The 59,927-nt window shown below is 46.5% G+C and overlaps 1 protein-coding gene and 1 pseudogene across 2 annotated transcripts; one reads left to right on the forward strand and one right to left on the reverse strand.

The window, feature by feature from the left end:
• The first annotated feature begins 3,754 nt into the window (after positions 1 to 3,754).
• SLC39A14 (solute carrier family 39 member 14) lies at positions 3,755 to 51,330 on the forward strand. Of its 2 annotated transcripts, XM_060301253.1 has the most exons (10): positions 3,755 to 3,901; positions 20,866 to 20,937; positions 35,354 to 35,631; positions 37,580 to 37,766; positions 40,810 to 40,979; positions 43,286 to 43,408; positions 43,891 to 44,079; positions 44,197 to 44,404; positions 45,758 to 45,942; positions 47,973 to 51,330. In XM_060301253.1, exons 2-10 carry the CDS (start codon positions 20,925 to 20,927, stop codon positions 48,117 to 48,119), a joined length of 1,500 nt encoding a protein of 499 aa, XP_060157236.1. In that variant the 5' UTR covers positions 3,755 to 3,901; positions 20,866 to 20,924; the 3' UTR covers positions 48,120 to 51,330. The 2 variants fall into 2 exon arrangements, with proteins under 2 accessions (XP_060157236.1, XP_060157237.1); XM_060301254.1 differs by lacking the exon at positions 20,866 to 20,937.
• A 3,017-nt stretch (positions 51,331 to 54,347) lies between these two features.
• On the reverse strand, positions 54,348 to 59,493 carry LOC115840139 (tripartite motif-containing protein 3 pseudogene; annotated as a pseudogene).
• Positions 59,494 to 59,927: the final 434 nt, after the last annotated feature.

The raw sequence follows: 59,927 nt of genomic DNA on the forward strand, positions 1-59,927 counted from the left end.
TAAAAATGCAAAGTCAACTTGGAATTCTGTTCCCATCTAAACATTCATTCAAAGATGAGGACTGGGGCTTCCCTGGTGGCACAGTGGTTAAGAATCCGCCTGCCGATTCAGGGGACATGGGTTCGAGCCCTGGTCTGGAAAGATCCCACATGCTGCGGAGCAACTAAGCCCGTGCACCGCAACTACTGAGCCCACGTGCCACGACTACTGAAGCCCGCCTGCCACAACTACTGAAGCCTGTGTGCCTAGAGCCCGTGCTCCGCAATTAAGAGAAGCCACTGCAGTGAGAAGCCCGCGCACCACAACAAAGAGTAGCCCCCCGCTTGCCTCAACTAGAGAAAGCCCGCGGGCAGCAATGAAGACCCAATGCGGCCATAAATAAATAAATAAAAAGATGACCAAAATAACAATATTTTCTAATAAAGATCAGAGCAGAAATTAATGAGATAGAGAATAGAAAAATAATACAGAAAATCAACAAAACCAAAAGTTGGTTCCTTAGATTAACAGAATTGGCAAGCCTTTAGCTGGACTGGCCAGGGGAAAAAAAACCTTACAGAAATTAAAAGGATTATAAAGGAATACTATGAACAATTAAATGCCAACAAATTAGGTGTCTTAGATGAAATGAACAAATTCCTATAGATAACTTGCTACTGAACCAAGTGTTATTTTTCCCAGTTATCTTTTTTTGCCCACTGAAACCCTCGGATGATAACAGAAATGACGAATGTGGCTTCTAAAGATGTTTTCTTTTGTCTGACAGAGTGTGGGGTCCTAGTCCTCTGACATGATTTTGGGTGAACTAGAACCTTCACATTCCGTCTGATCCTCTTGAATTCGTTAAGACATGCCAAAACAGAGAAAACTCATTTTTCCCCTTAAAGTGTCTTAGAAACCTCGCCATTGGTTTCTCCAGTCTCTCTAGAGCTCGCCTGATAGCTGGGGGGTGGAAGGGGGATCTTTGCCCCACCCTGCTGATCAAATTGTCTACCTTTCAACACACCACAGAGCGGGGTTTGATTTCAAGTCCCCAGTCCCACTTTGTACACTGTCTGGGCCAGGGTCTCATTTCCCTGGCTTCTTTCTCAAGGCTGTTCCACTAACTTCGGTTACAAGAAATCTGTCTGCATATCTTTTGAAAAGGCAGGCGGCTGTGGCATCTTGTCAGAAGAGAAATAGCAGTCATGAAAATGTCAGATTTTTATGTTTACTTCCTTAAATATTGCCCAACATCAAACTTTTAGTGAGCTGACCTGTTCAGTCATCCAGCTAATATTTTATTGAGCATCTGTTATGTGCAAGATGTTATGTTAGGGAATGCAGGTATATACAGAAATCTTTGGTAAGCAAGACAGATTAAGGTCCAATAAAGAGGTTAGAGATGGAAATGAAATAATTTTTAAGGGGAAAAGCAAGTACATAAACCATATAAAATGTTTTAATTCTGTGAATCATGATCCAATGAAATCAATTTAGTGGGTTTGCTATCACTTTTTAAAAATTGAAACAATATAAAATATCAGAACGTTGACTATACTAAGGAAGTTTTGTAAGATTTTTGTTCGCTATGTTGTTATTTGTACTGGAGATGCAGTGTAAAATATTTTTTACTGTTGGTTACAGTAAAAAGAGTTTGAAAAGGTAGGTCGAATATGCTTCAGGACAATCAAGAATCTTTCTGAAGGGAGGTGGCTTTGAAGAGTTAGAATTTTAACAAGTGGAAATGAGGAAATAAGAGGAAAAAGGGCTATATTAGGTAGAGAGAAAGATAGAATTGGGGCTCCAAACCTGGCACTAGGCAGGAAAGACTGCGGGACAAGGCAGGACTTTGGGTATCCCGAAAGAATTTTGTGTGGGGGTGGTTATGGAGAGTTAAGACCTTTTGATTTTTAGCTGTGTTAATAATTAATTGAATTCCCTAATGGATTACTGATAGCTTATCAGCTCTGGTGGACTTTGGCAGCCCTACCCCTTTCTGGTTGCAAACAAGTGAGAATGCTGTGATAGGGCCTGTGGTGGGGTGTCTTGTCCTGCCTCCCCTCCCGTTTCTCTGAAGGTACCTTCCCCCCTGTTTGTAGTATTGACACATTGCCTGGAAGAGCCTTTGGGATTGCTTTTAGACCTCAGTTTTTTAAGAAGAGTTTAACACCTCTTTGTAATATGTATTTATGGGCTTCAAACTTTTCAGAGTTCCGTGTGTTAGAAGCATGCTTGTTTTACTTAATCACTGGGTGAGTTTCTCATTCCTTTTCCAGAACTTCAAGAAAAGGAATGCATGGTATAGACTGGTCCATTTCTGACAGCCCATTGGATTTGGGGTTGAGAGTCCCAAATGAATGACATAATGTCTGAAAAATACTCGAGTTTAACCAAGAAAGACAAATATAAAGGGTTATTACAAAGATGAAGGGGCTCTGAGGGAGATTCTGCAAGAGATACAATTACTTTGAAATCTCTTGGAAAATGAGAGGAATATCACCCCACCTCTTACTCAGTTGGAGCACTGTAATTGCAGGGTGAGGATAATTAAATTTTAGAAAAACCCACGGCCCAGCTAGTCTCTTCAAGAGTGGCATAAACAGTCTGGCCTGCTCTGGCTTTGCTTCAGTGCTTTCTCTCTTTTTCCCTCTCCACCTTCCTCCTAAGGAGGAACAGGCTGCCACCGAGGCCTGGATTCTTCCTGCCACCCACTCCAGGGATTGTCTGCTTTCCTTTCATCACAAGCACTGCCATCATGGGCCTTCCTTTCCCCAGGACTTGCAGAGTGGGATGTGGTCCCCCTTCCCTGTGCAAATACAGAGGCACTTAGTGTCGGCTGAGCACCAGTCATTGAGCTGGAACAGGGACTTGGGTACTAACAGGCTACAATTCTGCTTAGAAAGCCCTTCCTTTGGGTCCCATAGACCGAGGTGGCAGCTGGCTTAGCTGCAGAGGAAACAATCATGACGTCCAGCAGAACAGAACAATGGGAATTTAATGGGTGGCTTATTTTCTCAAGAAATTTGCATTTCCGAGGCTTGATATCCATCTCAATAGAACTACTCCACATCAGAAAAGACTCCTAGGACACTCCTCACACAAAAATTAACATTTCTCCCAGCTTTCGGTTAAGCAATATGTGGTGCGACATCTAATTCGAAAGTGAGTATAATATGGCTTATTTAGAACTTGAACAGGAATTTTTTGTTCTTTCGTCTGGTGGGAAAATGCAGAAAAAAACTATCTATGGGTACGTCCCCTCCCAGGGAGTATTTCAGAATCGAGCTTTTTACATTAATCAGAAGTGTTCAGATGTATATATATATATATATATATATACACACACACACACACACACACATACATATTAGATGGGTAGCGGTGTTACTCCGAGGAGATGGAGGCCGGGTTGTGAGAACTTCCCACGTAAGGAGGGAAAGGTCTTAATGGGAGGTTTCCAGCGGAAGGAGGAGCCTGTGGGATGGAATTCGCGGCAGGGTTACGAGATGAAGCTGGGCTCTCGGCGGGCTAGGCGCAGAAGTGCGCTGGCTCGCCCCGCAAGCCTGGGCAAGCCAAGCGCTGGTCGGGTCTAGCGGGCGGCTGGCAGTCAGCTCACACACGTAGCCCTACAGCCAGCCAGGGCCCCACGTGGCAGGCCCTGGGGAGAGTGGGGTGGGGCGGGGGAGGGGCGGGGCGAGAGCGGGGGCGGGGCCGGCCGTGACGCGCAGGGTATATAGCGGGGCATGCGCGACGCGCGGGGGAAGGACGCAGGCCTGGGGGAGAGGGCAGGCGGGCTCCCTGCGCGGGCGCGCCGACCTAGCTGCGCTGGTGCTGCTGCTGCTGCTGCTGCTGCTTCGGGCCTCCCGAGGGCCTGGTTTGTGAGGGTGCGCCGGGCCAGGTGGCGTCCGCCCAGCTTCAGGTGAGGTGGGGAGGGCGTGCGGGAGGGGCGGCTCCGTGCCCCGGGGATAGGGCATCGCGCGCGGGAGCAGTGCGCCTCCGGGGCTCGGGGTCACCGGGTGGGGGTGGGGGCACGGCTGCGCAGAGGACCCCGAGGCCGGCAGCGGTTTCGGGAGTCGCTCCGGCGCACCCGCATGCGGACCGGGACGCTGGATGGAGGCGACACCTGGCTACCTGGCCGCGGTGCCACGACGAGGGTTACTTGGTGGCGAGGCAAGAGAAGGCGCAGCCACGGTCCCTTTGGCTGAAGAGCGCGGGATGTGGGAGCCGGAGCAGGATGTCGATAGCCGCACTAAAAGACTGAGAGGTTTCCTGGAGCCCATAAACTCGGGCTCAGAAAAATCAGAGTAGATGGGCAAATCTGGTGGGCAGCGCACGGGGCGGCTCTGATGGTGCACTGGTGTCTGGACTTTGCTTTTCAGGAACTGAGTCCCTCACCCCACCCTGGCCAGACCGCCTCCCAGCTGGAGATAAATGACCCGTATCTTCCGGCCGGCCCGGAGCAGGAGCTGGAGGATGGCAAAGGAGGGACTAACTAAACTCCGACCTGGCTTATCCCGTGGGCATGGCTTTTTAGCTATTTTTGGTCCCCACCGACCGGGTTAGGTGGTCTGGCTCAGGCTGCCCTCTTTTGGTGGGTTGGGGCAATGGGAAAAAATACCATCCAAGCAATTTACAGTGTGATCCTGGGGTCCAATTGAGCCAAGAAATTTTCCGCAGCTCTGGCTTGTGGCTTCAGTTTTGAGGATCTAGAGTCTGCTAGGGCCTGGGTGTCCATGAGTATGTGAGCATGATTTGGAGAGTGGCTGAGGGCTCTCCTGGGGGCCTAAGAAAGGGTGGGGGGAGGAGCAGCTTTGACCTGACCCTTCCTCCTGGAGCTTCCCTGGGCTTGCTTTTGTCTGGAGTCACTCTTTCCTAAGAACCCCAGGCCAGTTAGGTCGGCTGCTGGGAAGTGGTGGTGGTAATGTGGTGGGTACTGGCCTGGCTTCCTGGCCTCTGTCCCAACTCTGCTCCTAACTTGCCCTGTGTCTGGAAGAAGGAGTTAGTTAGATCTGTGGTCTCTTACCCATAGCATCTATGATTAATCCTTAACTCTTAAAACAAGAGCCATAAAAACTGAGAGAAACTTAATGAAGCAAGAGAAAGAATGTCGAGAATCATAACTTTTAACACCTGAAATTGAAAACTGCATATTCCATTTCCTGTTGGAGGCTCAGAGATGAGTTTTTCATAAATTGTGTGATAGCCACTATATAGACTAGTGGTGCTCCTCCTGGGTTGCAGGTATGACTAGAGAGCACCAAACAGAATGATTGGCCTTGTCATTTAGGCAAGAAGACTACGTTGAGGTACCAGGGCCCCGTGGCTCTCAGTATGTCATCACTTCAATATGTAAATATACAGTGCCTGGTCTGTGCTTGGCTCTGCACTTGGCCACTGGAGAGTGCAAAGAGGGGATGGGGCCTGGCTCCTGGAGAGAACATCCCCTGGGGAGAAAGAACATCCATACATGAAGAATAAGGTAGCAGCACAAGAGAGGTCACACTGTTGTGTTTGGTCAAGTTCAGAGAAGACAGCACTCTACTAGAGATGGTATAAGGTGACAGGAGAATTCCAGGCTTTTGAGCCAGGTAAATCTGTTCACATCCTGGCCCCATCACTCTCCAGCAGGAGACATTTTTTTTTTTTTTGGCGGTACGCGGGCCTTTCACTGCTGTGGCCTCCAGTTGCGGAGCACAGGCTCCGGACGCGCAGGCTCAGCGGCCATGGCTCACGGGCCCAGCTGCTCCGCGGCATGTGGGATCTTCCCGGACCGGGGCACGAACCCGTGTCCCCTGCATCGGCAGGCGGACTCTCAACCACTGCGCCACCAGGGAAACCCCCAGGAGACATTTCTTAACTTCTGTAGACCTGTCCTCACTGCTGTGCATCATGTTGTGGTTGTGCCTGGAGCATAGTAGAGGTTTGTGATCTTCTACATCATCATTATCATCATCTTCTCTGGGATGGAGTGGATTATTTAGGGGTCCCAGGAGCTGATAGGTAGGTTGGGTTGTAGGAATGGTATGAGCCCAGACGTAGGGTTGATTCATCACCTCCTTGGGAACATGGACGCAGTTTCCATGCCTTTCCGGATAGACTTCTTTTCAGTGGCCTGCCAGGGATTGTTCCACATATTCACTGTCCCACAAAGACTTTTTTTCAACCTTTGGTTTTGGGAGCTACTTTGATTCTTTCAGGTAACGGAGATACTCAGTTTCCGGGCTGATAATAGGCGGGTAGGACTTAACACTGCGTGTGTATCTGCGCGCATGCGTGGGTGTGTTCGCGCATGCGCACATACAGTAAATTATCAGTCATTGGACTGGTTCGGTTTTCAAACCCCTTACACCATCTTCTTCTCTTCCTTACCTGTTCACACCCCGCTCAATTCCAGGAGGACCATCAATCCATGTCCAATATTTACAGGATCTTGCGATCTAAGTGGCAGTGCCATATGTCTGGAAATCGGGATCTTCTCCAGAATAATTCAGCCTTTTCGTACTTGATGCCTGCAAAAATAACGCTTAAGCGTTTTGCAGAACCACCAATGATAGGATATTGAACTGGAGGGACTTCGGGAATCTTCGAGTCTAGGCCCTTTGTTTTACAACTGAAGAAACTGGATCTAGAGAGGTTAACTGGTGTTTCCAAGTCACATTGTTTGCTAGTGGCCAAGAGGCTTGATTGAGAGGACCAAAGAAAGGTGCAGTTTTTATTCCTAAGTGTGATGATAAAATTGCTGATAATCCTAGAGTTTTTTTTTTCTTTATTTCTTTTTTTTGCGGTACGCGGGCCTCTCACTGTTGTGGTCTCTCCCGTTGCGGAGCACAGGCTCCGGATGCGCAGGCTCAGCGGCCATGGCTCACGGGCCCAGCCGCTCTGCGGCATGTGGGATGTGGGATCTTCCCGGACCGGGGCACGAACCCCTGTCCCCTGCATTGGCAGGCGGACTCTCAACCACTGCGCCACCAGGGAAGCCCCTCTAGACTTTTCCTTGAAAACATGAAGAAAAAGGAGCCAGTTGTCCCTGTGCTTATTTGGGAAGTTCTCTGCTTGTGTGGATAGAAATTTCTTCTGGAGGAGTCTTCTCCCCTCTCTTCCTGACTCCCTGGAGACATAGGAGGGTGGGGAGAGGCTGAGGAAGGGTCATGGTGATGGGGCCCCAGGCAGGACTCTCGATGTCTACAATGGGACTTTGCTGACCTCGAGGCTGGCGGGCTGGCAGAATGCCTGCAGATAAGGAGTCCAGAGTCTACCGCCAGCCAGGGGCCTCTTGCCCTCCTAGGGGCAAGAAGGGTGACCTCACCACAAGGTCTCCGAGGCCCAGCTGCCTTGTTCTCACCCTTATTTTGGCCATCGAGGCTCCCATGGGGGACCCCTTCTTGGGCCCCGAGTGAGATCCAGAGGCAGAGCCCCCTGTGGGAGGGAAGGTGGCCACAGAATCAGCCTGGAGAGAGCGCTTGGCATGCCCCTATGTGGGAAACCAGATTCCCTGCCTCAGATCTGACTGCATCATCGGACCTCCTAACCTTCCTCCAGCCTCAGGCCCAGGAGAGCCCTGGGGTTTGGTGGAATGAGAATGTGACTGTCCTGAATTTATTACCATTGGGTCCCTGGAGGCTCTTACTCAGTGCACTCAGAATTAGTAATTAATAAAATATGTCAGGGGCTTCCCTGGTGGCGCAGTGGTTGGGAGTCCGCCTGCCGATGCAGGGGACACAGGTTCGTGCCCCGGTCCGGGAGGATCCCACATGCTGCGGGGCGGCTGGGCCCGTGAGCCATGGCCGCTGAGCCTGCGCGTCCGGAGCCTGTGCTCCGCAACGGGAGAGGCCACAACAGTGAGAGGCCCACGTGCCGCAAAAAAAAAAAAAAATATGTCAGCTAAACGTTGGGAATTTTTTTTTTTAAATCCATGTTTTAAACAATTCATTTTTCCTTAAAAACGTGCATGCATTTTTTTCTTCCAGTTTTTTTTTTATTGAGATATAACTGACATACAGCACTGTGTAAGTTTAAGGTGTACAGCATAATGGTTTGATTTATATACAGTTATGAAATGAGTACCACAATAAATGTAATGAACATACATCATCTCATAGAGAGAAAAGATTAAAGAAATAGAGAAGAAATTTATTTCCTTGTGATGAGAACTCTTAAGATTTAACTCTCAACTTTCATATATAACCTACAGCAGTGTTAATTATATTTACCGTGTTGTACATTACTTCCCTAGTACTTATTTTTCTTATAACTGGAAGTTTGTACCTTTTGGCTGCCTTCATCCAGTTCCCCCATCCCCAATGTGCATATATCTTTATTTACCAAAGCTTGATTTAGGGCTAAGCCTTTTTCTTTGGGTCTCTAGGTCCTCTAATTAAACTTGCAAATTGTTTGTATATAAAAATCACACCTGTGATTTTTTTGTTTCTTTTCTTTTATTAAATTTTTTTCACCGTATGTCAATTATATCTCAATAAAACTGGAAGAAAAAAATTTTTAATGGAAAAAAATTTTTTCACTAGGCTATATATTCACATAGTTCAAAGATCAGGAGGATAAAAAATTTGAAAAAGCAACTACACCCCCCCCCTCACCCCATACAGTGAAAAGTCTCACCTCTGCCCATCCCACCCCATTTTTACAAATGCTGTAAGTTAACATTTTAGGCATTGTTTAGCACCTTGCTTTTTTCACCTAGCAACTATTCTAGATCTTTCCCCATCGGCACAGAAATACTTTTATTATTCTTTTACTATAGCTGCATATTATTCCAGAATAGGAAAGCAAAAGTGATTTTTAAACCAACATACGTTGCCTCCCTCTTTCCCCCAACTTGGGTTGTTTCCAGTGTTTTGTCATTACGTACAGTGCTACAGTGAATAACTTTACAAATGACTACAGAAGAAATTCTCAGAAGTGAGATTGCTGGGTGACAGCATATATACATCTGTTAATTAGTCTCCATTAAAAAATAATAATACGGCTTCCCTGGTGGCGCAGTGGTTGTGAGTCCGCCTGCCGATGCAGGGGACACGGGTTCGTGCCCCGGTCCGGGAAGATCCCACATGCCGCGGAGCGGCTGGGCCCGTGAGCCATGGCCACTGAGCCTGCGTGTCCGGAGCACTCCGCACTCCGCAACAGGAGAGGCCACAACAGTGAGAGGCCCGCATGCCGCAAAAAACAAACAAACATAATAATAATAATAGAGCAAGAATTTAAGACATTTGCAAACCAGTCCACGTGCAGAATCCTACTTTTTTAATGCACACACCTAATTTAATCTTTTTTTTTCCATTTGTAACACATCTTTCTAGATAAGCAGTTCTCAAACGTTCTGATCCTAGGATTCCTTAATATTGTCTTTCATTTATTGGCTATATCTGTTATTTACCATGTTAAAAATTAAAACATATAAAAAGTTGTTTATTCATTCACTATTTTAAATGAATAAAATAAAGGTCATTACATGTTAACATAAAACTCATATTTTTATGAAAAATAACTTTCCAAAATAAAAAAAAAGTCGAGGAAAAAATGGCATTATTTTTACATTTTTGTGCATCTTCAGGATTTCAAAATAATGATTTATTAGATAATAATGAGATAACAGGTTAAAATAGGTATAGCATACATTTGCTGGTAAATACTCGGTGGACAAACCGAGTTGATCTCTGAAAACAAACTGAGTTAATCTCTGAGAACACACACATTCATACCCTAAACTTCTACCTTAGAAGTTTTCAGAAAACTTAAGACTGCATAGGCACACATTCATCACACTTCATGTAGCCTCAAAAATGAGCGTGAAAAAGCTTTTAACATCTTAATTTTGTAATAAAACTAGTTTTTACCTTGCAGACCTGAAACAGTCTCAGTGACCCTAGGTGTCATCTAAGACCACAGTTTCAGAATTGCTCTTCTAGATCACTTAGTTTCATTTTTGTAGAAATCAAAACTTTTTCTCTGTTTATATTTCAGTTACTATTTAATTAAATTAGAATCATAAAAACAAACAACTGGCATAAAGAAGTTTGGGAATGGACTTCCCTGGTGGTGCAGTGGTTAAGCATCTGCCTGCCAATGCAGGGGACACGGGTTTGATCCCTGGTCCGGGAAGATCCCACATGCCGCGAAGCAGCTAAGCCCCCGTGCACCACAACTACTGAGCCTGCGCTCTAGAGCCCACAAGCCATAACTACTGAAGCCTGTGTGCCTAGAGCCCGAGCTCTGCAACAAGAGAAGCCACCACAATGAGAAGCCTGCCCACTGCAACGAAGAGTAGCACCCACCGCAACTAGAGAAAGGCCGCGTGCAGCAATGAAGGCCCAACACAACCAAAAATAAATAAAATTTATTTAAAAAAAGAAAAAAGAAGGAGTTTGGGAAGAGACACAACAGACTCTTGGTCAATGAATCCTGGACTGGTGACAGCAGAGGGGGCCTCTTTGCTGCAGGGATGGGCCCAGCCAGCAGAGCTCAGCTAAGAGAGCTCCAGCTCCATGAAGACAGGCAAACACTGTCTCTGTTCCAAAGAGGCTTGTAAAATATGTGTGGGGATGAGCTGAGTATATATGGAAACTTAACATGCTATCTGTGGCATTCGTTAAGCTCCATTGAGTGGAACAGACAAGAGATACTTAAAGAGGCAGGTAGAAGGCAAGGCGATGGGGGGCAGGAGTGGTCTGGGAAGGCTTCCTAGAGGTGGAATTGAGCTAAGTTTTGAAAGCTAAGAGGAGAGGGAGGGCTCCTGGCCGGGAGAGTTGTGTGGATAATGGCACTGAGATGTATATTCCTGGGGCAGGGGTGGTCACCCTAGGTCAGGGTGGCTGATAGAGGAAAGAGCAAGTGACGTGGCTAGAAATTTAGGTTGGATCCAGTTATTTTGAAGGGCTCTGGGGTCTAAGGTACCAATATTTTCTAAGTCTTAGCTGTTTCTCTGTCAAAGACTTGCTGCTCGTTTCAGCAATGGTGTCTTGGGGTCTAGCCTGCTCTTATCCAGAGCAACTCCAGTGGCCCCAAATCTACATCCTTGGCACCAGTCCACTTACTCCATCCAACCTCCTGCCACTGATATCGAGAGTAATGCATACTTACTGACAAGTATAAAGAAGTATGGGAGAAGTCTAATCCTGTGGCCCTGAGGCAACCTCTGTTAATCTGCTCAATCATTTCCTTTCATTTTAAACCTTTTTTTAAAAACTAATTTTAGACTTAAAAGTTGCAAAGAATATAGCAGGGTTCCTTTATATCCCTCACTCCATAGTATAATTATCAAGAACAGGAAATCAACATTGGTACAAAACTTTAAACTACAGGCCTTACTTAAATTTTACCAATATTTTTGCTGATATCTTTCTTCTGTCCCAGGATCCAGTCTGCCATCCCATGTTGCATTTAGTTGTTATTTTTCTTTAGTCACCTTCAATCTGTAACCATTCCTCTATCTTTCTTCCTTAGAATAAGGTCATGCATTTTTAGCAAGAATATCACAAAAATGATGTTGCATCCTTTTAAGAGCATCGTATCAAGGCATTCATGATGTTGATGTCTCATTACTAGTGATGTTTTCCTGGACCACTTGGTTAAATCGGGGTCTGCTGGACTTCCACACTGGAAAAGTTACTCTCATGTTGAATCCTTCTCTGGTTCAAATCCCTTTCGCCAGGAGGAGCCTATCACCTGATTAGTTCTGACCCATACAGGATCATTTCTCTATCTTAAGGTCAACTAATTTGGTCAGTTGATACCAGCAAAATCCCTTTTGGAAGATAATGTAACCTAATAACAGGAATGATATCTCATTTTCAGGTCCTGCCCATACACAAAGACAAGGGTCACTGGGGGCCATCTTGGAATTTTGCCAACCATAGCAAGAGAGTCTCAGATAAAAGTTATCGAGCCTTAATTCCATCATCAAAGTATTACTTTCCTAAGGCCATCCTAACAAATGACCCCACTCTGTGGCTTAAAACAACAGAAATTTATTAGATCTGGAGGTCAGAAGGTCGAAATCAAGGGGTCAGCAAGGCCACGTTCACTCTGAAGGCTCTAGGGGGAATCCTTCCTTGCCTCTTCCAGCTTCTGGTGGCTCCAAGTGTTCCTTGGCTTGTGGCAGCATCACTCCCATCTCTCCCTCTGTCTTCACATGGTCTTCTCCTCTGTGTGTCTCTGTGTCCAAATCTCCCTCTCCTTTATCTTATAAACATAGTCATCATTGGATTTAGGGACTACCCTAAATCCAAGATGACTTCATCTCTGAGATCCTTAAATCATTATATCTGCAAAGACCATAATTTTCAATAAGGTTCCATTCTGAGGTTTTGGGTAGACTTGGTTTTGTGGGGGTATTATTCAACCCACTATGCTCAGGATGGGGGGAACTGTGCTTTGTAAACTGTGGTTCACAGAGCTGCAAAAGAGAAGGGAGATTTGTTTTTCGACCAGAGTCAGAGAGCAGGCCTGGCTGTTCAGGAGGCAAGGGCCCAGCCTCAGGCTGCCTTCTCCCCTCGTGTTGACACAGATCTGAGAGCCAGGTGAGTATAAATGATTGAGGACTCTGGCTTCAGAGTCCCTACACTTTGCAATGCCAACATTTCATCTCTGTGCAAGGAGTTTTCACTGAGTGTTAATCTCCCTGTAGGAAGGGCAGGGCAGAGATTGTAGCACCCATTTGGCAGAGAGGGGGAACTGACTTCAAAGAGTTTCTGTAAATCACAGAGTGTTGGAGCTAGTCTGTGTCTAGTCCAGCAGTCCTGACTAGACTGAAATGTCAGACCAGTGCACCAGACAAGAGCCAGGTTGATCTGTCAGAACTGCGCATACAGATACCTGGATCTCACCCAGGAAGCTCTGATTCAGGAGAACTGAGGTGAGGCCCTGCTCACTGGGGCAGCCAGGTTGGGGCACCAGGAACACATGAAGTCCAGCCCATGGCAGATTAGGACTGGCATCCACCTCCAGACTTTAAGTGAAGATCTTTAAAAAGGGGAGAGAAAAGGCTTCCACTTGGTCATCATTAAGCCTTTCCTGGGCTTCCCTGGCAGCACAGTGGTTAAGAATCCACCTGCCAATGGAGGGGACACGGGTTCGAGCTCTGGTCCGGGAAGATCCCACATGCTGCAGAGCAACTAAGCCCATGCGCCACAGCTACTGAGCCTGCACTCTAGAGCCCGTGCTCCGCAACAAGAGAAGCCACCACAATGAGAAGCCCGCGCACTGCAACGAAGAGTGGCCCCCGCTCTCCGCAACTAGAGAAAGCGTGTGTGCAGCAATGAAGACCCAATGCAGCCAAAAATAAATTAAAAAAAAAAAGCCTTCCCCATTTCCTAATGGAACTCTAAAATGAACTTTCTTCTTTCTTTTTTTTTGGCTGCCCTGCCCAACTTGCAGGATCTCAGTTCCCCCAACCAGGTATTGAACCCTATGGCCACAGCAGTGAAAGCATGCCAAATCCTAACCACTAGAGCACCAGGAAACTCCCTTAACCTTCTTCTTAAAGTAATGCGAGTTCATTGTAGAAACTGCAGACTAATAAAAAGATAACAGAAGTTACCATTAAACTCACCACCAAGAAATAACAGTTTGTTATATATTTTTAATTTTTTCTATGAATGCATACATTTTAAGGAAAACTGGTCTGCTGTACATAGTTTTGTAGACTTTTTTTTTTTTCACTTAACATGTGAACATCTTTCCATGTCATTCCCCCCAATACTTTTTTTTTTAATAGCTCTTTATTGGAGTATAATTGCTTCACAATACCGTGTTAGTTTCTTTTCCACAACAAAGTGAATCAGCCATATGCATACACCTGTCCCCATATCTCCTCCCTCTTGAGCCTCCCTCCCATCCTCCCTATCCCACCCCTCTTGGTCATCGCAAAGCACCAAGCGGATCTCCCTGTGCTATGCTGCTGCTTCCCACCAGCCAAGTGTTACATTCGGTGGTGTGTGTATGTTGAATGCTACCCTCACTTCTGCTCCCACCCCATGTCCTCAAGTCCATTTTCTGTGTCTACCTCTTTATTCCTGCCCTGCAACTAGGTTCATTAGTACCATTTTTGTTTTTAGATTCCATATATATGCGTTACCATACGGTATTTGTTTTCTCTTTCTGACTGACTTCACTCTGTATGACAGACTCTGGGTCCATCCACCTCACTACAAATAACTCAATTCAATTCCTTTCTATGGCTGAGTAATATTCCATTGTATGTATGTGCCACATCTTCTTTATCCATTCATCTGTCAATGGACACTTAGGTTGGTTCCATGTCCTGGCTATTGTAAATAGAGCTGCAATGAACATTGTGGTACATGACTCTTTTTGAATTATGGTTTTCTCAGGGTATATGCCCAGTAGTGGGATTGCTGGGTCATATGGTAGTTCTATTTTTAGTTTTTTAAGGAACCTCCATACTGTTTTCCATAGTGGTTGCATCAATCTACATTCTCACCAACAGTGTAGGAGGGTTCCCTTTTCACCACACCTTTTCCAGCATTTATTGCTTCTAGCTTTTTGGATAATGGCCATTCTGACCGGCGTGAGGTGATACTTCATTGTAATTTTGATTTTGTATTTCTCTAATAATTAGTGATGTTGAGCATCTTTTCATGTGCCCCTTGGCCATCTGTATGTCTTCCTTGGTGAAATGTCTAATTAGGTCTTCGGCCCATTTTTTAACTGGATTGTTTGGGTTTTTTTGATATTGAGCTCCCTGAGTTGTTTGTATATTTTGGAGATTAATCCTTTGTTGTTTCACCAAATACTAACATTTATTGAGCAATTACTGTGTATCAGGCACTGTATTTATACTCAGTATCTCATTTAATTTTCTCAGTTGCTCTGAGGGAGAGACCGTTAGTAGCTTTGTTTTCTTGTAGGAGGAAAAATAAGTCTTGACGTAGTGACTTGACTCAAAGCCTAGTAAATACAGATTCAGGATCCGCACTGAGGTCTGTCGCATTCAGACCCTAAGCTCTTAATCTCTGACTTGAACTTCATATATTTTATTGTATGGATTACCTTACTTTAGCAATCCCCTTCTATTGTATGTTTAGATTGCTTGCAGTTTTTCACTATTATGAGCCCTGAAGGAATGCAAGCTCCAGGAGGGTAGGGATTTTTGTCTTTTTGGTCATTGTTTTATTCCCTGTGCCCACAAAAGTTTGTACTTGATAGATATTTGTTGTTGAACATGCACTTCTATCAAATTTCTTAAAGCCGAATACCCCCATTCAGGATAATTTCCATGGGATGAATTTCCACAGTATTGGGACTTTATAAGATGACTTTATTTATTTATTTTTTTAACATCTTTATTGGAGTATAATTGCTTTACAGTGGTGTGTTAGTTTCTGCTGTATAACAAAGTGAGTCAGCTATGCATATACATACATCCCCATGTCTCCTCCCTCTTGCATCTCCCTCCCACCCTCCCTATCCCACCCCTCTAGGTGGGCACAAAGCACTGAGCTGATCTCCCTGTGCTATGCGGCTGCTTCCCACTAGGTATCTGTTTTAACATTTAGTAGTGTATATATGTCCATGCCACTCTCTCAATTCGTCCCAGCTTCCCCTTCCCCTTCCCCATGTCCTCAAGTCCATTCTCTATGTCTGCAACTTTATTCCTGTCCTGCCCCTAGGTTCTTCAGAACCTTTTTTTTTTTTTAGATTCCATATATATGTGTTAGCATACGGTATTTGTTTTTCTCTTTCTGACTGACTTCACTCTGTATGACAGTCTCTAGGTCCATCCACCTCGCTATAAATAACTCAATTTCGTTTCTTTTTATGGCTGAGTAATATTCCATTGTATATATGTGCCACGTCTTCTTTATCCATTCATCTGTCGATGGACACTTAGGTTGCTTCCATGTCCTGCTTCAGTGAACAGTGTGGTACATGACTCTTTGAATTATGGTTCCTTAGGGTATATGCCCAGTAGTGGGATTGCTGGGTCATATGGCAGTTCTATTTTTAGTTTTTTGAGGAACCTCCATACTGTTCTCCATAGTGGCTGAACCAATTTACATTCCCACCAACAGTGCAAGAGGGCTCCCTTTTCTCCACACCCTCTCCAGCATTTATTGTTTGTAGATTTTTTGATGTTGGCCATTCGGACTGGTGTGAGGTGATACTTCACTGTAGTTTTTTTTTGTTGTTTGTTTGTTTGTTTTGCGATACACGGGCCTCTCACTGTTGTGGCCTCTCCCGTTGCGGAGCACAGGCTCCGGACACACAGGCTCAGCGGCCATGGCTCACGGGCCCAGCCGCTCCGCGGCACGTGGGATCTTCCCAGACCGGGGCACGAACCCGTGTCCCGTGCATCGGCAGGCGGACTCTCAACCACTGCGCCACCAGGGAAGCCCATTCATTGTAGTTTTGATTTGCATTTCTCTAATGATTAGTGATGTTGAGCATCCTTTCATGTGTTTGTTGGCAATCTGTATATCTTCTTTGGAGAAATGTCTATTGAGGTCTTCTGCCCATTTTTGGATTGGGTTGTTTGTTTTTTTGATATTGAGCTGCATGAGCTGCTTGTATATTTTGGAGATTAATCCTTTGTCAGTTGCTTCGTTTGCAAATATTTTCTCCCATTCTGAGGGTTGTCTTTTCATATAAGATGACTTTTAAAGGTTTTTTCTGAAAGAATGAATGTGTAAGAATAGCCAAGAACAATTTTTAAAAGAAAATAGTGAAGTTGAACTTGCTTTACCAGAAAAAATAAAAAATTAAATGTGACATTGACACAGGATAGATAAATAGAACAGACCAGAAACGTCCAAAAACAGACCTTAGTACATGTAGGAATTTAGCAAACAACAGTGGTATTATTTATTACTAGTTGTGGTATGATTTTGAGCAAGTCTTCTTAGCCTCAGTATCCACATCTGTAAAATGGGATTGATACCATATTTCCTCAATTTTAAAATGCTTTTTTGTTTTATTTTCATGTTTCTGAAATAGGGAGGTGTCTCAGTGATGTGTACATTTAATGCAGTATCTTCTTCTGCTCTGAAAAGCTGTCATTGATACTTATAATTAGGGAAGTACTGTGGAATCTAAAATAAGGTGGTTGAGAAGAGTAAATGTGATAATGAAAACAAATTGCTTAGCACAGTACCTGGCAGACACCAATAAATCCTAGCAATTCTTATTATTATAAAATTAGGGAAGAAAGGATTGTGGGTGAGTTACAGGAGTGTTCAGATGCAAATACCAGAGTCCAGTCAAGGCTGCTTTGGGCAAATAGCATGTAAAGCATCTGGCGATTAACCGTGGGAGGCTGGGTTCCTGCTCAGTGGTGCCTGCAGGAACCCAGGGCTGTCTTCAATGGATCTTTCTGCTCTGCCATCCTTAGCACATAGGACTTCCTCCTCGTGGTAGTCGAGCCTGTACCTCTGAGCAGGAGGGAGGAAGAGAAAGAGATGGCACCACAGCCCTGCACTTAGATTTCACCAACAGAACAGCCACCTGTGGCCTTTCTTAGCGCAAAGGATGTAGTTGACTTCACCTCTGGTTCTTACCTTTTATAGACTCCACAGTTGAAGTTTACAGGGACAATAGACTGTTGATTAAAAAACATTGGGATAATTGGCTTTTTTTTTAAGTTAGATTCTCTGTGTCACGCTATGTCAAATTAAATTGTAGATGACTTAGAGATTTAAATTTTTTTAATGCGAGAAAAAATAGGTATATGTTTCTGTAATTTCAGGGTGAGAAAGGGTTTCCAGGCATGATATTAAAAGCAGAAACCTTGTAGGAAAAGTGGGATATATTTGACTTTGCTTAAAAATTTTGTAAGACCAGTTAATAAAATTAAAGGGCAGATGACTAATTAGGAAGAGTATTTGTAACATGTGACAAAAGGTTAATATTTTTACCATATGATGAACTCTTTAAGTACACCAATAAAAAAAAAAAGATAAATGGGGGTCAGCAAAAATGGGCAAAGGAGAGTGACAGGCAATTAGCCACACTGGTAGTCAAAGGAATGCAAATTAAAAGAATGATGAAAATGGTTTTTAACCTGTTTGGCAAAGAGGGAATCCTATTTCATGTGGGATCTTCCCGGACCGGGGCACGAACCCGTGTCCCCTGCCATCGGCAGGCGGACTCTCAACCACTGCGCCACCGGGGAAGCCCTGGAATCCTATTTTAATGCTCAGCGTTGGTGAGAATCTTACGAAGCTGGCATCCTTATCCACAGATAGTAGGAGTAGTAAATTTCTCAGAAGCGTAGTTTAACAAATTGTGTAGTAAGTTCTTTTTTTTTAAATTTTTATTATTTATATTTATTTTAAAATTTTTTTGAATTTTATTTTATTTATTTTTTTATACAGCAGGTTCTTATTAGTTATCCATTTTATACATATTGGTATATATATGTCAATCCCAATGTAGTAAGTTCTTAATAAATATTTGTTGACTGCAGCCCTGGGGGCAGGGACTGGCCCTGGGCCACCTTGCTCCTGGATCTCACTGATTCCTTTCCTTCTAGGCAGGTCCCCTTCTCCCCTTGCCGTCTTTCCCTATGCCCTGCTGTCAGGTTGGGCTGGGTGGGTGCTGGGAGGCAGCCAGCTCACCTGAAGGCCTTGCATTCTACCCCCTGGCTCCCAGGATTTCTGGGTTGTTCTCCCAAAGGCGGGGGAGGGCAGACCCGAACCCAGACCCAAACCCAAACCCACTGTTTGTCTCACTTTTACTGGAAGCCTGAAAGTTTGGTTTGTATGGGAGAAAGTGAGGTGGGGCACGCGTGTCCTGCTAATCAGGAGAGCCCTGCAAATCCCAGGGAGCAGGCTGTACTGCAGGCTACCCTCCTCCTTTCCTGGAAGCGAGAGGGCTCCCGGCCAGAGGGCTCCCGGCCAGCCCCCAGGACTCGCTTTTCTCAGAGCACAGAGTACGTGAGGCATGGGGCGAGGTGGAGCCGTGCTGGCCTGCAGGGAAGCTGGCCTGGCTTTCTCTACCAGGGACGAGCCAGCGGCAGAAGGCCCTGGACTCCCTCCCCGCCTCTCCTCCTCTCCCCCTGCTTCCTGAAGGCTGGCCAGTGACATTGATTGGCATATGTATATTTCAGTGGTGACCATTTCCCCTCTGAGAGGCTGGGCAAGTTCTCCAGATACCAGGTGTCTGGGGAGTTAACCGGGATAGCAAGCCACAACTGTTCTCATCACCTTTCCCAGAAAAGCGCAAAAAGTACAAAGTCGCCTGCACCCCCAGACTCGGGCCACCAGCCAAAGTGCCCTCTGGGGCAGCCTGACCAGCCCTAGGAACAGATTCTGTCCCCGTTCCTGTTCCTCCTGCCTCGGCCGCCCCCTGCCATCCACCAGATGCCGTGGAGGTGTGTCCCACGGCAGAGGCCTTGACCATGGGTAAACCGTGGTGTGCACCGCTCTGCTGGCCAGATTCTGCCTGTGACCTTGGCTACTCACACCAGTCCCTCTTTTTGGCAGCGGCCACGAGCCCCTCCCCCACCCCCACCCCCGCACTTCAGGATATGTGCAGTTGGCACATTGAGAGAGATTGTGAGCAACGGGACCGGGACTCAGAGTTTCCATGACCAGCTGAGAAATTCTAGAAACAGCCTGTACTTGCGGGGTTTCCTTTCCTTTTCTCTCCCTGCCACAGGGAAAAGTTAACGTGGAATTTTCGGCAGGGCGATCAGATGGTTGCCTGTCCTCGGCACATTTGCTTCCAGGATGGGGAAGGAAGGCTGCCTGTCTGTGCCTCTCCCACCACCTTACTTTTGGGTCTCCCACCCCACCTTATGTTCTACTTTATTTTATTTTATTTTTTACCTTATGTTTTATATTCCAACTCCAGACAGAATTCTCTGGCTCTCTGGGGGTCTTCAGCTCTGAAGCTGCAGGAGAGGGTGTCCCTCCCCCTATAACTGCTAATAGTTCGACTGGGGGTTGAGATCAAAGAACAGTAAGGTTCTAAACTTGGGGGCCCTGGACAAGGGGGTCGTGGGAAATTAATACATCATTCAGCAGATATCCTTCGGGGGCTCTCCTGGTGCCAGGCACTCACTCCTCCAGGCTCAGGGAAGAAGATAGGCGTGAGTCTCCACCATTGTGGAGTTTACAGTCGGTAGGAGGAGATAGATAATAAATATGTAAAAAAAAAACAAAACAAAAGAAAGAAGACTCTGTAAAATAGTGATATATGGTAAGAAGAAAATAAAACAGGGTGTTGGGATTCTGAATGACTTGTGAGTAGGTTTTTTTTTTTTGGAAACCAGGCGGCCCTCCGCTTTGAGAAGGTGACCTGTGAGCTGAGACTTGATATGAAGATCTAGGGGGAAGGGCATTCTCAGCAGAGGGAACAGCAAGTGCAAAGGCCCTGAGGTCAGAATGCGCTTGGTGTGCTAAAGGAACAGAAAGAAGGCCAGGGTGGCTGGATCCTGGTGAGGTCAGTGGGGTTAGCAAGGGCCAGACCTCACAGTGACATATAGGCCAGGAAAAGTGGTTTAGATTTGATTCATTTGTTGTTTTGCTTGTTTGGCTGCGGCACACGAGATCTTAGTTCCCCAACCAGGGATCGAACCCGTGCCCCCTGTAGTGGAAGCTCAGAGTCTTAACCATGGACTGCCAGGGAAGTCCCAGATTTGATTCCACGTGTACTGAGAAGCCATCGTGGGTTCAAAGCAAAGGAAGTGCTGTGATCAGATTTGTACTTTAAAAGGATGACTCTCTCATTGAGCTGTACACTTAAGACTTGGACACTTCACGTGTATATATGTTACACTTAAAAAGAGAGAGAAGGGACTCAGACAGTTTGGGGGTGAGTGCTCAGTGGAAGCTGGAAGCCTGGTTAAGAGATTTTATTTTATTTTAGTATTTTTATTTCAACCAGCATTTCAACATTTCCTTCACTCAGATTTCCTGTCTTCAGATTCAGACAATCGTTCCAGTCATCTGGAGGAGAGGTCTTGAGGCATGAATTGGTCTTGTGAGTAGCACCCGAAAGGCAGTTATTGAAAACTTGTAATATGCACGCAGTGCTAATGTTGCTGTAGTTCATTCACTTTGTTTTATACTATTCCGGTGTGAAAGTGGTTAGTTTGTTTATCCACTCTCCTGCTGACGGGCTTTTGGGTTGCTTCCAAAGTTTTTGTTATTGTGAATAGTGCTGCCGCAAGAATTCTTGTATCTTTTTTTTTTTTTTTTTTCTCCGTTTGGGGCAGAAAGTCACCCCAACTAGAGGATGTCTGAGTTGCAAGCTAAAATCAAATACCCTTTCCAGGTGGCATTCTGATTGCCCCTTGGGGTTGCTGTTGGCAGGAGAGGGTAAGCCTTTAAGTCTGGTTAGAATGTTGATCCCTTTTTAATAGGCAAGCAGTTTTTTTGGGGGGGGAGGGGGAGGGCAAGTGGAAATACATCGTGTTGTTAAGGGAAGTCACCTATGGCACCATGTTGTCTAGAGACTGCTGCCTTGAGGGGTATTTTAACCTGAGAAAGGGGAGCTTGTCCATGTGGGTCTTTTGCTGTCCCTGATCTGTATCTGAGGATGATAGCCAGAAACGTGGTTGCCTTTGCTCTGGAATCCATCTGAGTGTGCTCTTGACAGCCCCTCTCTAGAGCTCTGGCCGGGCAGAGACGGAGAAGCAGAAGGGCAGAGTATCAGGGTCCTTATGCTGTCCTTAGCACCTTTGGCAAGAGGGAGCTTTGAGAAGACACTGTGCATTCCTGTCCTTGAGCCCTTGGCCCTAAATACTGCATCTCCAGTGCAGTGTATCCCAGCCATTCTGCACTCTCTGGAGAAGTGAAGGTATGTCTGTTTACGTATGCAGTTGTATTTACATATTCGAGCCGCAAGTATTTATTTAGATCCTGCCAACTTCCTAGGATTGTTATGAAACAACCAAGAAAGTTAACTGAAAGTGTTAGGAGTCTCACTGTGAGACAGTACACCATTGAGACAGAGTGGTAGGATTGAGAGGAGGATGGGGTAGGACTTGTGCTGGGGAGGATTTGGGGTGGACCAGAGATGGTGCTTTTTCCTGCAGTTCATCCTTTTTTAAAAAAAAAACCCAGCACATCCAGGCCCTTCACACTTGTGGAGAGAGTGCTTGGAACACATTCAGACTACATTCAACTTTCTGACTGATGTCTCTACCATATGTTAATCAGCCTTTCCAGTCCTGGTCCTGTGGGCCATGTGGAGACAGGAGGGTGCAGGGGTGAAAGGGAGGAGGGTCAGGCGTCTCAGGTGGAGTCCAGGGTCCCGGCAAGAGAGTAGTGGCAGCTGAGGGTGAAAGATGATGGGAGCCTAGTTGGAGGGACCCTTGCCTGCCAGGCAGAGGGACTAAACTTTCCTGTTGGGTAGGGGAAGTGATGGAAGGTAGGTATTTTAGCATGATCCTCGGAGGGGACAGGGTGGCATGGAGCTGGCGTGAGTGACTAGTGCGGGTGGTGCGCTGCAGTACTTTCTCCTCCTGAATCCCAAGAAGAGGGGCGCTCCTGTCACGTGGTGAGGCCCATGCTGAGGAAGCAGAGGTTGAGTGAAGGCCTTTCACCTCAGTAATCCCATGATGACTGCCAGTGACCTTGGGCCAGGGAATGAACCATGTGGGAGGTTTGGGAAATGGGAGGGAAAATGGAGGAATTATGATTCAGGCATGTAATTACTCAATCTCTCTCTGTTTCTTGCCACCTTCCTGTCTCTGGTTTGGAAATATGGGCCTTTTTCCTCTTTTTCCCAATAACCCTCTTTCTCCTGAGAGTAGGGCTCGTTTATGACTCATGCTGGTAAATATAAGGCCCAAGACGCAGCCTGTGCCCTCCTACCCGGGCCCTGGCCACGTGCTCATGAGCAGTAACTCGGGGAAGGGGCCGCCACTGCACAGCAGTGCTCCTTGCCCTCTCTGGTGAAGAAATCTGGTAATCTAACCACCTTCCTCTGAGAATAACGGTCCTCAGACCTCTGTGTGCATCGTGATCACCTGGAGAGCTTCCTGAAACACAGATTGCTGGACCCCATCTGGAGTCTCTGAGTCAGCAGATTCGGGTGGGGCTGAGAATTTGTGTTTCCAAGGGGTTCCCAGGTGATGGTGATGCTGCTGGTGGGGACCACACTCTGAGAACTACTTTCCTGGAGAAATTATCACTCCCAATTCAGCATCTCAGCTGAAGAGATGGCACGGTCAGAATCTTTGAGGAGGAGTGGTGGCGGGGGGGCGCTTGTGCTGGCTTAAGGATGGGAGGGTTAAAAGGGGGAGATAGTGGTGCAGCAGGACATGGAGGGAGGGGGATGGGTGGGCTGGCGTCAGGGCAGGGAGAGTCTTTGCTGCAGGCAGAGCAGTGGTGCTGTCCTCCGGCCTGGCTTCTAGTAGAGAGAGGTTCCCTGCACCAGGAAAACCAGGTGTGCCTCTGCCTGCTGTAGCCCAGGGTCTTGTAAGGGGTCACTGTCTGGAAAGAGCCCACCTCCCTTCTCAGAGGACTCTTCTTAGCCATTTGGGGACTTCTTGTGAGAGGCCCTCGGTGGCACAGTCTGCCCACACAGTGTTGCTGCCCGGGAGTTGGAGTTGGCATTTATGAATAACCCTCCTGCTACAGCAAGAGAGTTGAGGTCTCAGCCTGATTGAGGAAATGATGACGGGGTGGAGGGCGGTCTTTTCCGACTCACTCTGATACTTGTGGTTAGCAGGACAGTGATGTGGCTTGTTTCTCTCCTGGTAACCGCTAAAGAAGAGCCTCTGCAGGTCTTTAATGGAAAACTGTGGGGCCAGCAGCCCCAAGGGGCAGGGAAGCACCCCAGGCTGGATCGAACCTGGGAAAAAGAAGCCTTGCTCTTTAGACCAGACTGGGTGCTGTGTTCTTCCACCTGGAACCCAGGGAACCTCCTACCTGGGCTCCTGGCTTCTGTTCTTGCCCACCTCCAGTCTGTTCTCCACACTGCAGCCAGACCAGTATACTAAAAACACAGATCTGGTGGTACCTCTGCTGAAAATGATCCCCACTGCCCTCCAGATGGGGTCTAGCCACCTTCGCGTGGCCTGTCGGCCTGTGCCTGCCCTGGCCCCTGCCACATCCTCTTGTGTACACCTGGGCTCTTAAGTTCTTAGATGCGGCATCTTGGCCGAGGCATTCCAAACGAAGCTGCATCTTTCTGGAACATTCTGCCCCATCCGCACCCTGTCACCTTCACCTGGCCCACTTTTACACGCCCTGGAGGTCTCAGCTAAAATAACGTCTCTTTCTGGAGGCCTCGCCTGACCCCTGACGCTAGACTTGACCGCCCTGCTGTGTTCTCTAAGCTTCCTGTGCTCCTCGTTGTGACCTATGGCGGACGGTTTGTTTGGCTTATTCCCCAGGCATCCACGCTGAGGCAACCCTGTGGTTTACTCTTGTTGTCCTGGTGTGTTTAGTAATAGCGCCTCCTTTCACTGGCAAGTGCGTTACTTTGGATAATAAATTATGGTCCAAGCTACTAAAAGTAGAGAATCAAAAAACGACACTTTCCAGACGTCCTTTCACTGGAATTCCCAATGTGACATGCATTCTGCCAATTAGCTACACTCCATCTAGTCTTAAATATGTAGATATCCTCTTCCTCAGGATGGACCCTGGGACATCCATTTGCTGGTGTGGATCATGGCAGTTGCGGCATAATCCTGGAGCAGGCAGCTTCCTTGTGCCATAGCTTCCTGATGGTGGCGGCGGGCAGCAGCTCCTTGGCCGACTGGCTCTGCACTGTGATTTTGGGAGTAGCTCCTGGACACTCAGACTAGAGTCTGTTTTTTCAGCTCTTCCCATGATTCTCTGGGCCATTTAATATGTTACACAAAATCTCTGCTTAAATTGCCTAACTGAACCGGGATCAATACACAACCCTTGTCATCATTGTTCTTGTAAGTTGCTTGTTGAATTGTTTGTTTTCCCTGCTCTGTGAGGGCAGGTTCTAGGCATTCCCTAGCATTATTCCCGGTATGAAACCAGTAGGCAATGAATATGTGTTGAATGAATGAACTCTTGGACTGAGTTTTTTAAAGTGCGGCAGGTGTAGCTAGCCTTTTGTTCAATGAATATAAACAAAATTGAAGGAATGGGGATTGTTTAGTCTAGGGTAATAAGTGGTCTGGATATCTGACTTTGGGGAATGTCTGAAGGCCCCGGGGGCGGGGTGGGGAGCTGTGGTAGTGGGTGGGTTAGAATGTCTGTGGAAGGAGGCACTGAGCTACCTGTTCCTCATCAAGCTGTAGGGGCGATGCCAGCAGACATCAGTTAGATGGGAGGTTGGATTTGGCATCTTCCAGCAGAAATTCTCTGCTTCTCCCCACTCGTGTGCCCAGCACTGGTCCAGACACTATGCTATGGGGAAGCATAAGGGGAGGACCCCCTTGCCTTCAAGGAACAAAAATCTGTCTGGAAGGCTCCCTGGGAGACCGGGTCATTAGGAGTCCAAAGTAGCTGGAGATGAGTGCTCAAAGGGTGGTCCCAGAAGGCTTCCTGGAAGAGGAGGTAATCCAAGAATAGGCAGGTTCAGGTCTAGGTGAGGGGATTGGCCTGAGAGCTTGGAGAACAAGGAACAGAAGGAACAGACCTAAGTACCCGCTGTGCTATGACCTTTAAGCTCTCTCTCTCGTTTATCAGAATGCCCCTGAGAGCCTGGACATTTCACAGCCTAATTGTGCTGGGGGCACATGGTAGGTTAGTGGCAGGCCCCAAGTTTGAACCCAAGCCTGCCCAACTCATCATGCTGTCTGATTTAGCCACTAGATCATACATTTTACTTATTTATTTGACCCTGAATAACAAGTTGGGAAGTTTTGCTTCAAATGGGTGACGTAAGTGGTGGATGTGAGTACCTTGTTTCCTAAGCCACATGCCAGGCCCCGTGGTCTGACAAACAGGAGTGGACTTAGAGGGACAATAGGTCAGAATTTTGCAATGGAGTGTCTGGGAAATGTTGATGGATGAATGAGAATAGAGGTGACTCTTGCCCTGGCCTCTGGTAGGGGGAGTCCTGCAGGCTCCTGCTTACCGAGCTTCCTGACTCGTTAGTTGGTTTTGGAAGGTTTCCTTGCTCTGGCAAGCCCAGGCTCCGCTGGGACGGTAGAGCCTGGCAGATGCACAACTCTCCCCTGCTGGTCCAGCCCTCAGGGCTCAGCATGTGGCTAAATCAGCCGTCCCAGCTGCCTGTGCTGGCTGCCCAGGGCCCTGACGCCGCTGGCCTCTGCCCTTCCCAACCTCCCTCCCACGGGCAGTGACTCGCACAGTGGGGGCTCAGTAAATATTGGTCCATGAACGGCAGGCTAGTGGTTAAAATTTTGTTCTCTGCTTCTGGGTCACCACTCTTTTTTTTTTTTTTTTAAAGTTTTCCCATCCTGCCTCTCCCAGCGATGTGAGGTTCCATGGGGACAGTATAGTAAGTGGGTCACCAGTTCCAGGTACCCCCACTGCCTTCCTCCCTGCCAGCTCCCCTACGCTGTCAGTGGAAATCTCCCACCCTGGGTGGCCTTTGGCTGAGCCAAAGCCTGAGGCTAAGGTTCTGGGAGTGCGAGCTGGAAGAGGAGAGAGCACATCCTTGTAGGGTATGTGGGAGAGCAGTTAGGAGGGAGGGCCTAGCGAAGTAGGAGAAGAAATGGCCTGTTGAGCCCTGGGCCTGTTGGGCAAGGCCGAGGACTTGCTTTCAGGCCGTGATATTTGCACTGTACTTGGGAGGGAGTTTCATCTTGTCCGAGAGGAGAGTGGCCTCTTGGACAATGTTCATTTGGTGGGCAGGGAGGACCACAGGCTCGGTATTTTTTCTCAAAGCTTTTTGGACTCCAGAGAGCCTGTAGGGAGGGTATGTACTTGAGTACATGCTGCGAGACTATTGGTTTTCTCCCTGTGTCTATGGGGACTTACACAGAGAACTGTACTTTTGTTAGTTTGACCATGCGTGCTGGGAGCACACTAATTATTTATAGAACACTTGGCAGTCTGTGTAGTCACATTATTAATTTTACAGCTTCTAGGTTTTGTCCCATACTTAGAAAGTTCTCCCTAACTCCCTGATTATAAAAAAAAATCACCCACCATCTTATATTGTTGTACCTACACAACCCACTGAGACACATCAATGATGCATTTAAAAAGGTTAAAAACAAAACAAAACAAAACACTCCAAATCCCACCACTCAGAAATAGTCATCACTAATATTAGGTGAACATTATTCCAGACAACATTCCAGACATGCTCACAGATAAAATGCATATAGAGAAATAGATATAAATACTCCAAAACGTGGGAGCACGTGACAAATTAGGAGATTGGGATAAACATATACATACTACTATATATAAAATAGATAACTAATAAAGACCTACTGTATAGCACAGGGAACTCTACTCAATATTCTGTAATAACGTATATGGGAAAAGAATCTGAAAAAGAATATATATATATATATATATATATATATATATATATATAACTGATTCACTTTGCTGTACACCTGAAACTAATACAACATTGTAAATCAACTATACTTCAATAAAAATTAAAGAAAATACTCCTATAAAAAACTATGAAAACTTCCCTGAATGTAACCAAAGAAAAACTATAGTAAAATTAAAGGAATTATTAAACTATGAAGAAATGTGTCTTTCACAAGAGAGATGATTTCCTAAAAGACCCCAAAAAGGCTAAAAAAAAAAGCTTGTGAGTAATATCTATAATTACTTGTTTCCATTTTAGATGGTATTTATTGACTCTGCTATGAAAAATGAGGACATTAGCTTTTTTTTCTTTATTTGGGTGCGTTGGGTCTTCGTTGTGGTGTGCGGGCTTCTGATTGCGGTGGCTTCTCTTGCTGCGGAGCATGGGTTCTAGGTGCGCAGGCTTCAGTAGTTGCAGCACGCGGGCTCAATAGTTGTGGCACGCGGGCTTCGTTGCTCTGCGGCATGTGGGATCTTCCCGGACCAGGGCTCGAACCTGTGTCTCCTGCATTAGCAGGCGGATTCTTAACCACTGCACCACCAGGGAAGTCCCAGGACATTAGCATTTTCACATTTTTTTCTCATCTCCTTTCTTTCCATCTCTTGATTGTATTAATTATATTATTAAATTGTCCATGATTATAACATTTAGATTTTGTCCTATAACCGTAATCCCCATAGTTTTTAATTATTTCTTATTTGAAGGGTTTTAATGCTTACCCATGGTTTTTGCATTCCTGAGCCTTCATTTTATTTTTCTACTAATTAGCTGCATTTCATTATCATGTCATTTTCTTCCCCCCTAGAAAGGGGACTGAAGCCTCTGACTTATTTCATGCTTGAGAATTTCTGCCTGTTGTCTTTACCAATTTGTACGACATCACAGCTGGGAATAATATTCATTGGTTCATATTTTCTTTCTCTCAGGATTGTGTAAACACTGTTGCATTTCTTCTGATGCTAAATGTTGCTATGGAGAAGATGACGGCAGTCTGAATTTTCTGCCACTTAAAAGAAGTTTTAGTACATTTCACAGTTTTTGGAAGAAAATATTATGGGACGGGGGAGTTACTTCTGGATTCCTGGAAAAGCCTTCTTTTTAAGTTCGGTAACTTCACTAGGCAGCATCCCAATGTTGAGCCTTCTGCATGAAATTTTTGTGGAGTACAGTGTATTATTGCAATCATCAGATTCTGTTTTTCCTTTCATTTCAGGGAAATCATGTGTTTTTTTATCTTTGAACATATTTTTTATTCCGGTCTCAGGTTCTCTACTTCAGGAACATCAGTTATCCTGGCGTTGGTGTCATGTCGTCACTATGGGCTTTAATTTCTCTTTTCCGTCCGCATTCACTGTGCTTATCTCAAACCTTCTTTTGTCAGTATCTCTATTTGAAATTTCTGGCAGAATTCTGTTCTCCGTTCATTAGAATCTGTATATTAGTTCTTCAGTGATGTTTTGTTGGTCTTTTTTTGGTAAGCCTGCATCTCCTTTTGTCTTACAGCCCCACCTCTGAGCCCTGGTTTTATCGTGTGCATGTTCTAATTGAGTTATTCCACAGAGTGGGCAGTTTTGAGGGATTGCTGTCTCTGGAGTGATGTTTTCCTTTCCATCGACATCTTTGTCTCTGCGTGGTTGGCCTGCTGCTTCTCCTCGTCATATTCATGCTAGTGCTTTTTGGCTCTTTTGGCTCTAAAATAAGGCAGTGACTTTCTTCCCACCACCTTGAGGCTGGTTTGTCCCCAACCCCAGTGACAGCAGTGCTGAGTGCTGGGTATTTATGGCGTGTTCTCTGTAGCCTGAGTTGGGGGTGGAGGGGATGGATTGGGCCTGTGTTCTGGGACTTTGGTGGTGGCCCCGGTGGCGGCCCTGGACTGGGGAGGTGCTGTTGGAGGGGGAGGAGGACCCACTGGAATTGGACAGCTTCCCCAGTTCATTCAGCCTGCAGCCTTGCAGCCCTTATTTCCCTCAGAGGGAGTCAGCCCGTTGTTCTTGTTCCCCTGCCACCTGTTTCTTTGTTTCCCAGCACCTTTTCCCACTACTCCCCAGTGGAAGGGGAGGAAGACTTGGCGGCAGTCTGCCTCTCTTCAGATCTGGGGCGGTTTAGTGAGAATCCTCCTGGGGCCGGGCCAGGGCTAGGAGACCAGCCACGTGTGGTACCTCCTGCATTCCTTTCCTTGCCTCTGGTTTGGAAGTTACTATATCAGATTATGTCTCTTTCCTTGTTTGCTTGCTGTGGGTGACTTTTTTTTTTTTGGCTTTTTACTATTTTTGTTTTTAACTCAAAAGTTAGTTATCCGTTGAAGGAAAAATGCTGCCATTTCAGTTCTCCATCTTAATTCAGAAATCTTTATTTTTATATAGTGTCTCAACATACCTTATCTTTCTTAGTACTCAAAGAAAGCTCTGTGGGTTTGTTTTCCTCTTTCCAATATAAGGAAGGCGACCTAGTGAGATCAGTGAGGTACAGATTGGACTTCTCCCACCAAACCCAGTGGTCCTTCTGTTGCCAGAGCTGCACTTTTCCTAGTTACCAGCACCCACAGCAGGGAAGACAAAAGCCAGAGTTTTTGAGTCCTCAGGGCCTCCACCTCCACCCTGAGGCCTGGCTTTGTCTTTGGTCTGCAAGTTTCGGGGATTTTTATACACGTCTCCTGAGGTGGGCTCTGGAAGGTGCCCCCTTGGCTCACCCAGACCATGTGTGTCTGTTTTACCCCTCACTGGTTAACCTTTCATGGGGAGTGTCCACTGGGGAGACATTCCTATTAGGCTGACGGGTCACAGCCTTAGAATGGGGAGGGGATGGGGACTGGAGGAAGACCAGTCTATTTGACAGTCTTCTGCAGCAATGAGCTGTGGGGAGAGAGCCCCCAGGGAGATGGCAGCCGCCTTGTGGTTGTTAGTTGGGTATGAGAGCACAGGCACCTCAGAGACCCCCTGCTGTCTGTCCCCAAGAGGAATATAAGAGAACTTGATGCCTCTTTTTACATCCTTTGGATTTCAGGTGGGGAGGAGACAGTTGAGGAGAAGGCTTAAGATGATTCACTAAGGCCAGTCAGTGGTGCAGCCAAGGACCTCGGGAGCCATCACTCATGTCACTGTAGCCTCTCCTTTTCCCCTGCCCCCTCACCTGCACCTCCTTATCCACCCATCTGACCCCCTGGTCATTCTTTAGTGTGGACCATCAGTCTTGTTTTTTGGTTTTTGGTTTTTTTTGGCTGCGTTGGGTCTTTGTTGCTGCACGCAGGCTTTCTGTAGTTGCAGCAAGCGGGGGCTACTCTTCCTTGCGGTGCGCAGGCTTCTCATTGCAGTGGCTTCTCTTGTTGTGGAGCACGGGCTCTAGGCACGCGGGCTTAAGTAGGTGTGGCATGTGGGCTCAGTAGTTGTGGCTCGCAGGCTCTAGAGCACAGGCTCAGTAGTTGTGGCGCACGGGCTTAGTTGCTCCGTGGCATGTGGGATCTTCCCGGACCAGGGCTCGAACCCATGTCCCCTGCATTGGCAGGCGGATTCTTAACCACTGTGCCACCAGGGAAGTCCTGGACCATCAGTCTTTTCTCGGTTTTAACTCGAGTGCTTTGCAGAAGCCCAATTCAGACTGCCCTTGCACACACGCCACGCCTTGGCCTGCCGCTGACTAGCATCGCAGCTGAAGAGTTCGAGTCTTCCAATTCACTGTGCTCCCACCTAGCCCGTGCTTTGAGGGGGCGCAGAGTAGGCATAGGGTGCTGCACAGAGAAGATAGGGTCCCAAACACATCCTTTGCCCATTTCCTGTGACTTACCAGTTGGCCTTGGAAACCGCTGTGCCTTAGCCATGTTTGTCTCTGGAGCATTAGATCTTACCTTCCGCGTTTCATTCCTCAGCCCAGAGGAATCTGAGAGGGAGAACGGTGGGCTGTCTGGCCAGCACGTGGTCAGGGAAGGGAGTGGGTGTTGGGAGGCCCAGCAGCTCCCAGGCCCCCCAGGTCTCCGTTGCCTGTTCTGCTCACATCAATGTCCAGTCCCTGGACCAAGCATCATGGAAAGTCACTACTCTGTCCCCACGAAGAGAAGTAAATGTTTGCTCATCTCTGAGACAGTGGGTGGGCATGGAAAAAATGCAGCATGGTAAATATAAGAGTAAAGTTATGTCCATGGGACAGAAGTGCCGCTTCCAGGATGAGATATTTCTGAGCCGGGTGAAGGGACCACAGGCAGGTGGAATCTGATTTGGGAGCCTCCAAGGTAGGAAGGCACTTCTGAAGCTCCACAGAGGGTCCAGAGCCAAAGCATCTCCTGTCGACTCTCACCTCACCCTGCACCCGACCCCGTCCCGGGGAGGTTGGGTCTGGTGCCTTGAAGACAGACCTAAGGCACTAAAATAATTTACTTCTTGGAACCTGAGCCAGGTGAACAAAGGGGTGGAGAAGACTCCAGCTTCTCTTTAGTCGGGGAGCCTGGTCCTCTGAGCCAACAGCATACTCGAGCCTTTGTCTGTCTGCAGCTTGTTTTTTTTTTATTTTTATTATTATTATTTTTTTGCGGTACACAGGCCTCTCACTGCTGTGCCCTCTCCCGTTGCGGAGCACAGGCTCCGGACGCGCAGGCTCAGCGGCCATGGCTCACGGGCCCAGCTTCTCCGCGGCATGTGGGATCTTCCCGGACCGGGGCACGAACCCGTGTCCCCTGCATCAGCAGGCGGACTCTCAACCACTGTGCCACCAGGGAAGCCCTGCAGCTTGTTTTTAATGCCTGGCCCCATGGGCTCTTCTTACTCCTCCTGGAAGGAAGGTGGTCTTGAGGGCGGCTGGCTCAGCTCCCCGACGGGAACGGCCCACCTGGGGCCGCCCATTTCCATGGACTTAATAGAACGGGCTTGGGCTTCCTCCTGCAGCTGGAGCTGGAGGCGAGGACCCCTGCCCAGCCTTACCATCCTGCTGCTCTGGAGCTGTATGTATCCTCTTCCTCTCTTCTTTCTTTCCTCCAAAGAATCTCTTATAAACTTCCTTTTTTTTCTAAGAATAACTTACATCTCCTTTGGAGCAGAAAGCTCCCCTTTCATGTCTGCCAAAAAGCCAGGGTCACTTGGATTTGAAGTGTCTTTAACGAGTCCAGGGTCCCTGGACCAGGACTCCTTACTGCCCTCCAGCTGTTTCTACATTCTCCTCTGACTCTCCGGGGTGGGCATCCTGTCTGGAGTGCAGGCCAGGTGGGAGGGCTCCGCCCCACCCACTCCCAGGGGCCTCTGGGTCACTGAAGAGCAAACGCTGAGTCGATGCTTACCTTGACGTGAACGCCTGTCCGGGTACAGCTACAAGTACCCCAGGTGTCTCGGCCTTGAAGTGTTTTTGCGCGTCTCTTGTTTGTGAGTGTTCTGAAGTTGCTGCAGATGGATTTGATTGTTTGTTTTGTTGAAGTGATTCTGCAGAGGGAACCCTGTAACACAGCCTGTCTGTGTCACACACTTGGGGGGTTTCCTTCACAGGTCTTCAGGGCACCTTACGCCTGGATTTGGGGTGCTTGCGGGGACTGGTAGAAACTGGGGTAGATCTGCCCAGAGACACGCGGGCTTTGGTGGCTTCTGCATGGGACCTGGGGCATGTATGTGTGTTTCTCCACACACAGGGGACAGTGGCTAAGAGTGCCCTGACTTTAGTGTCGTTCAGACCTGGCTTCAGTTCATGGAGAATTCGATCTCTGGTCTACTTGCTGGTTATGGACCACGTTCCCTGATCCCCAAACCCCAGTTTCCTCATCTGTTTTGTGGGGATAAATGTCCTGCCTTCTCTTAAAGGAATCAGTGAGTGTCAGGTGCTTCAGGTAAGGTCACACTGGGACTGCTAACTGCTCTCCTCATCTCTTGCCCCCCCTTTCCTAAACCCATGCAGCCCTCCTCCCCTTTGTTTTAACAGTACAGCACACGCCTTAGACAAATCACAGTGTGGTCGGGTGGAGAACAGCTTTCTTTGTACAGTGGGGTTTAGCTGTTTTGGATAAGGTCCACCCTACTCACTATAAGTTAACTTTTGGGTCTTGGTGGAGACTTGAGAGCTTTTAGTTTCAAAGTAGCACTTGTACAGACTATCGTTTTTGCTGATGCCTAATCCATTCATTTGTGTGACTCAAAGTATATTCACTGAAGAGTGATGGTTTATGTTTCCAGATTCTGTGCGTGCCCCACATGTGGAACCTAAAGCCTGGAATGTCCTGGGTATGCTTGCGGTCGGGGACTTGTGCGATGTAGGCGTGGAGTAAAGTCGGCCACTGTGCTTCCATTGGCAGCTTAATATCTGAGAGGGAGTCAAAGTGGAGGAGCCCTGCCAATTATAAGTCTTACGATAATCATAGCCATGTTTTATCGAGCGCTTTCTTGAGTCTAGTCCCTTGCCAAAGCTCATGTCGTTAAATCTTCACAGTAGTCCAGTGAGGCGGGTACAGATTTTATAGATGAGAAAATTGAGGTGTGGAGAGAGAGGCTACGTAACTTGGCCAAGGTCACTGCTGGGAAGCAGCAGTGTGGAAATTCAAGCCAGGTCTTCCTGACCCTAAAGGCCATGGTACGCTCTATCACCGCTCTGGGTGATTGTAGAATGTTGACTCTGGTTACATAACTTGCCCAAGATCACACAGCTGGTAAACGGCAGAGCCAGGATGCAGATAAGCCTGCTCTTAACCGCTTTGCTCTGGTTCCTCTGTCCCAAGCGAGGTCGGGGAGATGGAGTGATCCACGTGAGGCATCATGCCAGAGCCCCGGGTGCCCCGGGGAGGCATGGGAATAGCTACAGTGCCTGGGCTCCTAGGCCTGGATTAAATAGGAGGCTCATTTTCCCCTCCTGGTGTTTGTTTATTTCACAAGTTTAAATTATAACTATACTAAGGGAAATGATTAACAAAAGAAAAATCATCCATCCTGCTACTGGAAGGTTTCATTTTTTCTCTGTTCCTTCTCAGTTCTTAACTCTGATTACATAATTGTTCTGCTTCTTTATTTAACATTAAACTCACAAATCTCCTTTTTATAGCTGCATACTATTGCATGAAATTGATGTAATCCACTTGACCACAACACATCTTTCTGCCAATAGCCTTTTTATTTTTGGATTGCTTCTCTTAGTGTAAATTCTAGAAGTAGAGTTATTAAAGGATTTAAATACATTTATTATCATATAACTTTTCCAGAGTCATATTATGTATACAGCCCCCAGAAGTATGTTATTCTGTTGTTTAACCTCACTAACAATTTGGTTTTGTATCTTTTTTAAAAAATGTGTTTTGCTATTTTAATAAGTAGCAAAGTAGCACCCTCCATCTTTTAAATTTGTATTCTTAACAAGCCGGGGAGACTGAGTATTTTTCACGTTGGTTCCCTAATTTAGGTAGTATAGAAATAATCCTTTGGCATGTTTGATGGTGTATAATTTTTCCAGTCTGTTTTTTATCCCCCCTCTTTAAGTGGTGGTGTTCTTTTTTTTTTAGATTTTCCTTTGGAGAATTTCAAACATATACAAAAGTAGAGAGAATAGTATCATGGATTCCCACCTACCCATCACTCAGTTCCAGCAATTATCAACTCATGCTCAGTCTTGTCTCATCTGTACTCTAATGCAAATATCCACTCCTTGGTTATTTTGAAGCAAATCCCAAGTAAGATATTTAATCCATGATGATTTCAGTATCTCTAAAAAGATAAGGACTTTAAACACCCATAGTTTTTCTGTACTTTTTTCTTTTCAAATTTGGTCAAACCTATTGAATTTGTTTTTTTATCTTCTGTTTCAAAAGAAGGATTTTTCTCAAAAGCTAGGCAGAGGCCTTATAGAAGGGGTGAAGGGTCAGTTTTGATACCAACTGGATTCAGAGTCTGAAGAGAGACCCTCCTGTTTGGAGCACAGCTGGCGGGTCTGGTGTGGAAGGAGAGGATGGGTGTCCTAAGCCTTGCCCTCACCTGGCCTTCTCCTCTTGCAGCCTCACCTGTCGCCATGAAGCTGCTGCACCCAGCCCTCCCCAGCTGCCTCCTGCTGGCTCTGCTCGCTGTGTGGACAGCTGCTCCTGAGGTTCATGCTGTGTCCTTGGGGACACCCGCCATCAGCGCAGCCTCTTTCTTGCAGAACCTCATGCATCGCTACGGGGAGGGCGACAGCCTCACCCTGCAGCAGCTGAAGGCCCTGCTCAACCACCTGGACGTGGGAGTGGGCCGGGACAACGTCTCCCAGTCCATGCAGGGACTGAGGAACCTTTCGACGGTAAGGCTCCCTGGCTCTGCCCAGCACCGTATCTGTCCTTTCAAGGTTCCCAATCTAGTTGGGGGCAGGCGAGCCTTGATGACAGAGCAGAGGGGCCAATTCTTCCCCTGCGGTCGGGATCAGCTAGTCTGAGTCTCCAGCAGCACCTCCCAACCTCCTACATGGGTGTTTTGAAGCCCTTAGCAAAGGGCAGCCATGAAGTAGGGGCTCTCAGCCCTCCAGACCCTTCCTCAGAACCGCACTGGGATCTCCTGGAACTGCTGGTAAGCTGGAGCTCCCGGGTCAGCTAATACTTCTTATAGAGTTTCTGCAAAGCCCTTTGCCCGTTATCCTAGGTGAGCCTCAAAGTACCTCTACGTGCAGGTGGCAGATCTTCATTATATCCTGTATATACTGAGATACTAAGGGACCCACAGTGAGTTCTGGAGGGACCAGGATTAAGACTCAGGTCTTTTGGCTCCTGGTTCTCTGTTCTGTCTTCCATATCTTCTTGGCTAATCAGAGTCTGAGGCTGTGTGTGGCAGCCAAATATAAGTCAGCCAGCAACGTCTTTGCATATCTACTTTGTTCCCTGTGCTGAGTGTGGTGAGAAATAGAGGAAAATGAGTCATGTTTAGGGAGTTTACTGTTAAGATGGGGAGCTCAGCCAACCAAGAACAGAGTTAACTGATATTCAGATGAAGTGCTAGATGCTGTGGCTTGCATAGTCATTATAGGATTCAGAAATGAGAGAAGCGGGTGAGTGTGCACTAGGTGGTCAAGGAAGCTTCTGTGTGGGGTGTCCTGGAGCTTCGCCTTGAAGGAGAGCGGAGTTTGGAGAGACCGAGTCGCTAGGCTGGGGGAGCCATGTGGCGTGTATGCAGAACCACAGGGGCGTGGTGCACGTCTGAGTCGGAGGGGTGGCTGCCTTGGGGGGCTCATGCAGCCTGACCCCAGAGGCCTCCCGGCTCAGCAGCAGGATCTTGGGGTCACTGAGTCCAGCCCCCAGCATTTTTTTTTTTTTAAGATTTTTTTGATGTGGACCATTTTTAAAGTCCTTATAGAATTTGTTACAGTATTGCTTCAGTTTTGTTTTTTGGTTTTCTGGCCGCGAGGCATGTGGGATCCCAGCCTCCCTGACCAGGGATTGAACCCGCACCCCCTGCATTGGAAAGCGCAGTCTTAACCACTGGACCCCATGGAAGTACCAGGCCCAGAAACCCTCACTCGTCGGCACTCCCAGAGGGCTGGTTCCCTCAGAGACAGAGCCACGTAAAACCAAACTCAGCGAAAGACTGACGTGTAACTGTTTAATTAGAAGTAGAATGGCAGTGTTTCATGGGAACGGTGTGTGAGAACCACTTAACCTGATGCTTCCCAAGGGAACTCAGAGCTCATGCCCACTGGGCAGCCCACGCTTGCTCCATGGCAGACCCTGAGTCTTCAGATGTCCCCCCGCTTCCTTTCCCAATCTCTGCCAACACATCCTGCAGTCTGGGGACATTACTGTATATGGTCCAGGAGACTACTGTTCCTCTTAGACACCTGTGCTCAATAGCTCTGGAGAAGTACGTGAAATCTGCATTTTACTGTCATAGCTCCCTGGGCTGTTGTAATGTGGCCAGATTTGGTATCTGGGAGAAGCTGTATCTTCAGGTATGCACATAGAGGTATGTTTCCCAGAAGCCACACCCTGGTCGTAATGATTGGAATTCGGTTGTTCCCAGAACTTCTAGGTAGCCATTTACAGATGGGTGAGTGGAAGGTATGTATGGGTGGCTGATCTCTAAGATAACTTATCAGTCTTTCAAGTTTAGGGACGACCTTGCTCTCATCCTTGGACATTAGTCTGCAGGTTCCGTGAAATTTGGACAGTTGCATCTTCTGTTTTCCGTCTTGGAAGGCTCATCAGGGGCAAGGTGTGACTTCGGGTCCTAAGAAGCTTTCTGCCCCTCCCACTTGGTTTCAGTGCTTCAGTTCTGGAGACCTCTTTGCTGCCCACAACCTCAGCGACCAGTTGCGGATTGGGGGGCGTGAGTTCCAGGAGTTCTGCCCCACCATCCTCCAGCAGCTGGATTCCCGGGCCTGCTCCTCCGAGAACCAGGAGAATGAGGAGAACGAGCAGACAGAAGAGGGGAGGCCCAGCTCAGTTGAAGGTGAGCCAGCACGGGAAGGCAGGGCCTGGTGTCCGTGCTTGTCTGCATGAGGACCGCTGGGCTGATCAGATAGAGCTGCCCGCTGAATGTTTGACCGGTTATCATCCTCTTATCATCGTTGGGAGGGGCGAGTTGGAGTAATGACTATACCGGTATCTCCTGTACTCCCAAGACCGGTCCAGCACATTGCCAGGCCGGGCAGCGTGGCTGGTGAGCGTTCCGTCGTGGGGCTTTTGGACCAGCCTCGAGGTGCTCTTTTTGGTCACTTTTCCGTTTTGGTTTTCATTAAACTACCAGGGGGCCAACACCTTGATTTTTGAGTTTAGCATTTAAGGCCTTTCACAGTCTGCCCTCGGCCCACTTCACCCACTTCATCCTCCTCCCCCTCCCCTGCCTGGTACCCCTGCTCCAGCCACAGTGGTTCACCGTGGCCTGTGTGTGCACACGGCTCCCTTGAGCCTGGATCGACCTTCTGCAATCCTGTCGTGCTGGTGTGAGCAGCCTGGCACTTGGTACCTAGCATGTGCCACCTGTGTCACACCCCACGTCGTTTCCTGCTGTCGTTATTTAACTCCTGTGGTCTATAGCCTTTCATCTGCCCCTCCATCTGAAAGGTAAGCTGCTTTTGGCTAGCAGCTTTGGTGTATATTTTTAGGCTTCTCCACAGCACCCAGCAAGAGGTGGACTCGACAAGCATTTACTGATGGGTTGGCAGATCTCTTTCTGCCCCGATTGCCGCTGAGTTCAGAACGGGCTGCCCCCCGGCAGCAAGAGTACCTCCACCCTCAGTAATGGAGGCCCTCGTCTGTTCTTGTTCCTCCACAGTGTGGGGCTTTGGTTTCCTCAGTGTCTCACTGATTAACCTGGCCTCTCTCCTGGGAGTCCTCGTCCTGCCGTGCATGGAGAAAGCGTTTTTCAGCCGTGTGCTCACTTACTTCATCGCCCTGTCCATTGGAACGCTGCTCTCTAACGCGCTCTTCCAGCTCATCCCAGAGGTGCAGTAGAAAAGAAACGTGCGCGTCCTGTCTCCCTGGGGCGTCCCCGCCCCGACCCTGTGCTCCAAGGCACCTGACAGCCGCCACCTGAAACATTAACTTCTTCCTCATGTCAAGGGATGCAAATGACTTCTGCCTCTGGATCTCAAGGGCCTCCTCTCACTCCTGGGGCACCCAGGTTTGCCTCTGGCCTCTTCAGGGGATGTCAGATGCAAGGCTCTCAGCACGTGTCCCCCATGCTGGGGACCTGTCAGCCTCCTTCCCCAGTCAGTGCCTTTCCTAAGCCCTGTCGGCAGGGCTGGAAAGGAAAGCAGCCGGTGGTGGCTGTCCCTGCCCTTGGTCCTCCAGACCCCCTCTGTTCTAAGTAGAGGACCTGGCCGTACTCAGGTGTGGCCACCAAGAGATGATCCACCTGGAATGAAGTGGAAGGAAAGAGGTTACCGACTGAAAAGTTGTATTGACCTAAAAAGTACGTGATCCTTTTTTTTTTAAGCAGGCCCTAATCCACGGTATAGAGGGCCAAACATAGAATCAAGACTATTTAATGAAAAAAGCGAAATCAAAATTACCAAATAAAGGAAAGGGACCCACCGTCCTTCACACCTTGCATCTTGACTTTTTCCTGATAGGACTGACTTCCTGGCACCCTTACTTGACTGTTCTGAAATGTTTGTTGATTTTGTTCTTTAATTGTAACCACTGAGGAGCTAAAAAAAATAAGACCCAAGGTGACAGTCTGCCCACCTGTCAGCTCAGGCAAGGGCGTGCAGTGGGGCGATGGGTGATGTGTGGACCTTCTTTGGGAATGTTGATGGCCGCCTTCCATAGGCAGCTGCCTGGCCTTTCCAGTCAAAAGACTCTACGGAATGCCCATCCTTGCCTTGCCTGTTCCCTCTTCATGATGAGGAGAGAAATCTGGTTGAAGGTGAACCATCTTGATGCTATGTCAGAATTCCACATGAATCTAGCAAGCACTTCTCAGGGCAGGCCTCATCTTGGGCTACTTTTTTTTCGGCTCCAGAAATTAAATTTATTAATTTGTTTTCAAGATTGGAAATGAAGTGCTGTGTTGCCTGGTGAATGGGAATACAATAATGGTACATACTCCGCCCCTGGGCTCACAGAGGAGGCCTCATCCTGGCTCACTTTTGTCCTGCCCGGAGTGTGTGACACTGGGAAATGGTAGAGGAAATATTTTTTGACGGGGTGATCTTGGAACTCTGTTCTCTACACTGCAGCCCTCTCAAAGCAAATGGAAACAAACAAATAAAGCAAAACCTGAGGGAGTTCCCTGGTGGCCTAGTGGTTAGGATTCCGGGTTTCCTGTGCCATGGCCCAGGTTCAGTCCCTGGTCGGGGAACTGAGATCCTGCAAGTTTCGGGGCATAACCGAAAATAAAAAGAAAAAACAAAACAAGGTCATAGGAAAAAAACAAAACCTGAGATGTTAAGAGAATGGATTTTGTGGCCATCGGGCCTTACTTGTCCGTCCCTTCTGCCCTGCACAGAGCAGACTGGGTGTGGGGAGTGTCCCATGTGCCTGCATAGCAAGGGTCAGACGTGCCAACACGGCAGCCCAGTGATCTGTCGGTCTCTTCCCCTTGCTCTGGTTTCCTGTTCCCTAGAGCTCTCGAGTCCAAAGTCTGCTAGGCAGCCCCTGGCTAGGCCTGAGCACACCTCGGCTACAGGCCAAGGCAGGACCTGCCCTGCCAGGCACAGCAGCTAGCAGGTGGGACTCAGCAGCCACCAGGCAGCAGGGGCGAGAGACGCGGGGTTCCAAGGCCACCGCGAGTTCCTCCTCGTTTCTCCTGAGCCGATTGAAGGAAATTTCATTGGACTTGAATCACTAACAAATGTTCTGTTTCTCTCTCCCTCCCTGCTTGTCTCTCTGATTTTTCTTGTTTTGCCTCCTTTGTTAATATCCACCAAAACCCCCTCCCACTCTACCTCCCGCCCTCTCCACCTCTCTCCCTGAATGGTGGCTGCCGTGCCGTGGGGCGTTCGCCCTTGTCCCTGTCCTGGGTGGGGCTGGCTCCCCCTTCCCGGCAGTCTGGGGGTACGGTCTCCTCTGTGTGACCGTCATCTCCCTCTGCTCCCTGATGGGGGCCAGCGTGGTGCCTTTCATGAAGAAGACTTTTTACAAGAGGCTGCTGCTCTACTTCATAGCTCTGGCGATTGGAACCCTCTACTCCAACGCCCTCTTCCAGCTCATCCCCGAGGTATGGCAAGCTAGGGCCCTTGCACAGGAGCACGCCGCCTCCTGGGGGATGGCGGGACACAGTGGGCGGGCCCTCCATCTCCACAGAAGGCCTAGAGAGGAGGTCCTCTCCTTTTGGAAAGTGAAGCTAGGATGTAGGCACGAGCGAGGAGAGGCAGCTTAGAGAAGGCTTTGAGAGCTGGTTCAAATCCCAGCTCCACCGGCCACAAGTTCCGTGCCCTTGGGCAAGTCACCTGACCTCTCTGTCCTTCCGTTTCCTCATACGTAAAACGGGAAGAATAAAAAGGGCGGACCTCAGGGTGATGCAGTGAGGGTTACGTGAGTTAATGTTTCTTAAACACCTGGTGCTCGCTATCTGTTGGGTGAACAGAGGTAGTGTAGTTAGGTCACGTTATGGCTCCCAATTTGGAGCTTTGGGCACCAAAAACAGAATCCGTAGGTCTCAATGAAAAGCTCACTTCTCCTCAGTAGGACATTAAATTCTAAAGACAACCTGTCTTTTTTTTTTTTTTGGTACGTGGGCCTCTCACCGTTGTGGCCTCTCCCGTTGCGGAGCACAGGCTCCGGACGCTCAGGCTCAGCGGCCATGGCTCACGGGCCCAGCCGCTCTGCGGCATGTGGGATCTTCCCGGACCGGGGCACGAACCCGTGTCCCCTGCATCAGCAGGCAGACTCTCAACCACTGCGCCACCAGGGAAGCCCGACAACCTGTCTTTTGCATCAGAAAATAAGCTAGAGAGGTATGAGGATTAAATAATGAGCTCTTAATCCATGGAAGGGCCTTTATATAATAGGTGCGCAGTAAAGTTTTGCTGTTGGCAAAATAAAAAAAAAAGAAGAAGAAGAAAAGAAAGAAAATAAGCTGGAGAGAACCCACCAGTCTGGCCTCACACATGTTGATGGTACCTTTGCCCCTTCGCCTGGGCTAACCAGGAAACCCTTCATGAGAGAGGAGGAGCCCAGTGTTTGTAAGGCTTAGCAGGGCCTTGGAGGAGTTTCTCATCCCATGTGGTCTCTGCGTAGACCCGCTGATGGCAGGAATCCTGAGGCGCTACACTGTGGGTAGTCTGACGGGCCTGGATGAGCCAGAGGTGAAGCAGAAAGATGACGCCCCGGGCTCCTTAGAGCACTTTGTTTTCCAAGATGCGGTTTTGTGTTTTCTGAGTTGATCCTTAGATCACCTCTGTGATGTGTAGGAAACAAGGAATGTTGTACCCATTTAACAGATACAGAATCTGACCTGCACAAGAGCTCGTATCTTAGTGCTTTTTGTGAAGAACTGTTAGTTGCCTCTTTCCACCCCACTTTTCCGTAAGATGATTGGACTCTCCTGGAAAGTTGTCCGGAATGAGTAATTTCTATTCTAGAACTTGACCTTTAATGTCTCTTAGAAAACTACCCTAAGAGATTGCATTTCGTCCCTTTAAAATAGAAAAGACAAACACTTAGCTTTTAAGCAGCCCGGAGTTCCTGGTACTGGTGGTCTTTTATCTGGGACCTATTCACGAGAAGGCTGGCGTTTATTCGAGAGGCCCATTTCCTATCAGAAAACTTAGGAGCAGGTCAGCAGACACTTTCCCAAGGCCCCCCCCCCCCCCCCCCGCACAAGTCAGGAGCATCACTGAGAATGGAATTCTCCTCATTTCTACTCCTATCTGCTTCCCAATGGATTCTTTTTTTTTTTTTCTTCTTTCTTTTGGCCATAGTAAGTGAAGTTTCTAGAAACCAAGACAAAACCCCCAAAATTGACACGTGCAGTCACACAGTCCGCTTTCTTGGCTTTGTGGTCACTGGGAGGTCTGCGGTCAGGAAGATGCCGCAATTCTTACTATTTAACTGGAGAAAGGATTTCCCATTTTAGAAAGTATAACTGTACCATCTCCCTGTGTGTTTACAGGCAGATCAGCCAGGAACGCTATATAACGATGAAAACAAACACGAGTGTCTCCTCCTTAAAGATGGAATCTGCCGGCAGAGTCTGTCCTTGTAGCAAAGCTCCAGGAGAAGTGAAGACAGAGTCCTCATTAAAAGTAGAAAGGCCACATCCAAGGCTGTTCTTCCTGAGAATAAAATTCTAAAGACGATCTGTCTTTTGCATCAGCAAATAAGCTAGAGAGAACCCAGCGGGTCTGGTGATGTGACATTAGGGAAACATCAAGGGTTAGATTTTTGCTGGAAAGGGATTGAGTACATGGCAGAGTTGTCCCGGTCTCTTCCTTTCCTAGAGTCAAGTGGTTAAAGAGATGAGAGGGGACCAGTGAAGATTTTCTATATTCTTAAACTCATTTTGTTTTCTTGGATCCACAGGCTTTTGGTTTCAACCCTCTGGAAGATTATTATGTCTCCAAGTCTGCAGTGGTGTTTGGGGGCTTTTATCTCTTCTTTTTCACAGAGAAGGTCTTGAAGATGCTTCTTAAGCAGAAAAATGAGGTGAGGCCTAATCGTTGGTAAAAGAAGCGCCTCTAGGGAGAGCATCCATCTCAGAACTGTGTCCGGTGGTGGTGTTACCTCAGTGCCAACCCAGTGAGCTTACCTGGATCCTCCCGCCATGGATTCAAACCCACAAACTATTTCATGAGTAGATATCTCACTTCACCTCAGGAGGGTGTTAGCAGTGGGTGAGGGCGAATCATTAGCCATTGCGAGGAGCAGCTGTAAATGTTCTTTGCTGTGCCTCCTGGCAGGGATGAGTGTTGGCCCTGAGGTCACTCCTCTGAGATCCGTCCCGTGGCAGCACCATGTGCCCTTCGATTCAGCTTTCTCCAACACCTTGCCCTAGGTTTCTGTCCTATTGCCTACTTGTGTTTTCTTGGATGGTGGGAGTGAGGTCTTCCCGGTGCTTGGAGCTCCTGCCGGGTGGGTGGTTTTGGTGAGTGTTGCACTGACCCGACCCCTCCCTGTGGTCCCTCCAGCATCATCACGGACACAGCCATTATGCCTCTGAGACGCTCCCTTCCCAGAAGGACCAGGAGGAGGGGGTGACGGAGAAGCTGCAGAACGGGGATCTGGACCACATGATTTCTCAGCGCTGCAGTGGCGAGCTGGATGGGAAGGCCCCTGTGATGGACGAGAAGGTCATCGTGGGCTCCCTTTCTGTCCAGGTCAGTGGGCCATCCACTGCTGGGGGGGCAGGGGCCCTTAAGTGGTAATGGCCTTGATGACTCGGGCCTACCTTGAAGGTCCGTCGTCCACCCTTTGACAGGGGGGCTTTCTTGCAGGACCTGCAGGCTTCCCAGAGCGCCTGCTACTGGCTGAAAGGTGTCCGCTACTCTGACATCGGCACACTGGCCTGGATGATCACCCTGAGCGACGGCCTCCATAACTTCATCGATGGCCTGGCTATTGGTGCCTCCTTCACCGTGTCTGTCTTCCAAGGCATCAGCACCTCGGTGGCCATCCTCTGCGAGGAGTTCCCACACGAGCTAGGTAAGTGTGCTCACACCCCGCCCCCCAGCCCCTTCCGCTTGTGCCGACTCCTCCCCCCACTTCAGAACACACATTATGATTAATGAACACATTTTCTATGCTATGTGAAATCAAACCACTAATTCTCAACAGCTGAGTTAATAATTGAACATTGATCATTGGACGGGACTTCCCTGGCTTTCTAATGGTTAAGATTCCACACTTCCACTGCAGGGGGCACGAGTTCGATCCCTGGTCAGGGAGCTAAGATCCCGCATGCTGCACAGCATGGCGAAAGAAAGAGAGAGAGAGAGAGAGAGGGAGGGAGGGAGGGAGTGAGGAAGGGAGGAAGGAAGGAAGAAAGAAAGAAAATTGATCATTGGAAATGATGGCATTTTTTACTGGGATGGTTGTTTCCCCATAGTCCCATAACCTGTGGCTGTTTCCTCACCTCTACACTGGGCTTAATACTGGTACCTACCTCGTTGATTCATCGTAAAAAGCAAAAGGAAAAAATAGTGAAAAGGACTTACTGCGTGCCGTACGCTATTCTAGGTGCTCAATATAGGTTATCTCTTACATCCTATTAATCTTCCAAAGGCTGAGATGTATGTTAGAAGTCTGGTGGGTAGAAGAAATAGATGAACCAGGGGCTGGAAGGTCCTTGGTTTTATCAGAGGGAGAGTGTAAAAAGCCTAGACTTTTTGAAGGCTCAGACACTCAAGGTCATGTCCTGGCTTTGCCATTTATTGGCTTGTGACTGGGCAAATTACTATTTCTCTCGGTCTCAATTTTGTTTTCGAAAAATACCATTCATTACAGTTTTGAGGAAGGAAGCTCCTTCTGTTTCACCATCAATCAAAAGAGAAATGAGGGCTTCCCTGGTGGCGCAGTGGTTGAGAGTCTGCCTGCCGATGCAGGGGACACGGGTTCGTGCCCCGGTCCGGGAAGATCCCACATGCCGCGGAGCGGCTGGGCCCGTGAGCCATGGCCGCTGAGCCTGCGCGTCCGGAGCCTGTGCTCCGCAACGGGAGAGGCCACAACAGTGAGAGGCCCGCGGACTGCAAAAAGAAAAAAAAGAAAGAAAAGAGAGAAATGAGGCCATTGCTAGATGGTTTTCTCTTTTGAAAATCCTGTGCATTGTTTTCAGCCTCTAGGCTGGTTGTACGCTCCCAGCCTCACAGATGGAGACAGCTCCTCGGCGTGGTGGTGAAGGGGGCCCTAGTCTTGTCACCGTGATCTCCAGTCTGGGGCCATCTTGATTTTCACCCACACTCCATCCAGCGTTTAAGCATGTCCTCATCAAGCTGTGTGTCCCACGACCTAGTATGAATCTTCTGTCCACACCCTCCCCTCTTGTTGTCCCCACCATAGGAGACTTTGTCATCCTGCTCAATGCCGGCATGAGTATCCAGCAGGCTCTCTTCTTCAACTTCCTCTCTGCCTGCTGCTGTTACGTGGGCCTGGCCTTCGGCATCTTAGCTGGCAGCCACTTCTCTGCCAACTGGATCTTTGCCCTGGCTGGAGGAATGTTCTTGTATATTTCTCTGGCTGATATGGTAAGTCTTCCATAGTTTTAATGCCTTGTAGGCAAAACTGGATCGGGTTATGAAATTCGTTGGATTGGGAGGACAGCTAAGGGGCATTAGTTAGTTTTTTTGTTTTTAAAATTTATTTATTTATTTATTTATTTTTGGCTGCATTGGGTCTTTGTTGCTGTGTGCGGGCTTTCTCTAGCTGCGGCGAGCGGGGGCTACTCTTTGTTGCCGTGCGCGGGCTTCTTGTTGCAGTGGCTTCTCTTGTTGTGGAGCACGGGCTCTAGGCACGCGGGCCCTAGAGTGTGGGGGCTCAGTAGTTGTGGCTCGTGGGCTCTAGAGCTCAGGCTCAGAGGTTGTGGCACACGGGCTTAGTTGCTCCATGGCATGTGGATCTTCCCGGACCAGGGATCGAACCTGTATCCGCTGCATTGGCAGGTGGATTCTTAACCGCTGTGCCACCAATAATAACTTTATTGAGGAATCAAGTCACATGCCACACGATTTGTAAATAAAAGTGTACTGTTCAATGCCTTTTAAGGGGACATTAGATTTCAAAGGATGAAAGGCCTATGTTCCTTTAGCATATGTCCTTAAAGAAAATGATGTATCTCAACTCCGGGGTCCTTACTTTAAGTATTACAGAATAGAGACTTATAGATAAAGAATGGGGAAGGGAGGGAAGGAAGGGAGAGGAAATTACCCATAATTATTCTCCCCCAAAATAACAACACTTGGGTTTGTTTCTTTTTCATCTCAATGCATTGTGTTTGTTTTTAAATAACTCTAATCACATGGAGTACACAATTTTATGTCCTGGTTTCTTTTTTTTTTTTTTTTTTTTTTACTTACTACATCCTAGACATTTTTCATGTTGCATACTCTTTAAAAGCATCCTTTTCTCATTATCAGTAGTATTTGGTGAGGGGATTTACCTTCTCCAGAACAAGAATTGCTGGTTCAGAAGGGATGCGTGGTTTGAGGTTTTAATATGTATCGCCAAATTGCTTTCTAAAAAGCTTACCCTCCTTTAATTTACATCATTAGTGGTGTCTGAAAGTGTACATCGTACCCGCTAACGTTTGGTATAACCGTTTAAGTAGTTTTGCGTTTGCTAGTTTAATACCTGATTTGTTGCATCTTTATAACTAACAAGGTTGATTTCCTTCCTTGTTGGCATGACGGTTCTTTGGCAGGTTTGCATGAATTATTTTCCATATCCTCGGAAAGCAGTTTTTTGTTTTTGTTTAATATTTATTTATTTATTTGGTCATGCTGGGTCTTAAGTTGCAGCAAGCGGGCTCCTTAGTTGTGACATGTGGGATCTAGTTCCCTGACCAGGGAACGAACCTGGGCCCCCTGCACTGGGAGCACAGAGTCTTAACCACTGCGGCAGCAGAGCAGTCCCGGAAAGTAGTATTTTTGATGAGATGATGAGAGCACTGACCACCATGGTCCATCCTCAGCCCATGGAAACATCTTAGATTCTCTCCTCCGGTGGGTGGCCCTCCCTGGGGTTAGGGTATTTTTGTCACCTGCCTTGCTGGCCAAGCAGCAAGAGGCCTTGAGTCACGGCAATGCTTAGTTCCATTCTCTGGCCCCTTACATGGTTGCTGAGTTTCCCAAACAAGCGACAACATTCTGATAGCAAAAAGACCTTTTGATGTGTTTTTAAAGATCACAGTAATTTTTAGCAGAGTGGTTATTTTTAGTCCGCATCTAAACACATCCAGGGTTACATGCACGTGTCGTACTTTGTTTCACTTCCATAGCTGTAAAGTAGTGGTAACCACCTTGGAGAAAGGCTCTAACGTTTAAGTTCTAGAAGTTAGTGCTGTTGATTTTCTTTGTAAACCAATCGTATATTATATATCTTAATTATAACTATTATAATCATATATTTATACTAATGATTGTGGTGGCCTTATAATGCAAAAATGTAATAATAGTAAATGTTGTAATAATTGTTAGGTAATATACATATGACTGAATTGTCCTGCACTTAAAGGTTAAGAAAGGAACTGCAGCTCTCGTGTTCTTTTCTTCTTCCCCAGTTCCCTGAGATGAATGAGGTCTGCCAAGAGGATGAAAGGAACGGCAGTGTCTTGATCCCCTTTGTCATCCAGAACGTGGGCCTCTTGACTGGTTTCAGCATCATGCTGGTCCTCACTATGTATTCGGGACAGATCCAGATCGGGTAGGGCCCTGCCAGGAGCCGGCGGGGTTGGCAGTCGGGCCCTTGGCCGCTGATCCCTGGCCCGAGGACTCCTCATCCAGGAAGCACCTCGGAAGAGGCAGTTCTATTAAAAACTGTGACATGGAGACTGTATCCCTGCATTCAAATGTTAGCTGTTTTTAAAATGCTGTATCCTAGGAATAAGCTGCCCTGGTAACCAGCCTCTAGGTAGTGCCTCTCCCCCTTTCCTCTTCTTTCTCAGAGTGATTCTGGAACTGAATGCAGCTTAAAAGACAAGACTTAACTTTTTTCTCTGGTTGCCCTGGCCTCTTTCTCTTCCAACCAGCACTGAGACCTTTTGAATCCTTTGCCCGACAATGCAAAAAGATAGCCAGGGCTCACAACTTGGCTAGAAATATCAGGAGGTGAAGCTATAGTTTGGGGCCCACAAATCTAAATGTGTTTCCTCGGCCTCAAGGTGACCCATTTTTAAGCGAATCCGCCTATTTTTACAGAAAAGGTATAGAAGACAGGAATCCCTCTTATTCTTTCAAAATCTGTTCAGTTGCCTATTCTTTCAAAGAGAACTGAAAGCTGGAAACAGATGAGAAGGGCGGGAGGGAGAGGCAAGGATCACCCTGAGATGGGGGTGTGTGTCTTGTCAGGGTGGTTACCTGTTCCCTCTGGGATGCTTGGCACCGGTTCTGCCCCTGGTGTTTCGTGGCCGTCCAGGTGAGCCAGCAGGTAGGTTCTGTTGCCTGAACCTCCCCTCCTTTTGGATGAACACTGGCAGACTGGAGGGCAGAGAAGAGAGACCTGTGAGAAATGCGTTGGCTTTGCTGTGATTTCCACCCCCATCTCCCGGGAGACTCCCTGGAAGCATATTCTAAGCACATTGACGGTGCCCGTGTCAGAGGGCAGACTGCACAGATTTACCTCCCTGGTCAACAGTTGTGCTGACAGGTGGCAAGCTGACCTACAGAATTGGAGTGCAGCTTGTGGTCTTCTTGACAAGGCTAATCAGAAACGGAATCAGCGCAGGCAACATTTAGGGTTTACTGATTCCATAAGTAACAGTGATAGAACTCTGAGATGGAAGATCCAGAGCTTGGATGGGGGCATCCCTGGGGTTTGCAGAATAGAGGACCCATGGGTTCTGCTGCACCGTCTGGGGTTCCCCCTTTCTCCCTCACCCCAAACAAGCAAGGGCGAATCCTGTATTGAACTGAATAGGAATTGCTCTAACTCTCTTCAGAAAAACGGATTGATAGACTTGTGTGTGAGACCATAGGCCAGCCGCCGGCCCTGTGGAGCCCTCTCGTCAGAGCTCTGGCTTCGAGGGGAGCTAATCTCCAGGTTCACTAGGTGAATTGCTTTATTATTATCATATTGATAATGTGAGATTCTTTAGCCACTCTGGGGAGCCGACCTCTCCAGAAGCCTTCCTCAGTGGTGCCCACAGTCGCAGCCCAGGGGCTGTGTTCGCAAACCGACTTGTGCATGTGGCTGACGAGTCCTGGTCCGTCACCACCACCCGTTAGTTTTTCCGTTCTGACAGGAAAACTTTCCATTCTATGGTAGTTAAAAGCAGCATCTACTCTGGCTTTTTTCCCCTCCCCGCCTCCCCCCACCCCTTGGGAAACATCCGTCAAACCAGGACTATTCTTGAAAAGAACATGAGTGGGAAAACCGCTGGTGATGCTTTATAAGTTTTTCTCATCTTGCCTGTTGACTTTGATAGATTTGAGAATGGGCAGAAGAAGGAGGAAAACTCAGTTCTCACGATTCTAGGTGAACTATCAGGACAGACTCCTGGTAGGATTATGGTCCAGTTTTTACCAAAGAACCAATTCCTTGAATGTTGGGATCTAACTTTTTATATTGTCATCATTATTGTCATTGTTACTGTTTTAAAACAATTCTTTGTCTTTTCTGTTTGATGTCCCTCAAACTGCTTTCAGGAGCTAGCAGGAAATAACTCAAACCTTAGGACTTCAGAAGATTTTGCTTCCCCTAATTCACATGGATGTATTAAATTTATAATTTTAGCATCCCCTATAGATCTGTCATTCATTACAAATATTCTTGGAGTAGAATCCTAAGTAAGAGTTAGTGGGTTTCTAGTTTTAGGAGAAGAGCTCAAAAATGTAACCTTGAGCAAATTAAAAACTAAAATATGAAGTAGCAGAGTGCCTTCCCTTCTCATGCACACCTATATTAAGAGCTAACTTTCCTTTCACAGACAGCTGCCTCAAAGGGAAATTCTCTTCAAACTAATTGGTCCAGAGGCCACTCCTAGTTTGAGCTTAGGGGTGGAGACACTGAAATCGTGCAACTGATTATGTGTTGCCATTGGCAACAGATTTTCCTCGATTGAAAATGTGGCCATTTCTTTTTGAAGTGTTGGATTTGCTGTTTTAAGCATTTGTACATATTAGAAGTCTGAGGAGCATCGAGTTCTGAGGACCTTTTTCACCTCTGGCATTAGCATCTTCACCCTCCCTTTCCCTGCGTGGACCAGCTCCCATTAAGGATAACAAGGAAAGTATGTGTCACGTGCAGGAGCAGTGACCCAGGAGCAGGTGTTCTGCTGCTTCTCACCCTCACCCTGGCTTGCAGGTTGCCTTCTGTCCTTGCCCAAAGGTTTTTTGTGTCTAGTGTCAACTTAGGTCTTTCCTTCATTGGTCCTTCACCCTGGGTTTTAAAAAGAAGGCTTCTCTGTTCGAGTATCCTAAGACCTGTTTTTAGTAAGTCCTTTTCCACATGGTAATGTGGAGATGGTAATATGGTAATATGTTGGAAATCTGCTTAAAAAACGAAAAGTTGGGCTTCCCTGGTGGTGCAGTGGTTGGGAGTCCGCCTGCCGATGCAGGGGCCGCCGGTTCGTGCCCCGGACCGGGAGGATCCCGCGTGCCACGGAGCGGCTGGGCCCGTGAGCCATGGCCGCTGAGCCTGCGCGTCTGGAGCCTGTGCTCGGCAACGGGAGAGGCCACAACAGTGAGAAGCCTGCGTACCGCAAAAAAAAAAAAAAAAAAAAAACCGAAAAGTTGTCTGATTTTTGCAAAAGAGAGAGGTTAGATTTTTATTATTCATACTTCCTTTTACAGTTCTGCAATTCCATCACAGTATTTTTTTAAATAACTCAGGTGTTATGAGGATAAATTAGAAAAAAAATAACTTAAGTTATGTGGACTGTAAATGTTTTTATTTGTAAGATTCTATAAATAAAGCTATATTCTATAACTTGAATCACAAGTGTCATCTTTGGCAATAACGTGGGTGTAATGAAGACTGTTGAACACAAGATGGGGGTGGTGTCTTACTAACTTATAAAGCTTCATTTTACTGGTCCAGCTTACATTTGGAGAGGGGTTTTAGAAGGAACCTCAGATAGCATAACATACTCACTTTAAATGATTAACTTATCTTTTAATGGGGCCCATGACTTCATCAGTGATGGAAGAACTGTGGTGTTTCCTAAGAAGAGCTTTCTGTCACACTGTTTTCACTTGTATAAATCCATGATTTGAAACTTGAAGAATACACTCGGTTCATTTAAACCACATCTCCTGTATGTCTTACAGGGAAACGTTCTGTCCTGAGACTTAAAATAAAATTCTAAACCTGTTCTTATTCCAATTCATTCAAAGGGCCAGGGATCTGTTTATCTTCGACCACAAAAACGAGCAGTAGAGTAAAAGAATTGATGCCATTTTATTAATACATACATTAGAGATTCCCAAATGCCTGTTGCTCAGTCCTCCCATTTTTTTAAAACTCAAGAATAATATATTAAGTGGCTCCTGTTGGTATTTTAAATTTCATTAAGTAGCTACTATATTGGACTAGTGTCTGCTACAGCTGTTCAAAATGATAGTCACTCTGTGGTTCGGCTTGTGCCACCTCTGGAGAGGCTGGGATTAGTGCCTCCCTGTTCACACCTCAGTTACTGGACTTGCACTGTAATCGCTCTTGTTCTTTATAAACTGAGTTCCTTCTGGGTAGAGGCTATACACCTGGTTTATTTCTGTGATACCAGCACCTGCCACACAGAAAGAATGAATGAAAAGACGAAATGAAATGCCTGCAAGTTCTGTGTTGATGGAAGGGCTCCTTTTCCACTGGCAGCAGTTCCTGTTGTGTTTTCCTGTCTTTGGTGCTGGTTTTGCTAATGCCTTGTTTCCTGGTCCTTCTTTATTTAGAAACAGAAATTTGAGAGGTGAATTTGTGGCCAGTATAGAATAGAGCTAAGCAGAGTAAACAGGTCACTAAGAAGATTAAAACTTTGATCTCAGCCATCTCTTTGTGATACTGCTAACCAGCTAAGCCATTCAGGACATTTTTGGTAGAAGGTGAATGCCCTTCTCCTATCAAGTTGCTTCTGCACACTCTTCTTTACCATTCAGTGATGCTGAGATCTGATTTGAGCAAAATCCATTTCGAGAAATAATGAAGACACCAAACGTGGACACAGGGTTTTTGATTTGTGGGAAAACAAAATGCTCATCTATTTTAAAGATATTTGTACTCTTAATGATCTAGTGAGATACATGTGGACTTCTCAAGGATGATAGGTTTGAATCCCAGCAGAAGTGAATCCTTTTCATCCTTCTGAAATAAACTGAATTATAGTCCATTTAAATATTTTTTTTAAATAGTGGTTGGAAAAGATCCATAGGTCCTTATCATCTCACAGCTAAGTGTGTTTAGATCTGTCAGCCAAAAAAATATTTTTCTTTTCAACATCACAATTCTTGCCAGATGTTTCTTCAAGGTTTATTTTAAATGAAGGAAGGGAGTTAGACTACCCTTTCTGTATAACAGCAATCTTTGACCCTAGCAGTGGATGGGATCCCGAAACAGTGGCATCAGTTATAATTGAGGAATAACCTAAAAGTGTTCTAATTCTGGAAATCAGAAGCCAAGAAGTAGTTCTTTCTTCCATGAGGCTCTGGATTTCTTTTTTTTTTTTTCTCCATCTGTGGTTTGCTTCTCTATTGAGGTTGCCTAAGAATGAACTTAGGCAATAATCCACAGGTTGTCATAAATACACATATGTAATAGAAAACCATCAGGAAATTCCTAGCAGAGGCCCCTGGAAAGAAATTTTTTGATGAGGTAATTCTAAATGTGAAATGTGCTCTTAAAATACACGTCGTCCTACATTTGGCTTTTTGTGTGAACTCATTTCGTAAGAGAGATGGGGTATTGCTGTCTTTGTGTGAAGGGTGGCAAACAGATCATCAGAGGGCCTTTTGCCCTGGAGTACAAGGCTGTTCCGCCCCAGGCTGGGGGAGTGGGGAGCAGATTGAGGGGACGGGGGAGGTGTGTAAAAAGGGTAGGGGGAAGCTTTGCAGACATCATTGAGACCACAGTCTAGGCCCACCCAGTTAAAAGCAAAAAACGAGGGCTTCCCTGGTGGCGCAGTGGTTGAGAGTCCACCTGCCGATGCAGGGGACGCGGGTTCGTGCCCCGGTCTGGGAAGATCCCACATGCCGCGGAGCGGCTAGGCCCGTGAGCCATAGCAGCTGAGCCTGCGCATCCGGAGCCTGTGCTCCGCAACGGGAGAGGCCACAACAGTGAGAGGCCCCGCGTACTGCAAAAAAAAAAAAAAAAGTAAAAGTGAGAAACGAGTAAATAAAGAGCAACCCTGGGGTTGGGAGATGGGGAAGAGGAAGGCACCAGGGCACCCATGCCGACAACCGACGTTCAGGGTTGCCAGATTCTGGCCAGATCCCCTTGTCCAGTCACCCCTAGGTACATCCCTGCGTGAGCTAGGCCGGGCCTCCATGCAGCTACAGGTGTAGCATAGGCCTCATCTGCTTCAATTATTAAGAAAAGGGTACATTGGCCTAAAGTAAAGAACGTCCATGTTAAAAGTAAAGATTAGATGTCTCCCTTCCCGGGATGCCAATGCTGATACTCTTTCAATGATAAGACTCCTTTCCCTGATGCCAAGGTCACACTGACTCGCTGTGTAGTGCTGATCTTTTTTTTAACCTTGAAGGAATGTATCCCTGACTTGTTTAATGTTCTTTGTTCTGACAACATATAAAACTGCTGAAAACCATGCTTCTCTGGAGCAGTTCCTCAGAGTTATCTGAGATGCTTTCTTGAAGCTGTAGTCCTCAGTTTGGCTCAAAAGAACTCTTCTATTCCTATTATAGATTGTTAATTGATTATTTTCGTTGACACCAGCATAGGCCGCCACCACGACGAGGTCATCGGAGGTCAGTGCCAGGCTCCATGGGTGCTACGATGGCTCTGCAGACTTGATATGAGGACAGGAGGGGCCCAGAGCCATGCAACGCCTGGGTGCCACGCTGCCCTGGTCAGCCACAAGGATGCTGCTGCTGGAATCCACATCTACTCCTGTGGGGGCGTTGAACTGCCCGTTGCCCTCCTGTGGGAGCCAGACCTGAAGAGGAACTCTGCCAGCCCCGTCCACCTTCATGGAATGGTTATGGAAATCTATTGCTACAATCTCATTCTTGTTCACAAGATGGGGCCCTGCAAAGTGTTGGTCAGTGGCCTCATGGCCCCCCAAATGGCCAACCAGCTTGCCACTGGGCCAGAAGTTAAAGATGCAGCAACTTCTCAAACACAATGATATGTCCATTCACTTCTATGGCTACTCCCTTGGGGCCTGTGAGGCAACCAGCTCCAATCTTGGTCTTGAACTTGCCCTCAGAAGAAAAGATGCTGACCCAATGGTTGTCATAGTCTGCCTTGAAAATGTCTCCATTGGTGTCCACTGCCACACCTGTGGGCACTGCAGCTGCCCAGGGGAGGCCCTCGAACCCCATAGTGGAACTTGAACTGGTCCTCATTGGAGAAATCCTGGTACCATGGTTATCGCTGCCTGCACCTAGCTGTGGACACACCCTGTAAGTGGATGGATTCATGCTTCTCCCTTCCAGGCTGTCCTTCCTTCTGCTGCCCTTGCTGTGTGTGCAGCTGGGCCTCTGCAGGCGGTGGGGATTGGGTGCTGGGCTTCACATTGTCCAGGGAAGGTGGCAGGTCCCAAGATACCAGGCAGACACGCTGCTAGGCTAACATTTTTATATGCACCAAAATCTAAGAATGACACCCAGACCGGTTAAAAGGAAATTCCTTCCAAAACATGACGTTAACCTCGTGGGTTTTAAGGAAAAGAAAACAACTAATTCAATAAAGGACACATTTTTTTCTTCCTTAAAATAGAAGATTAGGTTTTTAATTATAGATGCTCATAAGGAAGGAAAAAAGTCTCTTTGATCTACTGTATCCTCCCAGAATAGGAAATTCTTTCAAGTGACGTGTTCCCTTTAAGTTCTCGAGATTAATGAAGGAAGCTCTTTTGAAGCTGGTGTCTGGTTGTATCCTACAGGCATGCCCTCCCCTTTTTTTTAATTGGAGTATAGTCGATTTACAATGTTGGGTTAGTTTCTGCTGTACAGCAAAGTGAATCAGCTGTACATATATCCATTCTTTTTTAGATTCCCATATAGGTCATTACACAGGCATGGCCCTTGAGACGAAATATCTTTGCTGCCAAATTCACATGGTTTAAATATTTTGTGGTAATTCTCCAAATACTATAGATTCCCCCCTATCCCATTTCTGCTGGAAACTGCATGAGCAGGAGAAAGAGATTAAATTTAGATTTTTCTTTTCTGGGAAAACTAACTTTAAAAAAAATTAGATTAAATTGATTTTTCAGGATAGATGGTTCAGTTGTGTATGCTAACTAGAAGGGTAGGTAAAAGCTAAACATTAGAGATCTCAACATTATTTTCATTCGGTTTTAAGATGTGTTAAATTTATTCCTGCAAAGCTATTTCCCCAATTATGCTCTACTTAGCTTAATAGAAAACTCTTGCATTCCTTTGTTCATACATTAAATTTTTGCTTGAAAACTGCCTTGATCTAGCTGATGATAAAATTTTTTTCATTGAAAATTTTAATGCAGGCTTATAAGCTAATTTAAATAAGAAAGCCCTTAGAAAAGTGTTTAACTTTGATGTTTTTGAAGCAAATGAAGATAAGCAAGAATGGACTCTGTCTTGGTCTTCAGCCAAAAGGGCACAGGATTTTGAGTCCAAAAGAATGGATTTGTGTCAATTCCATCGCTGACTGGCTGTGTGAACTCTGATATGTTTAACCTCTTCCCACCTCAATGTCTATCTACGAGGTAGAAATGATCATTTCTCTACTATCTACCTGCATAAACGTAATGAGAAGTAAATGTATAAGAAAGTGCTTTATAAATTAAAACTCTATACCAGTGGTCATTAACATTTTATTGTCTGGATTCCTTTGAGAAACTGAAAAATATATGCTTTCCTACACACTTCTCACACATACCCCAAAGCACTTAAAAATATACTCAAAACCTTTATTTCATTTATAGTTGGGACCTGGATGGGGAGGGAATGATTTGAAACCCTGTGGTACAGCAAATGCAAGAGCTGTGGGACAGAAATGAGCTTGGTCTGTTTGAGGTTATTTGTTAAATTTGTTAAATTGCAGTATATACAGCATAAACAAGGCCACTATGTCTGAATTGTAGTGGATGTAAGGGAAGAGGTTTGAGCTGAGTTCAAAGAAGTAGACAGAAGTCTACTAAGAAGTAGACCACTTTCAGGAAAAAAGGAGACACTTGCGGGTTTTAAGCAGAGGAATGATAAAAATCAGACTTAAGTTGAGAAAGATCTGTTGTATGGAAGAATGGACTGTAGGGGGAGTAGGTTTACAGGATACGGTGTGTGAGGGATTGAGCCTTCCTCTCTGCCTGGCCCCCAACTCTAAATTTGTGGCCCAAGCAACTTGATGAATGCCTGTGACGTTTACCTATGGCATCTTACCTGTGGAATGCTGGAGCCCAGGTATGAGAGAGGTATTAAATTCTATTCTCTTAGACTGTACTGTATTATGTAGCCAGTAATGACTGCCACCATTTTCTCTCCTACTTCGTAAGGATTTAAACAAAAGTAATAGGGGGTGATGGCAGCTTTGGGGCTCCCCAATCCTTGTCACAGTTACAGTATTGTGTTCTCCCAGGAAGACCAAGGGATAACACATTGTTAAGAGGTTTGCATATTACCCCCCAAATGGCCTGAATATCAACCTGTAAATATATATTTACCAGTCAGCAAAACTTTCATTCGCATTTTTTACTTACAAGAGTCTAAAGGGGGGAATTCCCTGGCCGCCCAGTGGTTAGGACTCCACGCTTTCACTGCTGAGGGCCCGGGTTCAATCTCTGGTCAGGGAACTGAGATCCCATAAGCCACACGGCAAAGCCAAAACAAAACACAAAAAGTCTAAAGAGATTAGAAATTTGATATCAGGCTATGATTGGTAGAATGTTGCTTTAGGCCATGTTTTTCCAATTGCAAAAAAAAATATTTTTTTAATATGGAGCCGCTAATTTTTTTTAGACCTCAACTGTGGTGGGACGAGTCCATTCTGAGGTAATTTAATCAAAATTAAATGCACTCATAGGAAGATATGAGTAAAATATAGTATACAATGTCCATACAATATGTATTACTAATAAAAACATTTATGTAGTGCTTTTTCATATAAAATTAGAGATTATACACTATAAAATACCTTTTGCTATTTTATTGCAGTTTAAAAAATATTCTGCAGTTCTCTGCATTTAACACAGAAGTTTAATATTTAATGGCTTCATACACATAGAAACTGAAGCCAGGTTACTTTTGTACAACAGTGGAAACTAGGATTCCCTGTGCTTTTGTTAAATTAAAAGCATTCGTAATTATTTCTCAGAAGAGTTAGTCATTAATTAAGGTTTATGAAGTGCTTAGGGAGTGTCATAAGGAAATATAGCAAGTCTCACAAGCCCTGTAACATGGAAACCTAGATTTGAAGAAATTAGTAGAATTGCCAATTTAGCATGAAGCTTGATGGTTTAAGTAGTCAATTCTGACCAATGCAGAAAGTAAAAGGAAAGAGAATCAAGTTCATCAATTAAATGAAAATGCAGCTGACCCAGGCCAGGTGGATACGTGTACAAGCTGAGTGAAATAGAACACTCCAGTTGTTGCCAGGAGCTATTGATGTGATGACTAAAAACATTACCACCACCACCAGTGCATTTAAGCCTTATTCATTAAAAAAAATTGTCTGGGAAGGGAGCTTAATGAGAGTTTTCTTCTTTTTATATTTTCATTGAGTGGTTCTAGATGTTTTGTTTTGATCAGAGAAGTCTCTCAGAAAATTCCCCAAATGAATATTTAATGCTACTGGAAATAGGCGTGGACAACAGGCCTTTGAAAGAAAAGAGCATTTAAATATTTTTTTCTCCTAGTTATAAAGTAATACTTTCTCACCATAGAAAATCTGTAAAATACAGAAAATTAATTGTTTTTTATAAGTGACTTTTAATCATACCACCAAGAGATGGCTACTGTTAACAGTTTTTTCCTCACCAGCTAATGCTCCATGGTGGTATGAACTGTGTTGATTTTAGTTCATCACTGTAACCCTACTACCTAGCACAGTGCCTGGAACAGTTGGCACCTAATTAATATTTATTCAATGAGTGAACATATTAATATTTCCTTCTAGTATTTTTATGCATACGTTAGCTTCTCTGTTAATAATATGGGGTCCATACTGTACTTTTTCACTTTTCGTTATCTCCTGAGGCTTTTCTCATGATAGCCAATATCTTTTCATCTAAAGTATGATTTTGCATAATGCATATTGTTGCATCCAATTTCATACCTCATTTAACCATTTTCCTATGCAAATGAAATCATATAGTAAGTACTATTTTTTGTCTTGTTTCTTTTGTTCACCATAATGTTTTTGAGATTCATCCATACTGTTGCATGCATCAGTAATTATTTCCTTTTTATTAGCTGAGTAGTATTCTACTCTTTGGGTAATTATTGCTGTTGGGTAAAATACCCAAGAGTAGAATTACTGAATCATAGAGTAGGTGTATATTTAACTTTACAAGAAACTTTCATAGTAGTTGTAGCATTTTACTCTCCCACCAGCGATGTAGGAGAGTTGCTCCCATCCTTGCCAACACTTCCGTGTTGAGAGTCATTTTCTAAAATTAATTAATTGATTAATTATTTTTGGCTGCGTTGGGTCTTCGTTGCTGCGCACGGGCTTTCTCTAGTTGCGGCGAGCGGGGGCTACTCTTCATTGCGGTGCGCAGTTTTCTCATTGCGGTGCCTTCTCTTGTTGCGGAGCACAGGCTCTAGGTGGGTGGGCTTCAGTAGTTGTGGCACGTGGGCTCAGTAGGTGTGGCTCGCAGGCTCTAGAGCACAGGCTCGGTAGTTGTGGCGCACGGGCTTAGTTGTTCCGCAGCATGTGGGATCTTCCCGGACCACAGCTCGGAACCGTGTCCCCTGCATTCTTACCCACTGCGCCATCAGGGAAGCCTGAGAGTCTTTGATTTTAGCTCTTCTACTAGGCTAGTAAAGTGGTATCTCAGTATGGTTTATTTTGCATTTCCCTGGTGACTAACAATGTTGAGAATATTTTCATTGGCTATACATATATCTTCTTTGATTGATACTGCCAAATCCCTTTCCAGAGAGATTGTGCTAATTTATAATTCTACCAAGAGTGTCACCTTTTTTAAATGTTTTCCATTTTGCTTTGTGAAAAATACCATCTTGTTTTAATTCTCATATTTTATTACTTATGAAGTTTGGTGTTAAGGAGTGGCTCCAATTTGAGACCCAGGGACTTCCCTGGCGGTGCAGTGGTTAAGACTGTGCTTCGGGCTTCCCTGGTGGCGCAGTGGTTGAGAGTCCACCTGCCGATGCAGGGGACACGGGTTTGTGCCCTGGTCCAGGAAGAT

Source organism: Globicephala melas, chromosome 6 (genome assembly GCF_963455315.2).
Source record: "Globicephala melas chromosome 6, mGloMel1.2, whole genome shotgun sequence".
In the NCBI taxonomy this organism is placed as follows: domain Eukaryota; kingdom Metazoa; phylum Chordata; class Mammalia; order Artiodactyla; family Delphinidae; genus Globicephala; species Globicephala melas.

Coding starts and splice junctions, on each gene's coding strand:
- SLC39A14 (XM_060301253.1), top strand. Junction 37,767..40,809: donor GAGGCCCAGCTCAGTTGAAG/GTGAGCCAGCAC, acceptor CCTTCCCGGCAG/TCTGGGGGTACGGTCTCCTC. Junction 44,405..45,757: donor GGAGTTCCCACACGAGCTAG/GTAAGTGTGCTC, acceptor TCCCCACCATAG/GAGACTTTGTCATCCTGCTC.